The sequence below is a fragment of the Adiantum capillus-veneris genome, chromosome 28 (assembly GCF_014529385.1).
Source record: "Adiantum capillus-veneris isolate H3 chromosome 28, ASM1452938v2, whole genome shotgun sequence".
NCBI lineage: Eukaryota > Viridiplantae > Streptophyta > Polypodiopsida > Polypodiales > Pteridaceae > Adiantum > Adiantum capillus-veneris.
The window spans coordinates 100,432,708-100,504,796 of record NC_140958.1 but is presented as its reverse complement, the minus strand read 5'-3'; the positions used below and the strand labels follow the sequence as shown (position 1 = coordinate 100,504,796).

Below are 72,089 nucleotides of genomic sequence, written 5' to 3'. Positions count from 1 at the left end.
TGGTGAATTTGGAATAGGCAATGACTGGAGTAATCCAGGTTGCTTCCCTCTATCATACTTGGTCTTTTGGCATACTACACATTTTGAAACATACTCTTGTATGTCCACTTTCATGGTAGGCCAATAGAAGTACGTCTCTACTCCTCGGAGAGTAGGTTGAATACCTCTATGCCCCTCATATGGAGGAGCATGGGATTCATACATGACTTTCTCACGAAGGGAATGGGTAACACATAGCCTATTGCCGTGGAGAAGATAACCCGTGGAGAAGATAACCATCCTGCAGGGTGAATGGTTCCTCTTTCTTCCCCAAAGCAAGGGCTGACATTATGTCTCTAAAGTCAGGGTCAGTAGCATAATCATCTATCACATATAGAGGATAGATCATTGTGAGTAGCTATAGACACCGCATTAACTTTGGGTCGTCGTGAAAGTGCATCGGCCACTTGATTGTGCTTACTAGCTATGTGAGCAATATGGAAATTAAATTGCGAAAGAAAATTTTCCCACCTCATTTGTTTATCGGAAATCTTGGTTTGCGTCGTGAAATATTTGAGACTTTGGTGGTCGGTTCGTAGGATAAATGGAGTCCTCAATAGGTAGTGCTTCCATGTGTCTAGGGCATGTAGAAGATCCAAAAGCTCTTTCTCATAAATGCCCAAGACTCGTTCATCAATATTGAGCCTTCCGCTCTCATATGCTATGGCATGCCCTTCTTGAAGAAAAACTGCTCCAAGGCAATCACCACAAGCATCACATTGGACCTCAAATGGCTTTGAGAAATCCGGAAGCCCTAGGATTGGTTGGGAAGTAAGCTTCTCTTTGAGCTTTTCAAAAGCATTTTTCTCCTTAGTAGTCCATACAAACTTAACGTTCTTCTTAGTTAAGTCGTGTAGTGGTCTTGCTACTTGAGAGAATTTTGCTATGAAGCGTCTATAGTATGCGCACATACCAACAAAGCTTCTTAGCTCATGTAGGTTTCTTGGGTTAGGCCATGCTTTTAGTACCTCTAACTTTGATGGATCCATTTGGATGCCGTCTTTAGAGATAATATGACCTAGGTATTGAATCTCTTGAAGGAAGAATTCGCTTTTCTTTTGGTTGAGAAAAAGCTTGTTCTCCCTCAATGCTTGAAAAATCACTTGGAGATGTTGCTTATGTTCCTCCAAAGACTTGGAGTAGATGATGATATCATCAAAGAACGCTCCAGTGAATTTGAGGTATGGTCTAAAAATTTTCTCCATCAAATGATTGAACGTAGCTGGTGCATTAGTCAAGCCAAAAGGCATGACTAGATATTCATAAAGACCAAACGTTGTGCCAAAAGGCGGTCTTTAAGATATCTTCATCCACTATCCTTATTTGATGATAGCCACTCTTAAGGTCAGTCCTACTGAAGTAGGTCGAGTCTTGTAGCTTATCAAACAAATCTTCTACCCCAGGTACGGGAAATCTGTTTTTGATAGTGATATGGTTTAGTGCTTGATAGTCCACACACCTACGGTATGTACCATCTTTCTTTTGCACTAAAAGGACCGGAGAACAAAAGGGAGAGGAACTAGGCCTCACCATCCCTTTGTCTACTAGCTCTTGTACTTGCCTCATGATCTCCTCTTGTTGAGCTTGTGAGACTCGATAAGGAGGCTTGTTAGGTGGTGAGCTTCCAGGAAGGAGCTCAATGCGATGGTCATCATCCCCTCATTTTGGAGGTAAGTCCATAGGGATATCATCGATGAACACATCTTGGAATCCTTTTAGAAAATTAGACAAGTCTAACTCTTCTTGATTCCTACCATTTACATTTGATGAAACATTAGTATCTTTTAGAGAATCTTTGACAAAAATCATGTACGCAGAAACTGAGCTCTTCATTGACTTATCAAAAGCAAGAGGATTTACAAGTGGAATAGTGTGACCACGCTCACTAGCATCTATATACATGTTCTTTCCCCTGTAGGTGAAGTAGATTTTCCTTTCAGGGAACTTCATGTTGGCAGCCATGCGATCAAACCATGGTGCCCCTAGGATAACATCCTCATGTTGGAGAGGAGAGATGAAGAAGTCTTCTTTGTCGACATAGCTTTGGACATGAAGCCTCAACTTCCCAATCAAGGGAGTAACGGAGGCTTGTTGTCCCTTGAAAGCTGCATCAGCCACTATATCTCCCATCTCAAAAGCTTGAATGCCCAACTTGGTGGCCAACTCCGTTGATATGAAGTTGAGAGTAGAGCCAGGGTCAAACAAGATGAAGGCATCATGCTCTCTTACCTTTCCCAAAGCATAGGAAAGTGATGATCCTTTGCAATGAGCATCCTCTTTTGGAGCTTCGATGGTGGAAGCCCTAGGAGTCTCATTGTGATTATTCTTCTTGGGGCAAGAACGATAGCCATGTCCTTGCTCCCCACACTTGAAACACTTATGGTCCTTGCGAAAAGCTTCAAGCTCTTCAGGAGAGAGTTTGTTTTTACCTTTGTAAACTCCCTTCTCCTTGGACTAATTGTTGTTGTTGTTGGAATTGACTTGGAAAGTATTTTGAACATTGGTTTTCCCCTTTGCATCATTTTTGTCTTTGTTTTCCATGGGCTTGACATTACGTCTAGCCCCTTGATGGAAATTGATGCATGAAGCAACCATGGTGTGATGGATTACTTTGCTAATAGTACTAGGCCGTTGAGAGTTGATGTATTCGGCCATCTCTTCAGGTAATCCTGCACAGAATTGCTGCCTTTGCTCGGCAAAGTCTATCTTTTGAAAGACAGTAGCCTTGTGCCTTTGCTCGGCAAAGTCTATCTTTTGAAAGACAGTAGCCTTGAGATGTAAATCCCAAAACTTGTCTACATATTTGTGGATAGACTCATGGGAGAGGAGCTTCAAGCTGCGCCATTCGGTAAGCACTTTGTCCTTTGCATCGCTTGCAAGGATTTTCTTCATGATGGAAACTCGTAGAGTTTTCTATGTCTTTGGGGCTTCACCATTTCCATGAATTCTAACCCACCATTGACGAGCTGATTATTGGAAGTGCATAGCTACATGGAGTATCTTGGAGGACTCTGTGAATCCCTCATCTCCAAAGGCCGCATCAAATTGCTAGATGAAGGCCAACACTTTGTCAGTAGCACTGAAGGTGCCATCATAGGCGAGAAAAGATATACTCTTTCCTCCCTCCTTGAACTTCTTTAGCTTTTGTGACCTTCACCATGCAGGAAATGATTTGCGATATCCTCCCCTCTTGTATTCTCTAGGAAAATAGCCATAAATTTCGTCGGAAGAGGAGGAAGGTGAAGAAGAAGGAGAAGAGGGTGACCTCTTCCTTTGTTTCCTCTCTTGCCTTTCAGAGTGATGAGGAGAAGGACTATGTGTTGATCTTTTCCTCTTGGGAGGAGTGGGCGATCGTCTAGACCGCCGTCTTCGTGGAGCCACATCTTTAGAGGAACTTAAACTTTCATTTCTTTCTTGCTCTTTGGATTCCTCCTCTCGAATGGGAGAGATTCTTCTTTTGGGGGTCTCTTCAAGAGGCCTCCTAAGCTCTCTCTCCTCTTGGAGAGGAAGGGAAATTCTATAAGCACGAAGTTGTTGAGTAACTTCGGCTTGCAAAACAGGGTTGCCCATAGCTTGTTGCAACCTAGTGAGACGAGATAATTCACAGACATGGGAGCATCATCATTAGCACCTTCATGTGCACAATCAAAGCTATCAATGTTCATTCTACTCTCTTGATTATTGTCAGCCATGTTAACAAAATTTGTGTATGCTTTGGAAATTCAAAAGCTTAGTTGCCACTCCTCTTAGCCTTTAAAAATCGGCTCTTAAGTATCTACACCCACGGCTCGAAGTGGTTAATTATAGAGAGTATAGGAGTAGGTCTAACATAGCAGAGTTACCAAGGGCTAGCTCCTTTCGGACTTCTTATGGCTCAATAATGGTAAAGCCATAGGAAAGTCTAAAAAGACTCCATTATTAAGTCCAAAGCTCCCAAGGTGTGCACCTTCCCCCACATAGTGGGCTCAATAAAACCGATAATAGATCCCAGTTCCACTTACCCTAATATAATTAACAACATCAACCATTTATAGGCTACTTAAGGACCTCTCTTCTTAAGCAAGAAAAGAGAAACCAAATGCTATGATACCAATGTAATGGAATTGGCCTACTTAATTTGGGAGTAGTGGAAATTAATGAGAATACTTTTGAGAAATGACTTTGTGAGCATAGTGGGTGAACATAATGGAAGATAGCAACATAATCATAGCAATTAGTTAATTTGGCATGAAAAATACTTTTGCAAGAGAGAGAATTTAGAGAACATGACAACAATTGAGGACCGGATTTATGTGGAGCCGGTCCCCCCTCCAATAGGCATTCGTATTATGATTTCTCCCATTAAGAGAGACTTGTTACAATACAATCTTTGTGTTCCTTGTGACCTAGTTGATGCAATGAAGATGGAAAGCTTCATGCATCACAAACATAACATAAACTTGAAGAAAGCTTTAACTATCCCAAGCCTCAGTCCCAAGACCTCAAAAACCTTTGAAGGTGGAGAGAGCTAGCAGGGAATGAGGGTAGGGAAGAGGAAGAAGAAACATTTCGTGGGAGAAAGAATTAGTTCCTCACTTATCATAACTCTTGTTGCTAGCATATATAATAGCATAGTAATGAAGAAGAAGGATATGGCAAGCTTAAGCATTGAAGCATGGCTCTTGGTTGGATTTGCACTCCATATCCAAGAGTGTTGGTGTAGGCTCTCAACCTCCACTTGGTTGGAGAAGGAGAGGGAGTTCTTGCACTTTGCATAGCACACAATGAGAGTGTTTGTGAGTTTGTGTGGGTGAGTATACCCCCTAGCTTGATTGGGTCGACCCCCCCTTGTAGATCATGCTTCAAGCTCATTGGACCCCTCCAGGCCTAGCCAATCACAAGCAGGAGGCATTACAAGCAGCAAGGTCAGCCTTGAGACAAGTGTCCCCCTTTCCCCTTTGTGAGAGAGGGCTAGATAAATGCTAAATCATTTAAATAAATCTCCTAAATTATTATTGGACCCCTTGGGTGGCCAACCAATAGGCTCCAGGCACACCATGAGGGCAACATGAGGAGGAACTTGACAAGTGTCCCGTTTTCTTTATTTGTACCATGCATGCCTTCTGTGGGTGTGAGGGTGTTCTCTCTCATCCCCCCTCATGTAGGGCTCGTCCCCTCCTTGTAGGGATTGAATATTTGACTTTTTGACACCTCAGGCCCCTCATACATAGGCCCAGTTCCCACCACAAGCTTGGCCGTTAAGCAGTTTAAGCTTGGTCTAGGTTCTCACCTTAAGTGCAACCCTAGCATCTCAAGCATGTCAAGCACCTTAAGCATTGCAATCACCTCAATCATCAATCACTTCAAGCACCTTAGTCATCAAGCATGAGAAGCAGGACAAGCACTAGCTTACCTAAGGTCAAAGGACTTTTACACACATTATTGGAGGTCTTCAATGAAGCTAACCCTAAGGTCTTATGCTCCATTGTTAGCCTTGCTCTTTGATAGACCATCTCTCATTTGGGCCCCTTTACCATTTGCCCCATGTTGAGATAGATCTATAAGCACATGTCTATATCTTAACCCTTGTTTCCGTTTATTCTCCCACATTAAGTGATCAGTTTAATATGAGAGAATCATTTGGGTTGGTTAGATATTAGATATTAGATTTTATGACATATATAGGCCCTTAGCCCTCTTCCATATATAGACCGCTTTACTGCATGTGTGTCTGGCACATTGCCAGGGCCGTGCGCGCCTAGTCCTACCCTTGGCATGACATTACTCTCCCTTTGGAGAAGAAGTTTCGTCCTTGAAAACACAAGTGGTGGTATCTTCATAAGAACACTGATGTTTTGCACCGTGGAATCCCTCATGGATCCAACGGTTCGTTGGATCGGAACCCGGTTCATTGGGAGGTTCAATGAAATCAGGAATAACATCTTGATTTTTCCACATTGTTGTCCATGTGCAACTGTCATGATTAACCGACCCATAACCAACATAACATGGAACTCCATTTAGAACTCACTTGATTATGCTGAACGAGTTACCACAACTAAAAGGTGTCTAAATGCATACCCAGGTTTCAAACTTTCTCAAGGTACTGGAATGTGCAATAAGACCTTTGCTCAACTTTCCATGAAAGTAAAATTCTCATATACTTATCAACGTCAATGAAGTCCTTGTAACTAACATATACGCTTAGCAGTACATAATAGAATGCTTGTAAGTTGCCCATCCAATGTGGGATGAATAGCAGAGAATAAGAGTGAGGTGCTTTTCCCAATCAATTACAGACAATCTTCCATGACTGATGATAACCTATGACTCAGCAAGTGAGGTTCCAGTCGTATACTTGATGTGAATCTGACCGAAGTAAACTCATAGATCTTAGATCATCCAATCACAAACACCCATACTAAACCATTAACGTGTATGGCCGGGTGTGAACTCATAGTAAATCTGGAAGAGAGATTGCACTTGCAGTGCAAAAGGGTGTAGAAAGAATAAAGTCCCAAAATTTTCATGCCTCTCCAAATAAATCTGTGTTAAACACTAGGACCCATAACACCTAGTGTACATGCATTTAACACAAACATATCTGAACCGAAATTCCATGAAGAGACTTTCCACGGTACGTACGTGAAAGCCTTGCAACAAAAGTTGGACCATAAGAGAATGTGAAAACTCAGTCACACCTATGTACCAACCATGAGACAATCTCATTAATATAGCACACTTGACTATTTGTAGAAACAACCATCCATTACGTGGTGGTTTCAGAGCAGTTGTAATCGCAACAAGTCTGTACTTAGTACCCGATAATTTTTGGCCACTGAAATTATTCCTGATATTGTGTGCTCCAAATGGTGTAACAAACGGATGTAACCAGCACCTAGGGACTTCGTCATGACACATCATTAGGAATTAGGCACCAATGTCAGTCCCAGAGACTCATATTCTCCACATGTGGAATATGTCTCAAATAAGGATGTCGGAAAAAAGGACATCCTTCAAGTACGAGATGTACTTGTGTGTGGAGGTAACTGCAAACACTCTGCGACATGAGTGAGAGGTACCCTCATTATCATTGCTCCACACTTACTAAGCCGAACTCCTCGAGTTCCTAGACCATGTTATGTCCCATGCGCCAACATGTACCAGACAGAAGTGTACCATGTAGGTGTGTAACTATTTCAACAAGAGTCAAATCCATCATAGTATCTTGATGAACAGGAAATGACACTATTTTCTCAAAATGCTATGCTCTTACATGACCTTGTCATGTGGCAGACAGAAGTGTACTGTTGGAGCTATATATGGCTCACTCTACTCAACTTGGTCTCACCTATATATTTGTATCTTGTCCTCAATATGAATCAGTCTTTGGGAGCGTATATGGTGTGTCTCTTGTCTCGTCTCTGTCTCTTTCTCTCTACATCTCAACATGGTATCAGAGCAGTAACGATCATGCGCCGATTCAATTCATGGTGACAAAACAGTATGTGTATGCGATTTGCATGTAAGATTCAAAAATTGCTACAAATTTTATTTTTGAGCATTGATTCTTGTTAATTGTGGTTTTTTTGTGTTAAGAAGAATATGCTTAGTGTTTTGTGTGACGTTTATTGCTAATCAATCTAATCGTTGATTACGTTTTCTTGTTGATGACACCCTGAACTTCATCTCAATTTTTCTTGCTGTTCTGCTCAAAATTTGGAGAAACGAGAAAAGCACAATGGAGCATAGCGCAATGCTAGTTTTTATCCAAAACTTGTTCGTCTCCTCGAGCTCTTCGATTTGAGTTCTAGGTTTGCGTCAATCGGAGTTCGCAGCAGAAAGTTATGTTGTTTTTACTACAATTGAGCTTAACGCAACTTTCTTTGTCCTACTTCTTCGTGAAGCGTCCACGATCGTTTTTCTTATTTTGGCGTTAACTTTTTCGAGAAGATTTAGCTTTTTGCTATTCGTATTGTGGCGGTCAATCTTGCGTCTCACGCCACTCTATTTTGAGGACTCTTTTATTATTAACGTCTCTTTTACCCTGCCTTTTTGGGTGACGTCTCTCACATCTTTGGACGTTCCTTGAGCATCCTTCTTACGTTTATCGTTGACAGAACGCAGTCCTCATATCTCTCTCATTCTCAATTGCGTCTTTCACCATATATGGTGTGCAAATTCTACGATCTCATCTTATACGTCTTCTCGCAACAAGATATGGCTATGAATATTCTCGTCAACGGCTTTCCTTCTAGCGAGCGTTTTGTTCCTCCTTTCCAAGGTCAAGATTTTCCAGGCTGGAAAGCAAATATGTTGTTAATTCTTGAAGGCGATGAACTCTCCCATGTTGTTCTTGGAAATCGTGTTTGTCCGTCTTAGCCTGTTGATACGGATAATGATAACGTGCTTATCACTGAGGGACCTATATTGGAAGATTGGAATGTTGCCTATACGGATTGGCAACGACGTGATAAAGCAGCTCGTCGGTATATTCTTTCTGCTCTTACTGATTCCCTTTTGTTTGATATGTATGAACTGCCTACTTCCCACGGCGTATGGAAGTACCTTATTGAAAACTTTGAGAAGAAATCTGTCACAAAAATACTTTATTTCAGAGGGTTGCTTAACAAGTTATAATATGAAGTTGGTACTGCCATGACAGGACATATTGAATCTTTCAAATCTATTATTAATCAACTTGCTGCTGCCGGTGATCCTATTTCACAAAAGCAACTGATTACACTTGTCCTTGATACGGTGAAGGACTGTTCTTATGATAACATTGTTACTATTCTCTCTAATAAAGATGGTCTTGATTTCGACCAAGCCTGCATGTTTTTAATTGAATACTCTCAACGTCAAGAACGTCGTAATGCAGGTCATGATACAGCTATGATTTCACAAGAGGAGACTGAGTCACAACAGATGGAACGGGCTTTTTATGCTCGAAGGCGTCCATTTCAACGAGGAAACCGCAGAGGTGGCCGTCGCGGTAATATTTTCTCTCGTCTCAAATTTCCTAATAAGCAATGTTCTTACTGCAACAGAAATGGCCATACTGAAGATGATTGTTGGGCACGTCAATATGATGAAGAACACAATATTACCACAAAACAACCACGTTTATCTAGAGACTCTTCTTCTTCTTCTTGTGAATATTGTGAACGATCTGATCATCCCACTCATATGTGCTATAAGCGTCGATTCGACACAGATCGAAATAGAGCATATGCTATTGAACATCGAAACAACATTGTAACAGAAACAAGCTGCGTCCTATGTTCAGTTGCTCCAGACAGAATACTTCATGTACGCGATGGATCACTTTTTATTGTCGATTCTGGTGCTACAGGAAATATGAAATATCAGTCTAAGTGGCTCCATAACTATCATCCATTGCCAGTTCAACGTGTTGTTTATCTTGCTGATGATACTACTTGTCAAGTAAAGGGTATTGGAGACTTATATCTTGGTACCTTATCTTCTTCCACTCGAATTTTGCGAGGAGTATTACATGTACCAGATCTTCAACGTAATCTTCTTTCAGTTGCTAGACTTGTTGATCTTGGTCTGTTTGTTGGATTTGATCATACCAAATGCCGAATTGAGAAAGATGGATAGACTATAGCCACTGATCCTCGAAATGGTAATTTGTTTGAACTCTCTCTCAACGATGCTGTAGCAAATGTTGTCACTGCTCCAGGTGATCATGATTGCAAAGTATGGCATCACCGTTTTGTTCATGCTGATTTCTCAAAACTCCTTGATCTTCAATGTCGTGATCTTGTTCATGGCATGGATCTTAAAGCCCATCCCCATATGGGAATTTGTGAATTTTGTGCTCTTGGGAAACACAATCGCAAACCCTTTCCTCTTTCAAATACAACTCATTCTCATGACATATTGGATCTTGTTCATACTGATATATGTGGACCTCTACCTTCTTCGAGATCACAATATCGCTACTTCATTACTTTCATTGATGATTTCTCAAGGTATACGACTGTATTTCTACTTAGACAAAAATCTGAAGCCTTATCTGTTTTCAAACAATTCCACAAGGCTGCGGAACTTCAAATTGGTCGTCGCCTTAAGAAGCTTCGTAGTGACAATGGAGGCAAATATGTTTCTCGAGAGTTTGTGAGTTACTGTGCTGACAGTGGAATTCATCATGAACACACTATTCCATATTCGCCTCAACAGAACGGTGTTGCTGAACGAAAGAATCGCACTATTCTCAATGCTGTAAGATGTATGTTGATTCATTCTGGCTTATCTCGTGTTTTTTGGGCTGAAGCTACTTTGACAGCAGTATTTATTCAGAATCATCTTCCTACTACTGCACCCTCTGGTAAGATACCCATCACAGCATGGACAGGTGACATTCCTTCTGTATCTCATTTTCGAACCTTTGGATGTATTGCTTATATTCATGTTTCCAAAGTAACACGAAGAAAGCTTGATGCTCCTGGTCTTAAAGTAATTTTTATTGGATATTCTGACACTTCCAAAGGCTACAAATTCTATGACCCTTCCTCCAAGAAAGTAATTGTGAAGCGTGATGCTACTTTTAACGAACAGCTTATGGGAGGCTCATGGTCCATGGATGATTCTGATGATACTAAATCATTGCTTCAGGCTTTTCCATTTCTTTCAAAAGATGAAACTCTTCCTATAGAGCAACTTTCCTCTTCACAACCATCCATTCCGAATGTTGCCAATGATGATATTGATATTTTTGTTGATCTGCCTATTGATTTTGAACATGGCTCATGTCATGTTTATGATGACGATATTGCTGATAATGTTTTTTCTACTTCCGAAGATCCCATTACTTATGATGAAGCTATCTCTTCACCACAAAAGGATCAATGGCAAGAGGCTATGGAAGCAGAGTACGATTCTCTTATCTCTAAAGGTACATAGATACTAACTGAATTACCTCCTGGTCGTACAGCTATTAAATGTAAGTGGGTGTATAAGACAAAAGTAAAAGCAGATGGATCTTTTGACAAGTTCAAGGCGCGTTTAGTTGCAAAAGGTTACTCCCAAGTAGTTGGTGTTGATTATCAAGAGACTTTTTCACCAGTTGTTCGCATTACAAGTGTTCGAGTTTTATTGGCATTTACTGTTCAATTTGATTTAGAAGCTCATCAAATGGATGTGCGAACTGCTTTTCTTAATGGTGACTTGGAAGAGGAAATTTATATGGAGCAACCAGAAGGGTTTGTTATTCCAGGTAAAGAAGACCTTGTTGCTCAACTCCATAAGGCACTATATGGTCTCAAACAAGCTTCGCGAGCCTGATATACAAAATTTGATCTTTTTCTCACCTCTAAAGGATTCATCTCTTGCTCGTCAGACCCCAGCTTATACATAAAACGCCAAGGTAGCAGTTTGTGATTCTTGCTCTTTATGTGGATGATACCATCCTTGTTTCCAATGATTTGGGATTTCTTCAGCAAGTGAAAAAGTTATTGTCTTGTGCATTTGATATCGCGTCTTGGCATTCAAATCCAATGGAACCGTACAAAAGGTATCTTATTCCTTCGACAGTCAAAGTTTATTGCAGATACTATTCAAAAATTTGGTATGGAATCTGCACATTCAGCCAACACACCTTCTCTTGCAAGCTCTACGAAGAACACGTCCGACAATGACGGTCAACTTGTCACAAATCAACCTTATGCTAACTTGATCGGATGTCTTCAGTTTGTTGGCATGAACACTCGTCCTAATATTCTATTTGCTGCTAATTATCTTGGACAACATCTTGTATGTCCTTCTCTTAAGCATTGGTCTGCTGCAAAGCGTGTGTTGAAATACTTGAAAGGCACTACATATTTTGGTTTAGTCTATCGACGACAACTCACATCGGATTCTATGCAATCTCTTTCTCTTTTGGGTTGCACAGATGCAGACTGGGCAAGCTCACATTTATCTATGCGATCTACTAGTGGAAATTGCTTCTTTATAAATGGTTGTCTTGTTTCTTGGACTAGCAAGAAACAACGTTGTGTTGCAGTTTCAACAACTGAGTCAGAATATGTTGCGGCATCACTTGCAGCTCGTGAGTTGATTTGGATTCGACAAATGCTGGTTGATATTGGTCACTCTCCTCTTTCTAGCACACCCTTGCGGTGTGATAACCAAAGTGCTATTAGTCTTGCAAAAGACTATGTTCAACATAATAAGTCAAAGCACATTGCTGTCCATTATCATTATGTCAGGTATGAAGTACGCAAAGGAACCATTATGGTTGAGCACTGTCCAAGTGACCAGATGATTGCAGACATTTTGACCAAAGGCCTCAACGAGTCACGTTTCATCCTCTTGCGCTCGGAGCTTGGAGTTGCTTCGACCTCACTCTTTCTAGATTAGCTTCTTTGCTATTGTAATAGCTTTGTACATATGACATTGTAATCTTTTAGGTACCATGCACTATGCACACTCCACATTTGCACATTGTGATCTCTAAGTCACTTGAATATTTGTACATAGATGCACAATTCACTTTCACATCATCATCGCTGGTTCATATTTTCACATTGTATAGGGGCTTGGGTTTTTCCCTTGAACTCCCCAAGGGTTTTTTCATCCAAAGCTAGAGACCTTTGTTTGAGTGGGGGTGTTGGAGCTATATATGGCTCACTCTACTCAACTTGGTCTCACCTATATATTTGTATCTTGTCCTCAATATGAATCAGTCTTTGGGAGTGTATATGGTGTGTCTCTTGTCTCGTCTCTGTCTCTTTCTCTCTACATCTCAACATGTACCATGTAGGTCTGTAACTATTTCAACAAGATTCAAATCCATCATAGTATCTTGATGAACAGGAAAAAGAGAAAATGACACTATTTTCTCAAAATGCTATGCTCTTACATGACCTTGTCATGTGGCTGACAGAAGTGTACCATGTAGGTCTGTAACTATTTCAACAAGAGTCAAATCCATCACAGTATCTTGATGAACAGGGAAAAGAGAAAATAACACTATTTTCTCAAAATGCTATGCTCTTACATGACCTTGTCATGTGGCTAAAGAGAAATCTGGATGAAAGCCTTCTTGCTCAACCATCCCTTTGATAGAACTTAACCAAACTTAATTGGAAAAGAAAATAAACCCAAAAAGCATATACTTACAATGAGGTGGAAAATACTTACAATGAGGTGGAAAATACATGATACTTACCCAAAAGTATCAGGTATATACTTACAATGAGGTGGAAAATACCTGATACTTACCCATAAGTCAAGTACATCCCTCAACCTGTAAGCGTACTATATCAAAATTTGTTTGACATGCTAATCACTAAAATTAGAGATTACTGAAGAAAAAGAAATTGAAGTTGTAACCCTGGGTCTTGCCTTGGTAATCCAAACCCCTTGGTTAGAGTCTACGTAGTCAAACCCCTTGGCAAGACCCTTGATAGAAACTACTCAATTAGCAGTTAACGATAACTAACATAGTCGACCGTGTACAAAATTGATTGGAATCAAATGGAAAAGTTGAATGTGTCTACTACCCCGTGAAAGTACAAGTATGATAGATGAAATTGTGATCCTCAATTGTTGAGCATAGGACTACACCTACACATTTTTTCTCACACTCATATTTTTGTAAACACTTCCTGTAATAAATGTCTTTCTGACATTTCATTTTTTGATGGAGCCGATTCATTGTAATTAGCGGGACTCAATTGAGTTTTCAGCTTGTATTCCCCAAGTAATTTCACATGCTTATGTAGTTAGATTAGAGATGTGTTCACACCTCCAAGGATGAGGTATAAGAGCCAATTACTGTAAACCTAGGGACGAGTTTTTTGAATCATTAATCAAGATAAGTTTTGAAGCGCCGTGACTGTGTCTGATGGAGAGAGAGAGAGAGAGAGAGAGAGAGAGAGAGAGAGAGAGAGAGAGAGAGAGAGAGAGAGAGTCTATCCTCTTGCTACGCGAGCTATGGAGCCGCCATTGGAGAAGCAACACCGCCATTGTGTTAGAAACGGAAAGAGCTACGCATCGATACCAAGTGTGCACGCATTCGGCTTCTACGCGAGGTGAGCTTCCTCGAGCTTCTATGTGAGTTTTCTCCGTACCTATGTGTCGGAATTGAGCATGCCATATATCCATAGAACCGCAGCGAGTAGAGTTACACATTAGTACCATCGGAGTCAAAATTCGATCACTTGAATTTTTCGGCCTGTCTTCATACGCGTTTACCGCACGGAGTGGTTCAGGTTGACATTATATTGTAGATTCATTGGGTATTGTTCTTACCTAGTGTAGAGACCCCCCTTTGAGTTTGAGGCTAATTTGATGACTTTAGATCATGTTTCGGATAGCATTTGTTTGTAGTACGGATTTCAGTCATTTGCGCATTTGAGAACTTAGGTTTGATTTCCTTGGTAGTGATTGTCATTAGAAGGTTGAGTAGGTGATTTGACACCCACCTATTTGTTTCCATGCGCCTGCGGGTCAAGCTCCGTCCTCGTCTGACATTCTTGTTTGTCAGTTGAGTTCTCGCTATCATAGCCACCGCTAGCGGCGTAGCTGCCCAACATTTGGCGCCGTTGCCGGGGACAAGAGCCCTAAGTAGGTGACCTTAGACTAATCCTACGAGGTGAATTGTTTCATTTACTTTGTATATTTTAGTTAGAGAGGCCTAGGAGTGGTGGACTCCGAGGATCTTTGAGAGGTACTAGGAAACTCGTGGTATTCCTGGGTCTTTCTTGTTTGACAGTTTTTTAGTTTAGATTAGATTGAGTTTTGTTGGTGTTGAGTGGTTGTTGAGATTGAGGTATTTGCTAGTCCGTGTGTGGCAGTGAATCTCTTTATGCTCAACATTGCAAAAACCCATTTTATGATTAGAAGTAGCTTAGGTAGGACTTGATTTGATCCTAATCTAGAGCTATTAATCAATGATTATAAATGTTATTTAAGAGTTTGGTTGTAAATAGCGTTGCCATATTTCTTGGAATAGCACGAGTTGCTTTTTTGGTTTTGATTACATTACCAGTATGTTGTATTTATGTATAGCTTTTCTCATAAGTATTAAATGGACATTCAGAGATCCTTGCCACTGCTTCTAGCGTGAGACTCATGAGGCTGGAAACATTACTTTAGTTCAAGGAAACTATGTTGAGCATTGTCGTCATTACAATCCAAAGATAGCATCATAACAGTCAAAGATAGCGTCATAACAGTCCACAGATAACGTCCCATATTTAGCACTCGTGAGCCAACTTGTGTAGAGATAGAGCTATCTGTTTCATGTCTTGATTATATGGTTGTTGCCTCATCACTGGTGGAGTTTGTCACTTATATTTGGTCAATCAATAATTTTATATCATGATTTTACTAATAGTTTCCTCGATGATGTGATAGATGATGGATGTGACAGAGACCTTGTATATGTACTTGAGATCTTGGTGCCTCGTACTCACCATTGATGTTATGTTTGTGTACTTGAGAGCTAGGTGCCTCGTACTTACCATTGGTATTATGTTTTATTTTTTCAGAGAGCTCGGTGCCTTGTACTTACCATTGGAATTGTGTTTATTTTGTCATATTTCAAGCGCAGATATTCTCGGTATCAAGGATGAGAAATGTGACAAAGAATATGCGTACTTGGGAGCTTGTTATCTTTCTCTTGATTGGTGCTATGGTTGTTATCATCTCATTGCACCCTAGTAGTCATTAGGGATTTGGTAGTTGTGATTATATCACACTAGTGTATCACATCATTTTTGTGCTCACTTGTGTGTATATGCGCACTTGTACTGTATTGTTGTTATATGTACTGTGGCATCATTATTTGTTTCATTGTCGTCTCTAGAGCGGCGTCGCGAACCGTCTCTAAGGACAATGTGATGTGATTATTTCTAACCTTCACACCTCGATATGTTTCTTGAGTTAATGTTGTTCACTGGATAAAAGCCACGTCAAGCAACATGTATATGGGCTCAAAGATATTGAAGAATTTGCATCAATTCAATTGTATATATAGAGTTGTTAAACTTCCAAAGACGCTTGAGAGCGCACATTGTATATTATGGAGTGATTTAGCTCCTCAAAAATGAATTTTGTAAACTTTAACAATTGTTAATATAACAATGCATGTATATGCTGCTGTGGTTACCCCCAAGGGTTTTTTCATCCACAGTTAGGGACTCCTATTTGAGTGGGGGTGTTGGAGCTATATAGAGAGCCCACACTTATGCTATATATAGCTAGAAGTCTCCACTATATATGTGTACTCAGTGTGTGTTCTACATACACTTTGGGGCTTGCATATGATGGTACTTCTTCTTCGAATACTGTTTGATTAGAATCGTTCTTTTACATTGTGGTCGTCGCGACTCTTTAGAGAGAGATGACGTAAGGTTTTTGATTTAATTTATTAGAGATTATTTTGTATAGTTTTCTTTTAGTTTTCAAGAGCTGTAGGCAAAAGTAGAGCTCTTGATGAACACACCATTACTCGTCTAGGTGACCCATTGTGCAAAAAAGACGACTCTGTTCGAAGTTGAAATCACTACAAAAGGCCTACAAGGTGTTGTAAGGGTCTACGAAATGAGGAACTCGTTTCTATAAACGTCGAAGCATTGCACTTCAACTCTTTTAATGTTGCATGTTTTCAGTGTGTTATGATAGCTTATGACTTGCTGATGTTCTAGGTATAGCCTAGGTTATCCAGTCATAAAATTACTGAACTTTTAAGAGAGAGAGAGAGAGAGAGAGAGAGAGAGAGAGAGAGATCATGGTGCAGAGAGTCGAGACTGTGTACTGACGTGTACCTTACCTTCCTTCTACTGGCCGTGTAACTTACCTTCCTCCTGCAAACCTTCGAGTTCCTCAAAGAGAGAGAGAGAGAGAGAGAGAGAGAGAGAGAGAGAGAGAGAGAGAGAGAGAGAGAGAGAGATCATGGTGCGCACCTACATGAGAGAAAGAGAGAGAGACTATTACTTTTTCGCATTGGTTGTGTACCTCACCTTCCTCCTGCAAACTCTTGATTACCTCAAACACACACACACACACACACACACACACACAGAGACTATTACTGTTCGGGAAAAATTATTTTTCCAAACGAGCAAAATTCCTTTCCTTGAGTTTTCCAAGAAGAAATTTTAGAAAATTTCATTGGCAAGCCCTAGTGATCCCTTACCTTGTTTGGTTACAAAATAGTGTCATGGTAAAAACGGTTGAATCCATTCTCACCAATTGCATATTTAAACAATCAAGGTAGACTTGGGTCCCATTTTTGAATGAGGAAAAATAGGATGGATAGCAGGGCTCTAGAAAATATAGGTTCGCTTTATCCGAAGCTTGTTCAAAATGAAAAATGGACGGCTCAAATTTGAGCAAAAATGTTCTCAAGTAAATTCAAATTATAAGTTTTTTAGTTATAATATAACATTTGTAACGTGATGATCCCTCTCAAATTTAGAGTTAGCTTGCTCATATGCATGCGGGTCCACAAAAAATGTTTCCAGCCCTGGGGGATGTCGTCATTTTTGTTTGTTTGGTGAAGGAAACTAAGAACGGTAGGAGAAAGGGGACAAGAGACCGCCTTGTTATTGTAAGGAATCGTTTTGCTGGACTCTGGATATGGTTGCATCATAGCATATATATAGATATATATATATATATATATAAAAATAAAAGGAAGGAGAGCCAGCTCGGGGGCAGGTCCACGCAGCTGTAGTTTGCTTATGCGAATATCCCGATCATGGCAGGTCCACGCAGCTGTAGTTTGCTTATGCTGATCCCTTTGTTAATATTGCAAGCTCAAGCGCTCAGCAGCCGGGAGGGGCGGCCGGGAGAGTTCGACGCTGACGTAATAATATAAAGCCTGCATATTTTGGTGTGAATTGATTTACGGGGCCTCATAATTCTCATCATGTGTTTTTTCACATCTTTCATGATGCTGTCTCTCGCAACATTTTCAGGCCCGATCTCTAATTCCTTGCCGCTGTACTTGAGGTGCAGGTTGGAGGTTGGTGTTGACGACCGCCAATAGGAGGTTGTGATCGCTGCCAGCAAAGGATCGCCTGCAGATGGTCGTGCTCACGGCTGCTACGTACCGCATGTGAAGCGCAGAAAGTTGGTCCTGCTTAGCTCTAGCGCGAAACCTTGTCTGTTATCAGTAGAATAATTGATAACCATGCCTCGCGTCACCACTACCTTAGACCCCCTGTTGGCTTGGAAGGTTGTCCTTTTATCTTTGTAGATTACTGGCGTATACACCAAATTGAAGCATTTCTTGAGGTTTTATGGCACCATCGCTCATCAGCTATGGGGTAATGTTAGCTATACTTAAACATAGCTAAGGACCTGGTCGTGTGGTCCCATTGCCCACCTTCTTGCCCGGTCACCAGTCACTGGCTCTTTTCTCCCTGCCTATCTAATCCTAGTAGTTAAGAGCCTCGAAATGGTCACAACCTTTTCGTTCTCAGTCCCTCACACAAGTTGACTTACGGGGCCTCTTGAATAGTAAGAAGATGCTCAACATCTGTCTCCTCACTCAGTCAAATCAAGAAGTCATCTCTATAGCCATCGGTTTTGAAATGGAGATGGACGATTATATAGCCCTCCCAAGGCGATCGAGCCCTAATATGAATAAATCCCGGGTATGTGCCCTTATCTCTATACACCTCTCTAGGAACTTATATTATTTAGAACTGAAATAGTTTACATAAAAAAGAAAGAAGTGCCTTCTACTAAACATCACACCCATCACTACTAGAAGTGTTCGATGGCCGACATGCCCTTCATCAGCCATGTTCAAGTAGCTTAGCCTTGAGCCGATTGGAAATTGAAAATGGCCGATTGAGATGATAGGGAAAGGCAAAAGAATTCCCTTTAGTATGCCATAAAATAGTGTAAAGATTACAAACAAGACACACGATTTTCACGAAAAAGTGGAGCATGGTTAGCTCATCGCGTTGTCAAGGCCCAGGTAATGGATTCAAATTGCAGAGGGGCGTTGACCTCACTTGTTGTTGGGCGTCAATCCTCCTCAAGGTGCACACATGCCTTGCCTGACGTCGATGAGGGGGTCTTCATTGAAGACCTCGTTCTCTTTAGTCACGTGGGACGGAGAAGGGACCTTGTTCAAAGGGTGTCGAATTACCAAGCATTGACTCTCTGTTAGGGTGAAGACAACCTATCCAAAAGAAGTGACACATCCAATGTTCAAGAAAAGTGTGTCTTGACTTAGGCTTGAGCCCCAAAGTAGCCAGTTGAGGGGATGGGAAGAAGGAGCTTGAAATACATGGAAAATAGTGCAATTTTGCAAAAATATTGGCTACTATTGTAAAAAATTGTATGTTTACTTCTTTCACCATATTTGGCAAGCAGTAAACCGCCGCGTGTTTGAGGGGGATCGGGCTGTGGCAAGCTTTTGTGAAATCATACAAGAGAGTAGAGTGACAATCCACAGGATCGGAGGCAAACAAGCCTCAGAGGAATGATCTAGAACAATACATGTCATGATGACATCTTGTAATAAGTAAAGCCTAGGAGTAGTTGTGGCTTCTCTATCAAGCAGAAAACTTGTCACCTTTGACCCTCAAGACTCGATTTGAGCTGGAGGTTGGTGTATATTTCTGATGTTCTTAATACTATCCACTCCCAATTGTGAGTTTTGCACAAAAAAAAAGAGAAGATGGACTCAATTACTGTTTTTAAAAAAACAACAAAAGGCGCTATTATCGAAGGCGACTCAAATTCTAATGTGCTTACTGTGCTCCTGATTTCCATTGGGGAGAACCGTTCGAGAATCTTTACTGGTTCACCCCTTGAAATTGAGAAAACAATCGGACTCAAACACACAAACTCCTGGGTGAATGCCAAAGGTTCATGTGCCAACCAATCCACCCTCTCACGCCACAAAAATTGTACAAGAAAAGCCATCATGTGTGCTTGACTTCGCTCACATGTCCACCGCAATACCCAATTGCCGGGCCTTGCATGAGCACTCACATAGCATGTGTAACTTATGGGACAGGTGCCACCATGGCATTCCTCACCATTGGTTACCTGCCCGTCACTTGCCTCCATCGCCTATCAACCACCATCGACCTAGCTTGCACATGCGTGCTCGCACCATTGGCCACCTTAATTGCAAAGGTGGCTTGCGCTATGTGAGCTGGAATTTGTTATAGTCACCCCCATCCCCCCCTCCCCCCCCCCCCCAAAAAAAAAAAAAACTTGCAAAATCTTACCCCAATAATTTAATTATTTGTGTGGCCATTTGTTGTATTGTCTTAAGTTTTTGTAGTTAGTTGGTAAGAGTTAGCTTCATTGGTTGAGTACTTGTCCTCCTTCACCTGAGTGCGGCCATGTGATACTGAGAAAAGCCCCTCAACACACTTTGTATCACCTCCCACTAGATGTGTGGGCATTGCTACAAAAAAAAAAGGCTGCCTATAGTTAGGTTGGCTGGACCTTGTTGTAATTTTGACTATCATGGCACGAATGTATATTGCTTGCGGTGAACAATGTAAATTTTTTTGGCTTGCTACATGTCTTAGTATTCATATGGGTGAAAATCGTTCAACTTTTGTGTTTGACATGTGTCCCTCTAAAAGTCTTTTTCTCATGTACTTTCAAATGTTATTTTTCATAATTGCAATTTTTTTGTTTGGAAATAAGCATGCTAGAAAAAGAAAAAGACTTAGAAAACAAAAGATTTAAAAAACGTATTCATGGAAGTATTGATTGAATGGTTTTTAAAAATATTTTGATTTGTAAAGAATCTTTTCATTTAATGACTTAACAAAATTTCATTTCATTAAAACTATGCTTATTAAATTTATCTTTTTTTATGAACGCACGATTTTGTTTTAGTTTTTCAATGTTTTTTTTAAAATGATAATTTGTATTGTACACATTTCATCTTAATATTTAAGTACAGTCTTTTTTTATAGAAATATTTTATGATTATTTATTTTTATTTTATTTTGCTTTCAAATGATAATGTGCAATGTACACCTTTCACCTTATTATTTAACGCTAGTTTGGTTCCACAACTGGACGATACAGTGTCCTTTTTGGATCATTTTTATAGAGAATACCAATGAAAAATCACAATGGATTTCTACCAACTTACATAGTGTTCCAGGGGTAGACTTCATAAGAAAAACAATACAAAGATGTTTTGAGAATTATTATTTAACAAAAAAAAAGTTTTTTTACTACCATGTCTACAAAAAAAAAGTTTTTTTACTACCATGTCTACAAAAGTGTGTGGATTTTAGTATGTGGTGCATAAATTATATTAAAAAAGATTGGTTGGCTCTGAATTACATGAATATGTGGCTCTGAATGGAGCGGGGGTAGATAACTATGTTTGCCAACTATATCAATCTTGACAAAGTTGAGACTAGCAATCAGCATTAGCTTACGTAATCAAGCGAGAGTTCAAGTTTGCTTCTGCAAATGTGCCCTCGCCATTATTAAAGTCATGAACCTTTATTGTGCAGGCACAAGAAGGTGCGATTGATGACATTGAGGACTATATGACTGCACCTATTGACAGTGATGAATATTATTCAGAAGGGTTTGTATCTTCCATAGATGCTGACATCACAAATTCATTACGCCTTCATACTACATTAACACTTTACAATACTGGTCGTTGCTTTGGAGAAGGTGTTGGCGCAATCATTGGCTACGACCTTGTCGAGGCATTGTCACTTTTTCTCTCCCCAGCTATCATACGCACACCCACACATATACATTGGACACAAACATCATCATCATCATGGTCAATATTACTCTAGCATATAGAAGCTCAAAATTTCATTATAAATATGAATATATTAGCTTAAAGGTAATCTTTGCAATATATCGTATGATCACTCTTCAACGAAGTTAGTAAAATTGATTCATCGTTTTAAGTAGTTTTGACCCACTTTAAGTTTTGCCACAGTAGACTAATCCCCATTTTATCCTTTTTTTCATAGGTATTTTTCAATAACATGCTTGACACCATACAAAGGCAAATCAGAAATGGATTCGGATTTGGAGTTGTGGTGGAGGGTGCAGATGATCGAAACTTGCTTGAAGAAGGTCTCTCTGCACTATTCTACTATTGGGTGGAGAGGATAGGTGGCAATGATAGTGGAGCATCCACACCTAAGACAAGCGAGGCAACGGGTCAATCGGATAACAGTCCCAATCGACACGATGAACTTTTTGTTGTTGCAGGTACTATTGTGTATGGTCTTTAATATATATTAATCCCTTGAGCAAAAAACGAGATAATGTAGCTTCGCATGAATAGAAATTCATGCATGCGTGTGCACACACACACATGGGGGGGGAGAGAGAGAGAGAGAGAGAGAGAGAGAGCACATTTGCATGTGGTGCATGTGTGCATTTCCACGTCTATAGGAGAGAAGGGTTGTGTGTGTGTGTGAAGGAGAGAGGGAGGGAGGGAGGGAGATTCTAGCCTTATCAAAATAATGGCATGCCCACAACACAAAATTTTTGGCAATTTTTCAAGAGAAACTAAACTTCATTTATGATAATCTATGGTGTATAGACAAGGAAAGCATTCATATTGACGTGAACATAATAAGACTTTGAGAGTGATAGTTGCTTTGCATAGTGGCCATTTGTAGGCTAAAAAAAGGGGAAGGTGGCATGATGCTAAAAAGTGATTTGAATCATATCTGCGAAAAGGATCAAAGCCCATGTGGCTATAGTGAATACCATGTGAATATAAAGAGGCAAGTCTTTAGGGAAATATATATAGTGGGATGTGTTAGTGTTGTGAGGATTTTTTTGAGCAAGGGATTGCGCATATGTACATACACATGCATGGTGCATCAAATAAATAATTGCCCATTTTTCAGAGCCAGGTGGTTACGTGGGGCCCACAGGTGTACAGATAGGACAACATGTACATAGTGCATCGATTTTTACTATTACTAGTATCAGTGTGTTTTTTCTATAATAATGAGGAGTTGGTAGTGCGTAAAACTTCTCGAGGAAGCTATTTGCGGGCCGACGACATGAGGTAAGGAGGTGCGTCATATGGCATCTAGTGGTGTCAGGACGACGAATGGGGTCAATACTTGCACGCGGAGAAGTACGCACACATCGTGGGTGTTTTCTTGTGAGAATTATGCAGAAAGGTCATCATGAGGACCATCTTTTGGGGCCACTTCACGTGGTTGCGAGACGCATTATTGAAAAATGTTGAGTGCAGGGTGTGCAGATGATGAAAAAAGGTGACAACTATGCATTGCAAGGTCAGTTTTTGGCCTGCTCGGGGTCCGTTTGAGGTCATCTAAAAAGCCAAGGGTGCCCAACTAATAAAGCTAAGTGTGGGAACTGAAAAAACAGAGAAAAGACCAGAAAAAACGTGGAGAAGAGAGGAGGAACAGCCGCAAGTGTGTTTTTGCTGTTTTTGGAGCATTTTTTGGCCCTAAACTGCTCATCCGAGGTCGGATTTGAGCACTTTGACATTGTAGACTGGGGTTTTTGGGCGTTCCGGACGCAATGGTGCTGTCCATTTTGCCAAATTTCTCACAGATTTTCTGCTTTTTTTTCTGTGTAATCTTCTCCGGTGAGTGAAGCCTCTGCTTAACTTTGTGGTTGTATCTGGTGTATTTCCTCAATACTGTGTAAACTATTTGCCCCATTGGTGTTGGGCTGAGATTCATTGAGTCTAAACAACAGAAATTTGCCTCCTTTGAGATGAACTGAGAGTGTGTGTGTGAATGTGTATGTATGAGTGTTGAGTGGGCAAGTGGGAAATCTCTCTCTTCTCACTCCATCTGTGTGTTTCCTGTTTCGGCTAGGCTGGTTGTGTAAGCCGAGTGGTGCCCCATAATGCGTGTGTGTATCATCCCAAGAGTGTGTGTCGGGTCATTATAGAGGCGTTGCGTGTGTTTCCATCCCACTCAGAGCGTGGTTGTCGCGACAAACGTCTCTAGCATAGCTATCTAGCATTAACATATGTCAATACTCAGGGAAGCAACTCTAGATGGGGTACAAAGACTCTTTAAGGTTGTTAATCTCAAGAAGTGAACCTACAGAACTATGCAATTGACTACTATAGAAAATCTATCACTGTCTAGTTTGAAAATCTACCTATGTCCAGTTTCACCTCTCTAGCTCATCATGCCTTTTCGGCATCCAAACAAAGTCGGAATGAAACAAAACTTAAGGAAGTGGTGTAAGCTCCCTGCCTCTACTCGCACTCCGGATGCCTCTTTTTGTTTCTTCCACTTGTCGGGACTCTCGCGCGCTACTTTCTTTGGATTCTTCCAATCTTCTTTGGCCAACTAGTCTATTCTGTTCCACCCATGCTTAATTGCTTTTTGCACTTTGGAATCCTTGTGCTTGCAGTATTCATGCATTCGAACCTTCATCACGTCTTCATTGAAGCGGTGATCCCCTGTTGAAACGGGAAACTCGTCATGAAGCATGCTAATGACTCTGCCTTTTAAATCACTGGTACTTCACTCCAAGTGTTTAGTATGTAGTCTCTAAATGCATGAGAGCAAAGACCGCGCATGCGCGAGATCACCTTCTTGCTTTCATCATCCAAGATGATGCCGCCGCTGAAGTCGACGGAGTAAGACAAACTCTCTCGCCGATGACGTGTGAACGTGGGCGTCCTGGGAGGGGTCTCTAGTGGTGTGTTGACAGGAGTATGGATGTTAGGTGTCTCCACTAGAGTGTGGGCTTCGAAGTGGGGAGTGTCGAATGGAGTGACTCCCGGAGGAGTAGCTAGTGGTGTGTAGCCACTAGGAACGGCTATCAGCTGCATAAAACTTGGTGTAGATGGTGATGTCATGGATGGTGTTGCGTCGTAAAAAGAAGGGGAGGGTAAAAAGCCTCATTGAACACAAGGCGGTGTCGAGGCATCGGCGGTGTCATCCCCACAACAACCACCGCTGCCACCACTAGAGCACCAACGACGAGACAAGTGTGAAGATCATCTAGTCAACGCCAAAGCTTCAGAGCATGCTGAATGCTTCAAAACAGACGGGGACGCAACCGAAGTAGGAACGCTTGATGGTGCGTCAGAGCGATGACGCTCCACGTACCACTCTCTCTGTTGGGGTGACAAAGAAGAAAGAAACTCCTCATCATTCATACCTGCATTAAACACATGAACATTTAAACTTAATATTGAATGAATGGAGAAGAAAACATGGACAAGTAGAGAGAGAGATAGAGAGAGAGAGAGAGAGAGAGGACTCATAAAGGGGGAGGGATTCCTGTGTAGACAATGACGCAATGACGCATATGTTAGGAAATAAGACGTAGCTAAATAGATAATTGAGTAGATTACTTAATGGAGAGAGAAAGATTTATATACACGAGATTATAGAGTAGAGAGAGAGAGAGAGAGAGAGAGAGTACACACGATATACGTGGTTCACCCAATGTGGGCTACGTCCACGGGAAAGCAGCCACTCAATGGCTTTAGTACTTCAAAACAAGAAGTAGTTTACAAAGGGATTATACCCTTAATGGAGCTCCCGCCTTGCTTCACTCTCACCACCTCACACTCACCTTGTTGCATCAACTTCACACTATGAAAATGTGTGTAGAAATGGCCTTCTTTTATAGGCCAAAAGGGCTGCCCTCTCTTATGAGAGACAGCCATGTGTAGCCGCCCTTGTGCAAATAAGTCCAAATCGGACCCTCCAATCCGCCCATGTGTGGCCGCCCTTGAGAAGACAAGTCCGCTTTTGAATTCGACCACCGGCCACCGGCCATTGACTTCCGACCACCGGCCACCGGCCATTGACTTCCGACCACCGGCCATCGGCCATTGACTACCGGCCACCGGCCAACCGACCGGTTGTTTTCCGACCACTTTTCGGCCGCCGTCCGGGCATAATATTCCGGCAAAAAAGAATATTCCGGCAAAAAAAAAAGTCTCGGGGGCCTCCGCCTCCGAGGCCTTTAAAGTTGCCCCTGATTCTTGTTCGTGAAAATTTTGGTTTCCGGTGAGTGATTTTCCTTCACGCACGATGGCTTCTCCTCATAATGGGGGCCTTACAAATGTGCGCTTTTACCACATAAAATTACAAGGGTAATCAGGCTCCATACTTAACAACATATAGAGAGAATGGGAAAAAATCCACGTGAATACAATATACATTATATATAAAACGGAGCTAGATTGCTCAAATACAATATTTATGGCTTTAAGAGGTATCTCTCTCATCCTCCCAAAGCTTAGTATAACTTTCTATATCTATATAGAGATCTCCATTTACATAGATGTCCTTCGTTTCATTTTGTAGATCCTCTACGTGCACCCCATAGAGAGTAGCAGCTTGATGCTCGTCTGGCACCAGCTCAGCGGCTTCTGACTGAACATCTTCTCCAATCTCCTCCATTGGTGTTGCTGTGATTGGCACATGGTAGCCTTCATACGTCCATGCACTATGAGAGGCTCCTCTGTGACGTACCACTAGTTTGATGCAGACTTTGTGGGATGAAATATCACCTACCAAAGCCACATAACTTACATGAGAGCTTCCAAGCACATAACTTCTAAAATTGGATGTTAACTATTTACATACTTACTTGTTCACAATGCTCGGGCAGTACGAAAGTGTCTCTTAGGTCATTCCATTTCTTAGTTGAATCCACCTCAAGAAAACAAGACTCTCCTCTGTGCGTAGTAGCATTGCGACCCTCCATGATTATCTTGAACCATTGCACGTCGAACAAGTCGACAAAAAATCCTCTATAATCGATCCTCAAAATCTCTTGTAGTGTGCCAAAGTAAGTGAGTTCCGCCACCACAGGATCTGCATCAAAGGACTGTCGTTGACTAGACTGTTCAAATTTTTCCATGATTCCACAATCTTGAGTAAAATGTTTTTTATCGATCCGTTCCACCCTTAAATGTCGTCCTTTACACCATTCTACTGTGTATGACTTATACTACAACCAACAAAGATTATGAGTGGCCGTTCAAACATCTAGAAATTCACTAGTCATACATTGCAAACTTACCTTGGTCGTGCAACCCTGAGAGTACTCCCATTCCTCCTCAATCACTTCTTCACCCCACTGTTGTGCGCTTTTCAATTGGTTGTGCAACCATCTTAAGCTCATGAATGTTTGTAGGCTCTCCAGACCCGTCGGATAGTGAATCAATGGTCGTCTTCCCCGTCTCCACTCAGTTCGTGCCCTTTGTCGCTCTTGCTTTGCATCCTCATATTGTGAAATCCACTTTTCCATTACTGGATTGTGAAGCATGCAAAATTGGTTGATTTTAGCCTCTAGATCTTCCATTATCTTCTTCTCAACACCGAGATTGCACATGAGAATCCCAGATATGCGCTCATCATCTATGGTTCGCCATAGCGTGTATGGGGCTTTATCAAATCCATCTAGCCACTCTCCAATGTACACTAGAGACTCTGATACCAACCAACCTTTTTCCATGATACCCTCCATACGTGCCTTCTGATGCACATATCCCTTGAGAGTTTTCATGAAACGTTCTATAAACAACATCCATCTAGAATGTACTATGCCAACTATTTCCACCTCATCAACTATGACAACAAGAATATGCACCTGAATGATTAGCATGGTAGTAGGAAAGTGTTTCTCAAACATGCACACAACCTCCGGAGCGTTTAGTTTGGCGAATGGTACGGAGTCTATGTTGATCTCCTTTTGTGAGATCCATTGCACCAACTTCGCAAGTTTGTATATTGTGCTATAGACGTCAAGAGACAAACATCCCTCAATGACCACCAGCAAAATAAGCTGCAAAACACAAGTGAAACAATGATATTAAAGTCCACACAAAAATTTGTTACACAATTCCCACTATGGTATATTCCACTATGAACTTACCTGACACATTTTATGCCACTCGTGTGACTTCAAACCGGTAAGCTTTCCTTCTTTGGTAAAACACGTTTGGAGCGAGTGCATTACGCCTGTGGGGGTCCACAAAGATTGAATGGTCTCTTCTACTTTGTGTTCTTGGTCTCCTGTGAAAATCCATGGCGCTTTAGGGAGTTTTATCGATCCATTGGATGCTGTCTGCAGCCAATATTTCTCCATACAATCCACATTTGTAAGGTCAACCCTAGCTCCCAAAGTATCTTTCTTGCCGATGAGATGGTCCCATAGTAGATTACCCACATTCTTGAATATGTGCATTGGATCGAACAAGTGATTGATCATGAGTCGGAGCCAATATGGTAACTCATACCATAGAGATAGTCTCTTCATCCCTCGAGACAAACCATCATCACATATCTCCTTCCGCTCTAACCGTGCTTGTGCAGACATCCTCGGTGGATCTCTTGCCAAAAATTCATCGCGTAACACATGATTCTCTAGAAGATACGCTTGATGACCTTCGTAGATTTGCTTCTTCAATGAGGGCGCCCGACGTGCATTCAGTCTAGGTCCACATGTGACACATGCTCTGTATCCGCTTGTTTGAAGCCCTGCATGTATACACATGATAATAGATAATCTTGAGAAAAACCAAGATTTACAGTGTTTGAGTTTAAGTGTAAATCACCCGAGCATTTTGTTAGTCTGTGATAGTCATGCATGGTCCACATTAGAATGCCTTTGATCAAATCATTCCGTCAACCTGTGTGTTGGCTCATATCCACCACTTCTATGCCAATCCACAATTGTTGTAGCTCTTCCAATAGTGGACGAAGATACACGTCCATATTCTTCACTTTATACCGCCCCGGCACAATCAAGCTTAGCCATAGGTGCCCCTTCTTCGTAGTCAACCACGGGGGAATGTTGTAGTTGACGATGACAATGGTCCATACACTATTAGATGTTGATCTTTGACCAAATGGATTTACACCATCCATAGCCAAGCCTAGGCGCAAATTTCGAGCTTCCCTAGAAAAATCCGACCATGTTTCATCTATATGTTTCTAGGCTGCACAATCTGCAGGGATCCATAGCACACCATCTGAAGATTTATTCTCATCATGCCATGATGCTAGGGCGGCCATGGAATTAAATTCAAAGAAATGCTTGATGCAAGAAAGCAGAGGAAAATGTCGCAAAACCTTTTGTGGAATTTTTGTTCTGTGGAGATCTACTCGATATCTCTTGGAATAACATTTCGGACACTTATCCATGTCTATGTATTCTCCTTTGAAAAGAATGCAGTCGTTAGGACAAGAGTGGATTGTATTATAATCCATCCCCAAGTTTTGCAAAATCTTTCTTGCTTCCTCTCTGGAATATGGCATCACATTATCAGCTGGCAGTATGTGCTCTTTGAGCAATCTACACAACAAAAAACATACGGTAAAATTGTGTTAAAATCTATCAAATTATTATACATCTAGAGTTTTTTATTAAAGTAAACAAATTGTAATAGATCACCTGGAAAGCGTTGTGATACTAGTGTCACTCCATCTAAACTTTGTCTGCATATTGAGAAGAACCAGGAGCGCCTTCAATCTAGACACACTTGCTCCATCATACAATGGCATATCGGCTTCACTTTTCATATCATCATAGATAAGCCTTTTTGAATCCATGATTGTCTCGATCATTTCATCGATCTTGGGCTCGATCTTGGGCTCGATCTTGGGCTCAAACATTGCCTCGTTGGGAATGTGGTCTGCATGATCCTCCCCCGAGTTGTCACAGGCTACATCTTGTGGCCTTACATATGCTGCTTGACCAAAGCGCCTGCGAACACTTTGTCAGGAGTTTTTTGGAGCAAGGGATTGCGCATACGTTCATACCCATGCATGGTGCATCGAATAAAGGATTGCCCATTTGCCAGAGCCAGGTGGTTACGTGGGGCCCACATGTGTACAGGTAGGACAAGGTGTACATAGTGCATCGATTTTCATCGTTACCAGTACTAGTGTGTTTTTCTACAATAAGGAGGAGTTGGTAGCGCGTAAAAATTCTCGAGGAAGCTATCCGCGGGTCGACGACATGAGGTAAGCAGGTGCATCACATGGCATCTAGTGGCGTCAGGAGGTCGAACGGGGTCAATACTTGCACGTGGATAAGTACAGACACGACGTGGGTGTTTTCTTGTGCTAATTATGTAGAGAGCTCATCATGAGGACCAATTTTTTGGGCCACTTCACGTGGTTGCGAGACGCATTATTGGAAAAAGCTGAGTGCCAGGTGTGCGGATGATGCAAAAAGGTGACAACTATGCATTGCGAGGTCAGCTTTTGGCTTGTTCGGGGTCCGTTTGAGGTCATCTAAAAGGCCAAGGGTGCCCAAGTAATAAAGCTAAGTGTGGGAACTAAAAACACAGAGAGAGGGCCAGAAAAAACGTGGAGAGAAGAGGAGGAACAGCCGCAACTATGTTTTTGCTCATTTTGGAGCCTGTTTTAACCGTAAATTGCTCATCCGAGGTTGGATTTGAGCACTTTGACATTGTAGACTAGGGTTTTGGGCCGTTATGGACGCGATAGCGCTGTCCGTTTTGCCAAATTCCTCATTATTTTTCTGTTGTTTTGGCTGTGTAAGTTTCTCCTATGAGCGAATCTTCTGCTCCAGTTTGTGATTGTATCTGGCATATTTTACCTATATTGTGTGAGCTGTTTGGCCCTCTTGGTGTTGGCCCAAGCTCATTTTTTCTAAATATCAGAAGTTCTCCTCTTTTGAACTGAGTTTTTTGGGTGTGTGTGTGTGGGTGTGTGTCTTTGTGTAGTGTGGGTAAATGGGTAGACTCTCTCCTCTCACTCCATCGGTGTGTTCCTTGTCTCGGCCAGGTGGGTTGTGTAAGCCGAGTGGTGCCCCATAGTGTGTGTGTGTGTATCTTCCCAAGAGTGTGTGTTGGGTTGTTATAGAGGAATTCTCTGTGTTTCCATCCTGCTCACATTCTTTTGGTGCCCCCACTGAGGATTTTCTTCGAGTACCTTCTGCTTCGAGCTTCAAGCTTCGAGATTCGGGATTATAGGTTGTAGGTTATAGATTACAGGTTACAGGTTATAGGTTATAGGTTACAGGTTCAGATACAGGTACAGGTAGCTGGAGTACAGGGATATACTAGCAGTGGTGTCACTTGCAGTTGTTGTGGGTATGCATCACTTGGCGCCTGATTGAGCGCATTGTCTGCTGGATTGTACGTTACTTGTGGAAACTACCATTGTATGCCTTTGTGGAACCATATTTGCTTTTATTTGGCAGTCCCAGCCATTTCTGAGACTTGGTCTGGAAGATAGTCATTTCTGAGACTTGACTATACGCTATTTGCATTAGCCTTCGTGTGAGGGTCGATAGCGTGAGGTTTTATTGAGTTGGGGGATTCTCAATGTGGAGATCCTTTCGGTGATACAGGCAGCTGGAGCACCCTTTTCGTGACTTCGCAATAGGCTATGTATTAGTGAGTCCTATTTGATGCTCGGTTTCTATTGTTGACAGTTTATGCATACATATACAATCTATATTTTGGGTTCCTACTGCTCTACTTCTTGGGAAACTCTGTCAAAATTTTTCCAAGTTATGATGGCTGATTTTTTGGTCTTTTGAGCCATTTATGCTGTTATGCTGCTGAAATTTTGGCAAAATCAAAGGATACGTCAGGTGTGCTTTCTTGGGAGCTTCATGGTTGGCTTTAATGGATGATCAAAATGGACCTCAATTCACTCCTTTTCATTTAACTCAAAGAATCCAGATAAATGTTCATGTGTCCAGGAAGATTTTTTTCTAGCAACGCATAGTCTTTATGTTCGGGCCAAGAAGATTACGAGAGATCCTGGAATGTCCTTTGCCTGTTGTAATTCCGATGATCAACTATGAAAACTCATTTGATGTGCATGTGTTTGTCCTTATCTAAAGCTGAGCTCCATTGAAATTTCTGGGGATTGGGTAGTCAAAAGTTTTGGGTTCTTGCACGTGTATTCAAAGGGGTTCTCAAAGCATTAAACTTGGGTAGCCATGGCTTTCTCTTATCCGGAATTTCATTGAAGAAGTGGTGAAGATGCGGAAGACTTTCTGGAGCAAGTCGAGGTGGCATGCATAAGCAACAATATGTGTGATGAGGAGAAGATTTTGAGGCTATTTTGATTGCTTTTGAAAGATGAGGCCCGTGTTTGGCTCATGGATTTGGAAGCTAAAGAAGCAGTGGCTTCTTCTTATGGTTTGAGTCTTGACAAGTTTATAGAAGCTTTTTTAGAGCGTTTCCAGGTTTTTGAAGATGCAAATGCAGTATGGAATGAGCTCAATGCTCTTAAGCAAGGTTCTTGTCAAGGTGTTGATGCCTATGTACAAGGTTTTACAGATTTATGGACTCGTTGGTGTGTTGCTCTTAAGGATGAGACCCCCCCTTGTTCATTGAGGAAAAGTTTTTTTGTTGATGGTTTGTCACCTTGGTTGCGGTTCGAGGTTGAGTTGAAGAGGCCCGAGTCATTAGAAGATGCGGTATGCATTGCAAAGCACAAGGAATGGAAGTTTAAGCGTCTTGAGGAACATGGTATCAGTACAGGTATGCATGTGGAAGATGGATTTGAGATGGAAGATGAAGTTAAGCCTAAGCAAGTGAAAAGTAGCCTATCCTATGATGTTTATTGTTTCTTCCCAAGGTCTATTGTGAAGCGTAAAGAGGTCTTGCAGGTTGACAAGGTTATGGAAGAGCCTAAAGAGGTGAGTAATGCTTTGATTACAGGATTGAAAATTCTTGAAGAGGATGCATTGGCTACTTGTGTACCTTGTGATTCTGGGTGTGAGTGTGAGGTTGAGGTTATTGATGATGAGCACGTATCTTTGGATACTAGTTCCTTGGAAATTACGGAAGAGGGCAAGGTTGAGAACCATTTTGTGGATTTGTTGGATGTGGAGCCTGTTTTGAAGCCACATTTTGATGCATGTGTAGTGATTGAACCGATTTGTGAGCATGATTGTGGTTTAGAGCAGGGATCTGTATTCTTGGAGACTGATGAACCCATGCTAGAAGCTATGGATAGTGGTGCTAGCCATGATTATGATGTGGATAAAGTTATGTGTAATGATGAGTATGCTTATGATGATGAGAAGGGGTTTGGCATATATGAGTCCAATCTCAGCTATGTGGATGCCTATGATAGGGATATGTGTGCTGCGGGGATACTTTTGTGCTTTGGATATCAACAACTTTACCTTCACACAATGCTTTTAGCTACTTGGGTGCATGATTTGTAGGTTGTTGCTATGGCTGGTGAATCCAAGATGCCAGGTGACGAGTCACTTGAGTTGTCTCTATCGGTTGGGTTGAATGTGGCATGCAATATTTATGCTTTTGGAACTCCAGACAGGGCAGATGTGTTAGTTGGATATGCATATGGTGCATTTTGGTTGATTGTTGACAAATGTAGGTGCGGTGTTATGATGCTTCTTGTGAATCAAGCGATATGCCTTTGGCCTTTTGATCCAGGTGGAATGAGCATCTACTAGTGCTGCTGCTGAGCATGAATGATCTAGCAGGCTAGGGGGTGGGTAAATTATGTCAGGAGTTTTTTGGAGCAAGGGACTGCGCATATGTTCATACCCATGCATGGTGCATCGAATAAATGATTGCCCATTTGCTAGAGCCAGGTGGTTACGTGGGGCCCACATGTGTACAGGTAGGACAAGGTGTACATAGTGCATCCATTTTCATCGTTACCAGTACTAGTGTGTTTTTCTACAATAAGGAGGAGTTGGTAGCGCGTAAAAATTCTCAAGGAAGCTATCCCCGGGTCGACGACCTGAGGTAAGCAGGTGCGCTAGATGGCATCTGGTGGCGTCAGGAGGTCGAACAGGGTCAATACTTGCACGTGGATAAGTACAGACACGACGTGGGTGTTTTCTTGTGCTAATTATGTAGAGAGGTCATCATGAGAACCAATTTTTGGGGCCACTTCACGTGGTTGTGAGACGCATTATTGGAAAAAGCTGAGTGCCAGGTGTGCGGATGATGCAAAAAGGTGACAACTATGCACTGCGAGGTCAGTTTTTGGTCTGTTCGGGGTCCGTTTGAGGTCATCTAAAAGGCCAAGGGTGCCCAAGTAATAAAGCTAAGTGTGGGAACTAAAAAAACAGAGAGAAGACTAGAAAAAACGTGGAGAGAAGAGGAGGAACAGCCGCAACTGTGTTTTTGCTCATTTTGGAGCCTATTTTGACCGTAAACTTCTCATCCGAGGTCGGATTTGAGCACTTTGACATTGTAGATTGGGATTTGTGGCGTTACGAACGCGATGGCGCTGTCCATTTTTCCAAATTCCTTATTTCTTTTCTACTGTTTTGGCTGTGTAAGTTTCTCCTACGAGCGAATCTTCTGCTCCAGTTTGTGATTGTATCTGGCATATTTTACCCATATTGTGTGAGCTGTTTGGCCCCCTTGGTATTCTCCCAAGCTCATTTGTTCTAAATATTAGAAGTTCTCCTCTTTTGAGCTGAGGTTTTTTGGGTGTGTGTGTGTGTGTGTCTTTGTGTATAGTGGGTAAACAAGTAGACTCTCTCCTCTCACTCCATCGGTGTGTTCCCTGTCTTGGCCAGGTGGGTTGTGTAAGCCGAGTGGTGCCCCATAGTGTGTGTGTGTGTGTGTGTATCTTCCCAAGAGTGTGTGTCGGGTTGTTATAGAGGCGTTCTGTGTGTTTCCATCCCGCTCACAACGTCTATTGGGTTGCAAGATTGCTGTCTGTTGGCCAGCATCAGAGTCCGATGAGTTATAATTGGCAAAAGTTCAATGTATAATAGATGGATCAAACTTGCCAAATTTGCAAACGTGCTACAAAGAAACGCGTCTTGTCCATTGTACAGCATGCTTGCATTGATTACAAGGAAATAAGATCCTCGTTGAGAGGTAGGTGTGGAGTTTAACTCTTCCCCAAGGGTTCATTCGACATCTATATAACTATGATCTTTGACACTTATCTTAGTAGTGACCTTCTTGTGTCTTAAGTAGATATAGTCATATGCCTAATCTTGTACCATTTTGAGCTGATGCAAAAATGGTATGCCCAATACGATATCAAAGTTGCTTCTCTTGCCAAAATTCATGATAGAAAAGGTGTGTTCATATTGCAATGTCACTAGAGGACATTGATTTGCTATAATGTTCCTATCGGTCTCTCCATGTATCCATCTGCTAATTTTAGGTTCGTTCGAGTTTTCCTTGGAGAAATATTTCTCCATTTTTCCCACATCTCCTTGGTTTCTATGGAAATTCCAGCCCCACTATCTAATATCTCAACTGTCTTTACTCCTTTGTATTCCACAGGGTAGGTGGTGTTTCCTTATTCTCCCTCACAGTAGTCTCCCACTTTATTTACTGCTATAGGTTTTGCTTTATTCTGTTCAGAAATTTGGTTGTTTGATATTTTTGAAGTAATGATTCATTGTGGATTCATTAGCCCTATTTTTTTCACTTCTTCCCAAAGATGAGGTCCAATTTGCAGTAAACTAGATAGAGTTAACGTACAATGGATAGAAGATGACATTAAATCATGAAGAGTCTTAGGGTCCATCATCTTAGGATGATATTTCCATTGAGATGGTACTTTTATAGATTTTGATATTGTTTCATGGTCGCCAGCTTATGGTCCAGATTGATCTTCGTGGTGATAGGGGTTGATTCAAGGTTTGCACTTCCATCTTTTCTGTTTTTGATATCCTCCCACAGATCGTGTGGCCATGGGTCTTCTACGTTTGGAATTGGAATTAGTGCTTGTAAGCCCAACCCATCTGTGGTATTGGCTACTTTCCTTGTATCTAATGGTGCCTCAACTTTTGGCTCTTCTTGGTATCTATTTTCAAGACCTTGATTCTCTATTTTCTTAACTATTTTGCGGATTAACGCCTCAATTTTTGGAGCATACGGGACATGTGGTTCCATGAGATCTTGGGCTACTTGAATGAGATCCTTGCACATTTGCAAGCTCTCTTTTTCATACCCTGGATGAGGATACGTCAACCATCTATGCTCTTGGGTTTTAGCCTAGATTTATAAGCCTTAAAATTTTCATCTAAAGGATCAAAGACATTGTCCACCAATTACTAAACCTCTCGATGATAATTTGATGGTTTTGCTACAATAGTTTTTTCCTTATGGTCCCGTTCCAATCTCGATTGCTATCTGGTTTACTGCAATTTGGTTTCTAAGGCCGATTTTTCATTTATCCCTTTGGCCTTCATCTTGTCTCTGTTTGCTTTCCAAGATTTTTGGGGGTCCTAATAATCAACAAACTCTCTATTTCAGCTTGATTGGGTGGGGTGTTTTTGTCTCTCATGGGCATATTTCTTGCGGCTTTTTGGGCTTGTGCCATTAGGAAGAGAATGCGGTCTAGGAGGGCCTCTTTATTTGACAGTTTAAAGGATTAAAAGCTCTAGTATTAAGAAACAAATCAAAGGGAAGCTTTTGAATTCAAACAGGCAAAATGGATAGTTTATTTGAATTCATATTTTCCCCCCATTATGTAATTGAAAATCTAGCAGGCAAAACCATATCATGTAACATATCTATGTAAAGAGGTCAGTGTGTAAATTACAGATCTATAGTCTCCAATCAAATAGGAGATCTATTGTCTCCAATCAAATAGGAGATTGTATGTAGGAGTTATGGAGGGCCAAAAATCATAAGTTGTTCACCCCCCTTTTTGGGAGGGAAAAGTGCATCCTTTGACCACTCTTACACCTCTCTTACACACCCACCATTCTTGAACACATGGCATACACCTATTTGTTAGAATGTTAATTACCTCCATAATCTCATGGTAGATAAACGGGCCCTCCTAGACTTCACCCTTTCCTAATGTCTTGTTATAGCATTCATTGGAATCCTTGGTTCCGCTTTTCTAATCCACTTGATCTTGATACAACTCCGATTTTGTTTATGGTAGCTTTCCCCTTGTTATTGATATTTTTTGGAAAGTATTGGTACATCCCTCATAGTACCCGAAGATTTTGATACTCTCTCCTTTGTGTGAAAAACTTCTTGCCCAATGATCACCTCCACATTTAGAGCATGGTCCTGCTGGTGGTTGGGAATCTTGTGGATCTCCCATAGGTTGTCCTATTCTAGGAGGGTATCCTCTAGGTCTATAGTTTTGATTTTCCATGAACATGAGCGTATTTTCATCAATCAGGTAATGGTTTTTTGTTGATTGTGTTATGTACGATGGTTCTATCATCCCCTCAAAACCTATTCATGGAATTTGACCTTCAGGATCATAAGCACTTTTGTTTAACCCTCTCTCATAAGTGTTGTTTGAATCGCCAAATGTTTGAATCTTCAAAGTATGAAACTACCTGTATCATTTTTTGATTCTTAGGTGCTTCAACACGCTGTCAAATTCTCACCATTGCTTTGTTTTACTCGGTAAATGATGTTGTTGTCCCAATAATGTTTAAGGTCCCCCGTACCCCCCTTGGACTGCGTTGTTTTGTCCTATTTGGTATCTTGGAGGTGGTGGAACATTTTGCACTCCACGAGGTCCATATGGTCTTTTCCTGATATGTTTTCTATTGTAGAAACATTCATGCGTACCATGGTTTCTCTAATTTTTCTGGATAGGACACCACTTTATTACACGCTGTGAGCAGGATGGAAACACACAGAATGACTCTATAATGACCCGACACACACTCTTGGGATGATACACACACACACACTATGGGGCACCACTCGGCTAACACAACCTACCTGGCCGAGACAGGGAACACACCTATGGAGTGAGAGGAGAGAGACTACCCATTTACCCACTCCACACTGAGAGAGAGACACACACACACACACCCAAAAAACTCAGCCCAAAAGAGGAGATTTTCTGATGTTTAGATACAACTGAGCTTTGGCCAACACCAATGGGGTAAACAGCTCACACAATATGGGTAAAATATGCCAGATACAATCACAAATTGGAGGAGAAGCTTCGCTCATAGGAGAAACTTACACAGCCAAAACAACAAAAAAATAGTGAGGAATCTGGCAAAATGGACAGCGCCATCGCATCCAGAACGGCCCAAAACCCCAGTCTACAATGTCAAACAGGCTCCAAAAATCCCAAAAACACAATTTCGGCTGTTTCTCCTCTTCTCTCCACTCTTTTTCTGGTTTTTCAGTTCCCACACTTAGCTTTATTACTTGGGCACCCTTGGCCTTTTAGTTGACCTCAAACGGACCCCGAACAGGCCAAAAAACTGACCTCGCAGTGCATAGTTGTCTCCTTTTTGCATCATCCGCACACCTGGCACTCAACTTTTTCCAATAATGCATCCCGCCACCACATGAAGTGGACACAAAATATGGTCCTCATGATGACCTTTCTACATAATTATTACAAGAAAACATCCACGTTGTGCCCGTACTTATCCACGTGCAAGTATTGATCCCATTCGACCTTCTGACGCCACTAGATGCCACTTGACGCACCTGCTTACCTCATGTCGTCGGCCCGCGGATAGCTTCGTCGAGAAGTTTTATGTGCTACCAACTCCTCATTATTATAGAAAAAACACACTGGTACTGGTAATAATGAAAATCGATGCACTATGTATATGTTGTCCTACCTGTACACATGTGGGCCCACGTAACCACTTGGCTTTGGAAAATGGGCAATCCTTTATTCGATGCACCATGCATGGGTATGTACATATGAGCAATCCCTTACTCCAAAAAACTCCTCACATAATTTTCCCATCCCCTAGCCTGCTAGATCATTCATGATCAGCAGCAGCAAAAAGAGATATGAGACTCGCTGCATCATAAGTCTCCTCATCCTTCACCAACATTGCTTGATCCAAAGACAGCTTATCTTGCTCCACCATCATTAATCTGGAATGATATAATTTAAGACGCAATCCATTTACCCTTGACTTATGTAGATCACCATCCAGGTTAGCCAGCTGATATGTACCATTCGAAAAACACTCCACTACCTTGAAAGGACCTTCCCACTTAATTTGGAACTTCTTTTGGAATGTGTTGTCCAGCTTACTGTTGTAGCGCAAAACCAAGTCATGCTTCTTGATACCCTTAATTTTGACCTTTTCATTTATCTTTGCTAAAGCCCTATCCTGCATCTGCCCATAATGTTCAAATGCCTCTCTTTGAATGCATCACCAGGTTGCCCAAGCAACTTCTCTAACATGCATCTTGACACAATAGGCAATTGTACCTCCACAAGCAATAGTGCTTCCTTTCCATACACCAAATGAAATGGAGTAAACCCTGTACCTGTCTTCACCGAAGTACGGTAAGCCCACAATGCACTAGGAAATTCCAAATCCCAAGTCTTTCCTTGGTACTCTGTCACTTTTGAAAGAATCTGTACCAACTTTTCATTGAATCTTTCATTTAAGCCATTACACTGTGGATAATAAGGAGTGGTATGCTGATTCCTAATATTCATCTTCGCGCATAAAAAAACAAGTAGTTTAGCTCTAAATCCTGGTCCCTTGTCTGAAAGTAGCTCTAGTGACACCCCAAACTTGCAACATATTTCATCGTACACAAATTTTGCCACATCCTTTGAAGTGATCTTTTTTACTGCTATAGCCTCTACCCATCTAGAGAGATAGTCCACTGCAATCAAAATATAGCTTTTGCCCCTGCTTGTGATAGGTAATGGGCCTATTGCATCAATCCCCCACTTTTCAAACACATCAAATTCCATAATGGTTTTTCGTAGCTCTGGCTTCAACACTCTCTTCCCAAATGCTTGACACCTATTGCAAGACCTACACCAATGGTGAACATCCTTGTGCAAACTAGACCATACATACCCTTCTTGCAAGATCTTATGCAAGGTGATCTTTAGAGAAAAATGGCCGCCACATACGCCTTCATGATTCTCTTCCAACACTCTATAAATATCCTCCCGCCAAGGTACACGTCTCAACAGGAGATCAGCCCCTTTCATGTACAAGACATCACCAATCAATTTGTACCTGTATGCTCTACGCACAAAACCATACTTCTTAGACTTCTGAATCTCCTTTGGAATGATTCCTGTTAGCAAAAACTCCTCTTCTTGAGCCAAACTTTTCCAGCCATGATAAAGAGGTAAGTTCGTCCTCAACACAAATAGCTCCCCAATCATTCTTTGAGCTGCTTCATGTGCCTCTCCATTTAGAGCACGTTCAATGTGTCTAATGCTCCATGCTTCAAACTTTTTTAACAGGCCTTTAATTCTGAAGCACATTTCCTTCAATGAGGTGTTCTTACTCTTCCACACACCAAGCACTTGCTTCACCACTAAGAAGGCATCACCTTTTATGCTCAACCTTCTAACCCCATGTTTCAAACGAATGTATAATCCGGCTTCCAAAGTAGCATATTCAGCCTCATTGTTACTATGAGCATCCAATTTGAACCCTCTCTTGCATACTAACTTCCCCTTTGGATCATAAAGTGCTATACCCCCTGAAGCTGCATCATGGCTCTTTCTGTATGATCCATCAAAGAACAAAACATGTGCATTGCTTATCTGTGGAACTTCTTCAACTACCTTTCTCACCACCTCTTCCTTAACAAGGAGGGGATTCTCCTTGTAGGTCAACAAATCAGCTAGGGTAGCCCTTGTACTGTCTTCCACTAGAAAAGAGAACTCAAACTCTTGCAGCTCAATTACCCATTTCTTGACCACATTTGACATGTTAGTGCCATTAATTAAATGTGGCAAAAAGGTGTAACTCGTCAAGAAAACAAAAGGTCATGGTAGCAAGTAATGACAAAATTGTCGACAAGCAAATATTACACTGGCCATCACTAGCTCTACTTCCGATAATTTTCTCTCTGCTACCAGGTTCACTCGGCTTGCACAATACACTGGCCTCATATAATGTCTGCCGTTCCCCTTTTGCAATATCATGGCTCCAATGGCATTATCCCCTACTGATGGATTTACATAAAAAACTTTCTCTCAATCAGGAGCCTGCATGGCTGACAAACCCCCTAACACCTCTTTGACCTCTTGAAACACCTCTTCGCACTTGTCATCCCATTGCAATGAATCATGCTTTGCCACTTGTTGTAATGGATAAAGAAGATGGGAAGACAATGGAATAAACCACGCCATGTACTTCACTTTGTGTATAAAGGTTGCCAATTGCTTTGTACTCGTAGGTGATCGAAGAAGAATAATAGACTTAAACTTATCTTGATCAGCCTCAGTACCATTTTCTAACACCATATGGCCCAATAACTTCACCCTTGGCTGTGCTAGATGACATTTCTTTGGATTTAGTTGTCCTCCACATTCATCATATCGATCCAATACCATCTGCAACTTCTCATGGTGTTCAACCCTACTGCTGTAGACACAGAAGTCGTCCATAAAATATTTAACACAACTACCAATGAATGGTTCCAATACCCAATTTGCTCTCTCTTGATAGAAAGATGGTCCATTTGACAACCCAAATGGCAATACCGTGTAGCAATAGCAGCCCGATGGCATAATGAAATTTGTCTTTGTGCGGTCTTTAAGAGCAATCTTCAATTGAAAATAGCCTGAAAAACCATCACACACACTGTACCTCTCATAACCTGCCACTGAATCCAAGATCTGATCGATGAATGGAAGAGTATATGGGTTTTTCTTAGTGGCTGCATTTAAGGGCTTAAAATCTACACAAATCCTCCACTTTCCATCCTTCTTTGGACTGACTACTACTGGACTCACCCATTCTGTGGTCTCCATAGGGACTATGAACCCTGCCTTCAATAACTTGTCCTCCTCTTCCCACAAGGTTGAGATCTGTGCTCTTGACCCATCCTTCTTAGCCTTTGCCGCACTGGCTTAGCACCTTCTTTCACGTCTATATGCATCTCTTCTCCCTTGAACCCTCTGTTCTCTTCATATGAAGTAATTAAAAAATCAAGAGAAATAGCCAGCATTTGCAAATATATCTCCTTCTCCATAGCTAAGAGGTCTCCACCGATCATTTGTGTCATCAATTCCTACTTCTTTGACATTTCAACCTTGGTTTGCATAAGCCCTTCAATCACTTCATAAGGCCCTTCGCTTTCATCTTCAACCTCATTTGCAAATGCAACTAAACCAGACTCCTGGATTTCTTTATCCATCAAAAGAAATGCAACATTAGCATCCTCATCACTGTTGGTAGTGCTATCACTGTCCTCATCAATCACTGTGGAATAGTCTTCATCACTAGACTCATCCTCATCTTCATAAAGCTCCTCCAATCGTTTCCTTGTGTCCATATTATATAGCTTAGTGGCACCTGTCTTTCCATAGAGGTTAATCGTACCACGCCTCCAATCTTGAATGGCTCCCACTGCACGTAACCATAGTCTACCCAGTATAATAGGATATGCTCCCAACCGCGTTGGTATCACATGAAAATCAACCACTGCCTTTTCATCATATGCCTCCACTTCTAGACTCTTTACAACACTCAAACATTTTACTTTCTGATGGTTTGCCAATCTGATCCGGAAGCCTGACACCCCAGTCCCTGTGAGACCCATCTTCTCAACGCATAAGTGTGTTATGACACATATTTGGGCTCCACCATCAACATAACCTTGTCCTAGATTTTTTATTTTGTGCCACACATCTACTATTGGACAAATGTCTGGTAGCTCATCTATCGCCAACACCTTCACTGAACCTCTCTCTGGCTCTTTCTCCATTGGGTTAACCATCCTCTTCCATTGTCGCTTTAGCTTAGGCACCATATCTATGAGCTGCCCAAAAGTCACATATGCCTTCCTGCTTGTCAGATCCTCCTTCAAGTCATAGCTTAATTGCCCATCCCCTAGTGGAAAATCTGAAACATGAAATTTGCATGGCGAGCCTTCTTTTCATCTTAGCCTTGACATCCGCACCTTCATGGCTCTTTCCCTTCTTCATACTAAGACCTGGGGCACTTCTTCCTTCCTTGTCCTCTGTGGTCCTCTTCCCAATAGGCATCACTAATGTATCCTCTAACTTTGATGCCTTCTCCAAGGTGACTACACTTATCACTTTTGTCTTTCCCTTTTCCTCCTGGGTTAATCCACTGGTTCCTTGTTCTCCCTTAATTTCGATGCCATAATCATTTGACCTAGTTAGCACCTATCTTGGCAATGGATACATGTCTCCCCCCATCGTTGGTGGCTTATCACATTGCGGGATGATGTGACTCAACTCTCCAAAATTATAACACGTGGGCGTCTGCCTCCAGAACCTACCTTTGCTTTGTCCCACACCATTCCTAGGTCTTTCTTCACCTCCTCGCTGATTTGCAAACCTCCCTCGACCTCGAATATTTCCCACTTGACCTAGCATGTTTAGGTTGAGATTATTCATTAAATCTACCATTTGCCTCATGTCTTTCCTTAGCCCATCATATTGCATTGCTGTGGTGACCACTGCTAGCATAACCTGAGGAGTAACAGGCACCACTGGTTCATGATGAACCCCTGGCATGCGACCTTGTAAAGAGTCCATAGGCTCAAACTCAGACCGCATGGGCAAAGACTCCACCCCTAACTGGCTCATTTTCCTTAGCTTCCACTCTTTGTTCCTTGCTACCTCTAGTGCATCTTCATATGTCCTAGGCTTCTTTAACTCCACTCTCCAACGTATATTCTCCCAAAGACCAGCCAAGAACCTGTCCTTCTTCATCATGTCAGGTGGGGGTACCTTTGGTGCTAAAGCCTTGCACATCCAATCCCATGCCAATGAAAACTTGCGTATGTATGCATCTACTGGCTCACCTTCCCTTTGCGCCAAACTCTATACTTCCTGTCACACTTCTGCAGGATCTTCTATCTTCACAAACTCCACTTCCAACCCATGCCGTAGATTGTCTCAACTCAACCTTACGGGTGGATGAGCCCCACGCAACTCCTCTTCAAATGGTTTGGACAAAACTCGTGTATCACTCTTCCAACAAATCTAGAGAAGACGTAATATATGCACAGGGTCATGAATCTGGTTGCTAATGCAGGCAATTCCATCTTTTCCAAAAAGTCTTCCACATCTTCATCACTTCTTCCATGAAACTCCGGATAAGAGAAAGCCATGGTTACCCAAGTTACGATGCTTTGAGAACCCCTTCGAACACACGTACAAGAACCCAAAACTTTTGACTGATTCAATCCCTAGAAACTTCAAAGGAGCTTGTCTTTAGATAAGGACAAACACATGCACATCAAATGAGTTTTCATAGTTGATCATCGGATTTACAACAGGCAAAGGACATTCCAGGATCTCTCATAATCTTCTTGGCCCGAACATAAAGACTATGCGCTGCTGGAAAAAATTCTTCCTAGATACATGAACATTTATCTGGATTCTCTGAGTTAAATGAAAAGGAGTGAATTGAGGGCCATTTTGATCATCCATTAAAGCCAACCATGAAGCTCCCAAGAAGGCACACCTGACTTATCCTCTGATTTTGCAAGAATTTCAACAGCATAACAACATAAATGGCTTAAAAGACAAAAAAACCAGCCATCATAACCTGGAAAAATTTTGAGAGAGTTTCCCTAGAAGTAGAGCAGTAAGAACCCAAAATATAGACTGTATGTGTATGCATAAACTTCCAACAATAGAAGACGAGCATCAAGTAGGAATCACTAGTACATAGCCTATGGCAATAAAACCCCCAGCTCAATAAAACCTCACGCTATCGACCCTCTCACAAAGGCTAATGCAAATTGCGTATAGTCAAGTCTCAGAAATGGCTGGGACTGCCAAATAAAACCAAATATGGCTCCACAAAGGCGTACAATGGCAGTTTCCACAAGAAACGTAAAATACAGCAGACAATGCGCTCAAACAGGCGCCAAATGATGCATACCCACGGCAACTGCAAGTGACTCCCACTTGCCAGTGTATCACTCTACTCCAGCTACCTGTACCTGTGTGAATCACCTGTACTTGTACCTATCCCTGTAACCTGTAACCTGCAACCTATAATTCCGAATCTCGAAGCCGAAGCTTGAAGCTCGAAGCTTGAAGCTCGAAGCAGAAGGTACTCGAAGAAGATCCTCAGTGGTGGCGCCAAAATAATGTGAGTGGGATGGAAACACATGTTGAGCTATATATAGTGTGTCTCTATATATAGCGCCCTGCAATTGCTTCTTTGCGCTCTCTGTGTTGAAGGGATGATCATCTCAAGACCATATCCGATTCATAACCAGCACCAACAAAGGAAACGTGTATTGCAGTGCCTACTTTAAGAGTTGATGCACATAGGCAAGCATCTGGTTTCAAACCTTGAATCCTGAATGTTGAAGAATGGGTGAATGTTGTCATCATTGCTTGGCAACACATCAAACACTTTCTTTGCGACAAATAGACTGCCACACCTACCATACAAAGTAATGAATGCATTTCCAAGAGCCTCGTCTTCATCAAGATGAAAACTGTGAAGCAAATGATGAATGTATTTCCATGCTTCTAGCAGCAAAGATGTTGAGGAAGCATCCAAGATAGATGCGAAAGTGATCCATCTCCATGTTCTGTACAAGTCGCTATCAACCTAGACACAAAGCTCCAAAAACCTGCACAAGAAAGGGTTTAAAACCTGCACACGAAGGTTCAAAAAATTGAACACAAAGTATTAAAAGAGGTGCGCATCTGATAAAACCTTATCAGCCAGCCATAAAAAAGACCTTTGGCAACATGCGCTTGTTAAGAGACCTGCGCACCCAGCCATAAAAGGACCTGGAGAAAAGCATAATGAACTGGAGATGACCCAGTGCATGAGGAGACGTGCACACGTAGATCTTGGTTTTGGAAACACGTTTTTTGCGCAGAAATTAGTTTAAAATTTGTCGAGAGGAAGTTTGACCCCGCTCAGTCCATGAAATTCACTCCATGAAACTTAGTTCCGAGTCTTGTGCATCTTTGCTATGGCCTGCGTTTTTCATAGAACTGGGTTGAAGATATCGCTCTTCCAAACCCTAATTCGGATTTTGTTTTTTTTCTTCATGACCCCAATACACTAATTCCATCACCCATGAAATCACCCATGCAAGCTTGATGAAGAGAGAACGAGAGAGCACCATAAGCGAACACCTCCATAGCCAGCTATGATACCATGTTGACAGTGGAGCAAAGACGAGAGAAGAGACACCAGATATTGTTGACAGTGGAGCAAAGACGAGAGAAGAGACACCAGATATGACAACCCCACCTGTATCTACTGATCACACGAGACAGGTTTATATAGAGGGGACGAGATTCCAAGGCGCTATATATAGAGACACACTATATATAGCTCAACAACACATAGAATGCCTCTATAATGACCCGACACACAATCTTGGGATGATATATACACACACTATGGGGCACCACTCGGCTTACACAACCCACCTGGCCGAGACAGGGAACACACCTATGGAGTGACAGGAGAGAGACTACCCATTTACCCACTCCACACAGAGAGAGAGAGACACACACACACACACCCAAAAAACTCAGCTCAAAAAAAGAGAATTTCTGATGTTTAGATACAACTGAGATTAGGCCAACAGCAATGGGGCAAACAACTCACACAATATGGGTAAAATATGCCAGATACAATCACAAATTGGAGTAGAAGCTTCGCTCATAAGAGAAACTTACACAACCAAAAAAACAGAAAAATAGTGAGGAATTTGGAAAAATGGATAGTGCCACCGCGTCTGGAACGGCCCAAAACCCCAGTCTACAATGTCAAAGTGCTCAAATCCGACCTCGGATGAGCAGTTTAGGGCCAAAATAGGCTCCAAAAATCCCAAAAACACAGTTTCGGCTATTCCTCCTCTTCTCTCCACTCTTTTTTTGGTCTTCTCTCAGGTTTTTCAGTTCCCACACTTAGCTTTATTACTTGGGCACCCTTGGCCTTTTAGTTGACCTCAAACGGACCCCGAACAGGCCAAAAAACTGACCTCGCAGTGCATAGTTGTCACCTTTTTGCATCATCCGCACACCTAGCACTAAACTTTTTTCAATAATTCACCTCACAACCACATGAAGTGGACCCAAAATATGGTCCTCATGATGACCTTTCTGCATAATTATCACAAGAAAACATCCACGTTGTGCCCGTACTTATCTACGTGCAAGTATTGACCCCATTCGACCTCCCGACGCCACTAGATGCCACTTGACGCACCTGCTTACCTCATGTTGTCGGCCCGTGGATAGATTCCTTGAGAAGTTTTACGCGCTACAAACTTCTCATTATTATAGAAAAAACACACTGGTACTGGTAATAATGAAAATCAATGCACTACGTACATGCTGTCCTACCTGTACACATGTGGGCCTCACGTAACCACTTGGATTTGGAAAATGGGCAATCCTTTATTCGATGCACCATGCATGGGTATGTACATATGGGAAATCCCTTACTCCAAAAAACTCCTGACAACGCTGTATGTTTATTGCCGGCCTTGGCTGCATGTTGCACCATTGAGTCAGATGATCTTGGGATAGCTTTCAATGTATTTATTCAATCGAAGTGAGGCTTCCTTCACCTTTTCTTTATTATTTTGTCTAAATGCATAAATTTGGGAGATTGTTTTATGGCTAATCCCTCTCTTTGAGAACTCCTCTACAAATTCTCGTGGAAGTTGTTCTATGTTGGAAAACTCTCGGCTAGTTAGTGGTTGGAACGAGGTCAAGGCTGTTCCTTCTAGGGTCAATCCAAATCCTTCATATTGAGTATGGAAATTTGCTACATGCGTAGTCAAAGATTGAAACATGTGAATACATATCCCCCAACTCACTATACTTTTTAGGTACACACTTGGCCACTTGAGATGGTTGCATGCGTTTAGTTTTGGCAACCATTCTAACCACTCCTGGTTCTCTTGATAGGGTCTCTCTAGCTTTGTATTCTCCCCTTGGAACTACAGTTGGCTTCCTCTCCACTACTCTTTCATCCGGTCATTTTCTTTGATCTTGTGTAAACATTGGAGGGGTTCCAATTGCCTAAGTCAAATCAAGTGCTTCACTTACCCTGTGTGTGCTCAAAGAAAATATAGACCCCAATGATCCCATGGGTCCTACATTCGAGAATTGTTGGTGACCAAGTGAATATTCTACTCTCGTTCTTACTGGAATTACATATCCAATTGTTGGTCTGGTTTGAGTCTTCTTTGGTCTAGCTTTTTTGGGTGTTACATAATGTTGATGGAGTGGGACTCCACAAAAGTATGTATACCGTTCTAACTCCTTATGAGCTATAGGAGATTATTTATGGTTATGCTTATCCATCATGATCGCTAAGATATTTGTCCCCTTTGTGTATGTAAGAACATATAGTCTCTTGGGTTGGTCAAATCCTCAATGCGAGGGTTCATCACATGTATAATAGAGTGTTTGCTCTCCATCATTGAATTTATACAGCCCCACATAATTTTTGTATGTATTTATCCATTTTGTCTTGTTAACGTGCCTGAGTAAAATGTTTTTCTTGTCCAAATCGGGTGGTTCATCCACTAATTCCTCATCTACTTCGTCCTTGGTACCAGTCAACCCCCATTTGTCCAAAATGAAGGGATTATGTACGACTAGATACATCATTCCTTCTCGATAAAAGTATCTATCTCGGTCATAGTCCACATCTACAAGGTCCTTGAACTCACTTAACTTGTTCTCCAATTTAACACAACAGCAATCTATACTATCCTTATAGATTTTAGCTTTCAGACCGTTCTTGAATTGAAATTTTAGATACAATAGCTTGACATTCGATGCGAGCAGAGAAGAACATTATATTAGTGAATTTGGGAATTCACCAGTGGAAATGAGCTTAAGATTTGACCACATGGACCAATCTTAGCTAAAGTTTTGAAAGCATGGCTTGAAAGAGCTTTTCAAGCTTTACCTTGTGGAAGGATTTTTCCTTCAAAAATAGTTTGAGATTTGTCCATATGGTCAAATCTTTAGGACATTGGTGATTCCCAAATTGGCTCTAAAGTCTCAAACTCTTTAATATTGTGCTAAAAGAATTTTTCCCATGGAAGTTCAATCCTTAAATCTCACCTTGTTGAATCTCTTGGCCATTATGGTGTATGATCTTTCTCATGATGTATCAAATAGAACTTCCCCTATAATGGTCTCTAGCGGATGCATCCATTTTTTATTCACACTCTCTTCAGTTTGAAATGTTTCTCACTTGGTCTCTTAGGCTAGGGTTTCTATTGTGGTACAACCTTCCTCATTGCAAATTCATGAAGACATGACTTTACAAAACCCCAACCTTGTTACCTCATTGGCTGCCTTGTGTTCTCTTCTGTTTGACTTACCATTTGAGCCGCACCCTCTAGCTCCTACACCTTGTAAAAAATTCTTGATGGTTGTGTGTTTATAGCTGCTCTATCAGTCCAAGCTTAAAGTAGACAAAATTTTATCTCTCACTTTCACCATATTCACAATTTTACTTATAACACCTGCAATCCAATTTTACTTTTGAGAGGACCACCAGGGTCCTGGATACTATATCTAGTTGTGGTGCAGTTCTGGTTTCAATGTATCTCAAAAGAACATGGATCGTGATCCATGTACCTCAATCAAAAAATGGGATGGTTTTGATCCCACACTTAGCCCTTGGTCTAAAGATCTATAGTATATACTTTTTGTAAAATTCAGGTCTGTCTAGGGTGGGAAAAAGTCAAACCCTAGCCCTGTATTGGTCTTTTTATATGAACCGATTTTGCCCTTTTTGACCCCCTTCTTGACTTCTTTTCATTTCCTTGCTTTGGGAACTTTTGTTCAAAATGGTTTAAGCTCATCTCACTAGGCCAATTCTTGTTCAAGATTTCAAGAAATGTACATGGATTGCGATCCATGTTGGGAATCCAAATTTCCTTTTCTTGGTACCATTAGGATCATCATGTTTACTGGATGCTAGGGTATCAAAGGTTTTGGATTTGAATTAGTTTTTGTCAGCCAAAAGTGAATGTATGTTCTGGTAGTTTTTGTTTATATACTATTTTTGGCCTTTTTCACCTCTTGTGTAAGCTTTTTTGCCAATGGTTCTTTTGGGAAATGTATTTCAAATTGTATCAGCTACCCACTTGTCAAAATTCAGCCCAAAATCGTGATGAGGTACGTGGATAATGATCCATATTTGACCTCATTTCGACATGAGATCTGGTCAACTTATAGTCTTGGTTATGGTGACACTCTTCCCCAAATCTTTTTGAATTTGAATCACTTTTGCCCAACTGAAAGCAAAATTTTGTCTCTACTTTGCGGGTTTTGGCTATCTAGCAAAATTTTGGTGTTTTGGTCAACTTTTTTCACTTTTTTGTTGTGGTTTCTTTTAGAAAAGTTGTTCCACTAGTTATCAGGGATGTACTAGTCAAATAATAGTCCCAAATGTCAACTAGGAACATAGATCATGATCCATGTTGGAAAGCACTTTATCATGATATTTTGTCCTACTAGTTTCCTATTCCCTATAGAAGACGAATCTCACCCCTTTTTGAATTTGGAACACTAAAAGTTCAATTCCCCCAAATTTTATTCGACTTCCAAGGTTTTTTGCAGATTTCTCCAATTTCCTGATTTTGGATGTACTTTAGTAATTCTATTTATGGTCACACACAACATTCTTGTATCTCAAAGCAAGCTTAAACAATGGGTCACAATTTTTAGTCAATTGATCACAAAGGTACATGGATTGCAAACCATGTTCCTCCACAAAGGAAATAAATTGTTCAGATTATTTCTCACAAGCTTGTTTATCCCTTTATACAAGGTATTTTTTAGTTTGAATTAGGTTTGATGCTCTGACCAGGTTTCTCTATGAACAGGAATGAATAAAATAGTTCAAAATAACAATGTAATGGATGGAGAAGTAGTCCTTTCTAAGCATAGAGAAAACCAAAAGATGAAATGCCTTTTGTATCTCACTCACAACTCTCCTTGCTCCTAAACTAGAACTGGTCAGTCCTTGACTCCAGTCTCTACCAAGCACTCAACCCATGTTTAGCTGCTTTGCTGCCTATAAATGGAATGGGTGTCAAAATATCTAGAAAGAAGGATTTTCTATATGACTAGGTTGCTCACTACCTAAGGATCGAATCTCGAGTAAGGTGCCAATGTTAGTCGGTCACTACGATGGACACCTCTAGCATAGCTATCTGGCAATAACGTATGTTAATACTCAAGGAAGCGCTCAAAATAAGCCATAGAGACTCTTTTAGGTTGTTGATCTCAGGAAGAAAACCTAAAAATCTGCACAATCGACTATTATAGAAAATCTATCACTCTCTAGTCCGAGAATCTACCTATGTCGAGTGTCACTACTCTAGGTCATCCCGTCTTTTTGACATCCCAAAAAACTCCAAATGCAGTGAAACTTAGGGATGACTATTACAAGACCAAAGGGCACAATCCGACCAAGTTTTGTGGTCATCACAAGAGGTGCCAAAATCACAATCCATTCCCAAAAAAGTTTAGAAAATTGCATCATATCTATTCAAAAAGGTTGCCCTCTAGTTTGGAAACACTCTTCCAAGGTCAAAACATCAAGAAATTATCATTTTAGCACTCAAATCCATGCATTTAGCTCGCATTTAGGTTGTTGCAAATGACAAAAAAACTAAAGAAGATTACACTTAGATTCAAGAGCAAGAGACAAGGAACACAATGCACTAATCAGAATTGCTTTTTGACTATGAGACAAAGAGAAAGATTTATTACAAGTTGCAACTCACAATCGACATCCAAAAAACTCCTCTGAGATAATGATCATGTTACTTTTGAAAATAAGGCTTTTGACATAAAGACTTGGGACCCTTTCCCATGGCCATTGGTCATTTTACAAGCTTGTAGATTTTGAGCAAACAATAGAGAATAATAGGATAGATGAGTACACTTCAAGAATCATTACTTTCTAGTTACAAGGACTCTTCAAAACATAGATAGTAGAATGAAGTGTGACGTGTAGGCCGCTCTTTAGTTTCCCATCCACTGCATCTTCCAAACAGGATGCATGCATGCACATAAGGGTGCATGCTTTGTATGCTTGGCTTGAGGGGTTGGTCATGTATCGAGTGTAATCTAGAGGCTTACCCCAATGAATGCTCAAGCTTACATGAAGCGCATGGATTATAATCCAAGAGGCTAATACGGTTTACTTTTAGGGTAACTTGGCTCATAAGGAGAATCTAATGCAAAAGAGAGTAGGCCTCACCTCCAAACCCAAAACCTCCAAACTGTGGGGTTTGGGAAAGTGTCTAAAACCCATTACAATGCATCCTCATAATAAATAGTGTTGATATCCCCTTCTTTCTCTTCTTCTTTCACAATATTTCCTTTTTCTTTGGAATCTCTAGGATTTTGATGATGGTGCAGATATTAGATGCACATTCTGTGTGTAGTGCATTTTTACACATGTGTTGCATACACATCCTTTGAATACTTGATGCCATGCTTTTGCCTTTTGTTGTTGAATGCGTTGAAGGATTGTGAATCATGCTTGAATTCCCTAGCCCCTAAAATTTCTTTGAATCTTGGATTACATGATAGCAATGGAGAAAAGGCCTTAGTGCCAATGGTGTGTGAATCCAAAGGGGTCTCGTGCCATGGGATAATGGGTTTGGTCACCACGGCAAATAGTGTGGAGCCAAAGTATAAGAACTTGGGTGCAATCAGTATTGTGGGAATGACACCTTAAATTACAAATTCCAGCTTAACAAATAAATTCCAATAACCCATATGGTTGCAAGGCCGACCGATCAGCATGGGAGATAGTGTCAATTGAGAACAAGGCTTTTCCAAAAGTAAAGTTTGTGTTGAATTGTCAATAAAGCAAAGATTTACAGGTGATGGTAGGTGAAGATGGATGGAATGGGCCTGCTGATGGCATTGAAGAGTTGTGGTTGCAAGATGCATGCTAGAATCAATCAGCAATGGCATAAAGTAGTAGGTGGTGAGATAGTAGGTGAGTAGAGATTTGTAATGCACAAGGAGTCAGTTAAGGCTTGTGGCAGGTGTATGACAAGCTCAATTAGGAGAGTGGTAATAGCACTATGTGGAGAATTGGGTTAATTGAAACAACCAGACAAAATATACCATGTTATGTGGTGAATATATGGTGCTTGAATAGAGATGACTGGTGTGCTTGTTACGTAGAGATAGAGGCTCAAGCAAGATGCAAATATGTAGGAATTTTGCAATGCATTTTAAAAAAGCGAGATATGTGATGATGAGGCTGGTACCAATGTGAGTGTCAATGGGCAAGGATGAGTCGAGGGGGCACAATGCTGCAAATGGCTTATGGTAATCTTTTGCACACAGAGAGAAAACTGATGGTGGGATGACGCAAGGGTAGCACTCCAGTTCCAAATGAACAATGAATATATTGTAGAGCTTTGTTTCCACACATGTGAGGATATGGTAGTGGGGAACATGCAGTAATTGTTGACCAAAGCAAGAAATTGCCCATGGATTGTTGATTTGATGCGCTTATTTTCTTGGTGTTATGCCTCACTAGTGATATTTTTAAGCACGTTGCACACAAACACAAAGTTACAAATTGTAACTCTCAGAAAAGGAAAATCTCTAAGCAATGCTACAAGACAATGTATGAAACTGGATGCTATGAGTAGTGATCACACCCACACAAAAAAGGAAAATCTCTAATTAATGCTACAAAACTATCTAGGAAATTTGATGCTATTGATTAGTGATCACACCCACACATGCATTCACTAATCATGAGATAATGCAAGTTTCAACTAGAGAGATTTTTAGGAAATTCTATATAAAAGATATTTATGAGAAATAGTTGTGATTTGGAAATACTAACCACTCTTTGAATTTGATAGCACATGATAAGCTATGGTGGATAGACAAGTGAAGCAATCATAGAGAAATCAACATAATAATTTATTGGACTTTGAGAGGGATACATGGTTTTCAGAGGGGACGTTTATAGGTTCAAATAGGGGAAGGTGGCATTTATGTTAGAAAGTGTTCTGGATCACATGTGGGAAAAAGATCAAATATCATGTGGCTATTGTGAATAGCATATGAATATAAGAGGCATGTCTTTAGGGAAATCTATGAAGTGGATGTATGCATGCACATAAGGGTGCATGCTTTGTATGCTTGGATTTAGGGGTTGGTCACATATCAAGTGTAAGCTAAAGGCTTACTCCAACAATTCAAAAGATGAATTGTTGGTGCCAAGAGTAAAAACCCATATTTTTAATGCATGTTTGTGAGTGTGAGTGTGTGTTTTTGTGGTTTTGAGGGTGGGATGGGGGGGGGGGGGGGGGGGGGGGGATTTTGAGAAGATGGAAATTGCATCTAGATCATTTGATATGCATTTATTTTTATTGAAGTTAATTTCTGAAAGGAGGCATTATTTAGCCAAATATCATTTTTGCTACCTAATCTCCCCCACTCAACAAGAAGAAGCTATGAGCATAGATGAAATTAAATTTAATTAAGCTTAACATCCCCCCCGTCCCCCCCGTGTGGCTGCCTCCCTCTCACCCTCACCATAAATCCCTACTTCATTACCCCTACCTCGACTGTTGTGTCCTCATAATCCATTTCTTAGTCTAAAATTTTGAGATGTACACACACACACACACATAGAGAGAGAGAGAGAGAGAGAGACAGAGAGAGAGAGAGAGTGAGAGAGAGAGAGAGAGAGAGAGAGAGAGAGAGAGAGAGAGAGAGAGAGAGAGAGAGAGAGAAGAGACACACCACGTACACTCCCAAAGATTGATTTATATTGAGGACAAGATACAAATATATAGGTGGGACCAAGTTGAGTAGAGTGAGAAATATAGGCATAGGCATCCATTTGCACCCAATTCTCCTTCTCCAAAGTGAGCCTCTCCTTGCTGCTTTGTACACGCCAATGTCTCCTCCTCCCACAAACAAACAATCATGCTCCTGCACTTGCCTCTACTCTATTTGTTGTTTTTGCAGCCTACCCTACAGACTTAGCAGTAACGGCATCACGCTTCTTACTGTGGATGTTATATCAAGAGCGCCCTCTCTCCCTCTCTCTCTCTCTCTCTCTCTCTCTCTCTCTCTCTATATATATATATATATATATATATATATATATATATATATATATATCCTCGTTTATTAGATTCTACACACAGGCTGCGTACTCTTTCTACGATGATAAATTGAAACTCCACTTGAGTTGCATTTTTCCTAGTGCCACAACCTAACAATACAAGGAGGCACTTGTGGGCTCAGGGGATGCACTATGTAATCATGTTAATGTATAGCGTGAGTTCAAAAGGAGGGGTTTTAAAATGCACAAATTTTACACAATTTAAGAGAGATACATTAAAATAAGGGGTTTTTATATTCAATTTTGGAAAAAAAATCCTAAAATAAGGGGTTATTTTATTCATCCAAACATGTTAAAAGAGAGGTTTTTCTAATACCCTGCGAATGCACGTTATATGGGGGATACTGAACAATGAACCCCGTGACCTTGCGGGTGGCATGTATAGACAGAGAGGGCAAAGAAGAGGTGCCTAACCAGACGATGGCTACACACACACACACACACAGACACATCCTGAGAGAGAGAGAGAGAGAGAGAGAGAGAGAGAGAGAGAGAGAGAGAGAGAGAGAGAGAGAGAGAGAGAGAGAGAGAGAGAGAGAGAGAGAGAGAGAGAGAGAGAGAGAGAGAGAGATTTGAAAAGGAAAGGATATAGAGATTATAGGGTTTCTCTTCTTATTGTAACCAATCATTGATTTTTTGAAATTGGGCACACATACTCATACACTTTGATTTACATTCAGGTGTTCCTAGAGGAAAAAAAAACTCTTCAATGACCTCAAATAGTGATTCAATGTCAACCAACACCAAGTATCAAAGCCAACCTCCTCCACATATGAATATTCTTCATAGCAATGCAGCCAAGAACATTTCACAAGCACACTTCAATACTAATAATACAATTGGTATTATTTCACGAGAAGATGCTTCGCAAAATTGTCGACCATGGAATTATGGTCTATTTACATCTAATTATGATATCAATGTGTTGACAAGTTCACACTATGGCAATTATTACCCACACATGATATCCTCACCTAGTGAGGAATACATCTTGAAAATGCAAGATGATTGTAATTTGGTGCTATATCATTACCTAGCAGATTCAAATCAAAACAAACCAATATGGGCATGCCCTAATTATGCATGCTTTAAAAAGGGAACAAATTGTTATGCTCGCATCAACCTAGATGGGACTTTTGCTGTATATAATGGTCTTGGTGAGGCAATTTGGTGGACTCCTACTCAATGCTCCAGTGGAAGTGGTTGTTGGTCTAAAACCTACCTTGCTGTACAAGATGATGGGAACCTTGTCCTCTACCTACAAGAAACAGGGAAACCCATTTGGGCTTCAAACACAGTTGGCCAATGAGCCATTCAATATGTCAACGTCGATATTTTTATACTTCAAAATTACCAACGTGTATCTATATGCATATGACATAATATGCTTTAATATTTAAAGTTCTTTTCTCACAATTTTATGTTCAAGTACTAATTTAATTGATAAATGACACTGTTTTACAAGGATTTTTTTGGCAAAACTCGCAGTTGTGAGCAAATTATACTAACCTCACCTTATTAAAATAAAATAAATTTTTCAATGTGTATCTATATGCATATGACATAACATGCTTTAATAATTAATGTTTTTTTCTCACGAATTTATATTCAAGTACTAGTATAATTTATGTGTGACACTGTTTTACAAGTTTTTTAATTTGCAAAACTCACAATTGTGAGAAAATTAAATTTAAATCACCTAATTTAACTTAAACAAGGTTTTAAATTATGTAAATTTTAACAAGAAATCAAACAAGGTGATGAACATAAGGGAAATTTCATAGCATTAGGGCCAAAAACGACTCAAAAAGGGTTGTGTAAGGAATTGGTTAAATTACTAATTAGCAGATCCATTTATGGTCAAAATGGCTCCAAATTTGTCCGTTTTGGTCATTTAAAGCATATGTAAGAACTCTAAAGTGTATCTAGGTACATATCTCTAAATATTCAAAAAGATATCGTTTTCTTCACGTTCCTTTGTGGCTCACATCAAAATTTGTTTTCATTTACTTCACTTGGCGGCAAATAGTTGTTTCAACTTTTGAATCACTCAATCTCTCTTTTTTCTCTCACCTTTCGCGAGCTTTATCTCTTCTTCTTTGATGCACCTTGTTTTGCTTCTACATTATTTCCATTATACTTTCTGCTCCTTCATTACTTACAATGACTAATACATCTTCCATTAGTGATAACCGCAAGTTTCACTTGAACATTAAGCTAAGTGAGGAATATGCTACTACGCGGACTATCTATCAAAGACCAGTTTACAGCTGCAAATGAACCAGAACAACTTTGCAAACGAGGGAAAGAAACACATTGATATATGGACAGATGGAAGCTTGTATCCACCGGATCCTAACACTGGAAGGTATCCATCTTTTCACACACCTCATGATTTAATGAGATTAGTTGGTAATGGGGTTGATGGCTTACTGGGATATAGCTTTAGGTTATCTCATTTACACATTGATCATACACATTACATTCAATATCTCAAAACTGTTGTCTTCAAATGCAACAAGAATTTTAGAACTTGAAAACCAAATAGCATCTCTAAAATAAGAAAGTCACTAGCTTCGAACTTTAAAAGAAACTCCAATAGGATTAACAACACGAGTAAAATGAATGAGAGATGTAGTAAACTTAACAAAAGGTTCTGGACAAAGAAAAAAAAGATTAAAGATTACTAGAGAACATGTGACTAGTCTTTTAGGATTTGATATGTCCAATGTTCAAGAAAGGGTGAGATTTTTGAATGAGGTAATGAAAAAAAGTGACATTCTTAAACTTTTGAAACTTCGTGCAAAATAAAACTCAGAAGAAATTGGTATTTCAAAATTTACTAAAAGATATGGGTTTATTGGTCCAACCTTCTCAAATGCAAGAAGTTTGCGACACAGTGGGGGGAGTAGAAGTTTACAGGGCCATCTCTAAAACCTGGTTTCAGGTTCTAAAGTATTACAAGATTAAAGATTTTGGGTTGCCTAGGCCTCACAATGTTGGGAAAGTTAGGACTCTGTTAAACGAAGAAATACCCGAACATTTTGGAGAGTACTATCATATAGAAGGAACGATGCCATATGAAAAACAGAAAAAAAAAATTCTTTTGAGTATAATGTTTTGTTAACATTTGGATGAGTATAAAAAATGTTCAATCCGCTATGGTGAGATACTATAATATGCAAGAAGTAGATTGTGAAGGAAAACTTATATTTGTTATGAAATTGGATGAAGCTCAAATTCAGAAATGTCAAAAAATGGAAAGAGTATCCATATCCCTTATGAATAGAGTATCAACAACAATTTCCTCCTCTTCTAGAATTTCACTTTTCTCAAGCTGCAAAACTGTGGAAACATTTTTATTTGTTACCTCTTCATCTGTATCTTTCACTTCATCAGCTTTTCCTTGCATGTCAACTTTAAGGAACAAAAAGAAAAGAAAGGCAACTTCTTTTGGAACAAGGTTGCAAGGCTTTGAATGTAATTGACAAGAAATGGTAGGTGGACAAACAAAGGACAAAGGGATCTTGAGAAATTAAAGTGACATGTAGCACTAGTGGAGAGAAGTAAAACAAAGGCAACTTCTCACTTCGTGTGGGACAAGTAAAAGTACAACACCAATAAAAGTCGAGATCAAGCTTTATATAAGGTGACATAAATAACCGTTATGGACATGTGTCATCCATGCACACGTGCCACGTGGCATGCTTCCAACGTCGTCGTACGGACGATCGGATGTATAAAAAGCACTCTCACGTGCTCATTTTTTACCTTCCAACAAACTAAACATTCGTGTCATGTCGTACCTTCTAAAAGAACCGCACATCCCCTTTGTGTCAATCTTATCTCTTTCCTCAAGCATCTTTCCATCCGCCCATGCTACCCCTCCTTGCCCAATTCTTTGCACTTCCGGAGTGCTTCTTATTCCTAACCCATATGATGTGATACAGACAAGTTCTAGACTCTGGGTGACCAAGCTATCGCATCGTGCGGGTTCCTTGCCACTTGGTCAACAGGTTCACATACAACGCAATACGAACATGTTCTAGAATGTGGGTGACCCGGCTATTTTGTCGTGTAGGTGTCCTTCCTTAATTCATTGCCAAGATCAATAGCTTCAGATACAACGCGATACTGACATGTTCTAGAATGTGGGTGACCCGGCTATCGCGACGTGCAGGTGTCCTTTCTTTATTCATTGCCAAGGTCAACATCTTCACATACGACGTGATACAGACATGTTCTAGAATGTGGGTGACTCCGCTATCGCGTCGTGAAGTTGTCCTTCCATGATTCCTAGACAAGATCATTAGCTTCACATACGACGCGATATGGATAGCTTCTAGACTGTGGGTGATCCAGCTATCGTGTCTTGTACTTTTTGACCCAAATGGCGAGGACGAAACAGACTGCAAGAAAAGTCTACCAAGCCCCAAAAGATCTAGAGAAAGATGATTTAGAGAAAGAATATCGAGAGAAACCACCTCCACAACCTCGTCAGAGGCCCACTGCTAGAAAAAGGTTGAATTATCAAGTCAAATCTTTAAGAGAAATAAGAAAAGCACAAAAGTCTACTTGTCTACTTATTCCAAAGCTACCTTTCATGAGAGTTTTCAAAGAGATATCAGATAGACTTGTGAGCATGATGGATATCAAAACTTTTGTCTTAGTAAGGTGGCAATCTCAAGCTTTGATGTGCCTTCATGAAGCTGCCAAGGATTTACTCATAGACTTTATGAATGATAGCTACATTGCAACTGCATTTTCTCACAGGGTCACACTTATGAGCAAAGATTTTGTGCTTGTGTCAAGGCTGAGGTACAAGTTGGATAAGGCTCTTGAGCTTATTCCTAGTGAGGATCTTAAAGCCTTCCAAATTTTAAATATCCCTCGTTCCAGGTAGAAGAAAGATTCAGGGGTTGTCATTGAGGATGTTACACATGAGTATGAGACAAGAAAGGCCCAAGATATCAAAGCAGGAAAGGAGGTTGAGAGGGAGCAAGACATGATATCAGAGGATGCTATCCTTAAAGAGAAAGCAAAAATTTTAAGAGCGTCCAAATCTCTCCTTCATGAAAAAGTTATAGGCCAAATGGTGGTGGATGTTTTCTTGTTTGGAGATGATGAGGTGTACTTGGACATATTCCCTCAAGACACAAGTATGCTTGTAAACCCCAACATTGAGCTTGGTGACACTGTGCTCTTTATCTGTCTTAGGTATGTGTTTCCCCTTTGCTAATTATTAGTGCATGTGCAGCCACAATGGCCTCATTGGGGGGTGTTTTTCTTTTTTAGGTGTCTTATGAGGGATCTTCTAGAGGCTTTAGCTATGAAAATTTCCATACTTGACCCTCTAGCGACACAGTGCCTTTTTAACAAGCAAGGAAGCCTTTCAATTTTTTTTGAAGATTTTAACACATTGACCTGCAATTACATAATATACCCCTATGTTGAAGGGTAAATCTTAACTCCTAACATGTTATTTTTAACATTATGTGGTATTCCTAGCTAATTGTTATTTTTTGTAGAGGAAATTGGAGTCTTATTATCTTCAATCTTTTGGAGAAAGATATTATATTTATGAATTCATTTGTCAAGTATCCATGGGAGAAGTAAACTGTAAGTATGATCTACGCTTGATGGCCCATTGTTTTCTATTGCTAGCTTTTTGATTGATCTTCTTACAATGTTGCCAAACTTATTGTTGGTCACCTGGGTACCACAAATAAGGATTATAATATAGAAGGTTGCAAGTACTACAATCAAAAAGTGCCTTTACAAACAGACTCAACATCTTGTGGATGGAGGGTGCTTGCCAATGCATGGAGATATCTTGAGTCAAGGTGCAGGATGACTACACTCACTGTAAGTGTGTGGCTCATGTGCCATTGATTTATTTTGATTTCTTCACTATGTATGTACTCATGTCCTTTAATTCCTTTTTCTATTTGTTTCAGTTGCATGACTATCCAGAGTCTTGGGTCACGTGGGTGAGAGAGAAGGCTGTTTCTATGGTTTTGGAAAGATCAATAAACCCAAATGATCCAGAATCTCCTTTTCCACCAAAGAAAGGTAGAGCCACCAAGGGTTTGGATGCAAAGAAAATGGATTTGAAGAAGAAAAGTCCAGCAAAGAAGATCCATACAAAGAAAAAGGATCACAAGAAGAAGAGTCCTACAAAGACGAGCCATGCCAAGAAGAGTCCTGCCAACGAGAAGAGTCCCACCAAGAAAAAGATCCCTATCAAGGGGAAGAGTCCGACCAAGAAGAAGAGCCCTGCAAAAAAAAGAGCAGATACAAAGGGCCATCCATTCCAGTCACCATTGAAATTCAAGGTTCAAAAGCATCGTATAATTAAGAACAGTAAGGGGTGGGGCACCTAGCTCACCTTTCAAGCTACCATTCATGTTGCCAAAGAAGGTTGCCAAGTCACCCAAGCCAGCCACTCCTCAGGAGCCCAAAGCAACAACCTTTGCCAAGTCCCCCGTGCCAACCCGTGAGGAGCCCAAGTCACCACCACCACCCACTCCTGAACTTTCACCCCCTTTTGAACACAAAAGAAAAAGGGTCTGTGAGGATACATAATCCTCTCAGGCAAAAAGAAAAGGGGAGTTTTGTGATTGATTACTCCACAAAAGCTATGTACACTTTTGTTCATTTTTTCCATATGAACATATATATACCCTTTGGCGATTCATAATTTTGTACTTCAAATACTTAATATCAACTATCGATTCTTAAATGTGTATCATGGTGTCATGTAAGTTTAAAACAACGTAAATAATGATCACAATAAGGTAGAGAAAAGATATATATATTTGTAAAATGCAATGATTACAATATTGAGCTTGTTTTTTCAAGTCCTTGCAAGTGGCTCAAATACAACTCTTTTTGGGGGAAGGCATGTGATGCAAGAGTTTGAATTCTCCATCCTCGTGCTCACCACAATTTCATCCACTTTGAATCTATACTCAGGAGATGTTTCATCAAGAAACTCAAGAGATTCTCTAACATCATGTAGTCTCCAATTTGTTGTTACTATAAGGCTTCTATACGCAGTGTGTGGATGGACAATGACCTTTAGTTCAAACTCTGGACAGTTTTTCTCAGAGTTGAGAGGAACCCGGCTACCTAATTTTCTTCTCCATTTCCTATAGTCATAGCCCATAACTAATGATTGACGACATAGTTGAAATGAGATAGACATAGAATTTGGGCTTACTCTACAACTAATATTATTACCAATATGGAAAGTTTCTTTGGTGCTCCATCCGTCTCCAAGTAAATTATCCAGTTCAGGTATAGAAAGTCTTCTATTAAGCCACATCGTCTTCGTCCTCTACAAGTCCATTGTTTTGAAACATGCCACAAAGGCATGTATAGGCAAGAACCATTGAACTTTAATCCTTCTTGATATCCTGCCCAGAGACATAGCTTTAAGGATGTCTTCTTTGATCTTGGATTTGAAGCTTGATATAGTACATGCATCAGGAGCTTTCCAACCAAGTGAACTTATGGTGGGAACGGGTAACTAATGTACTTCTCCATATGCACCTTCTTGTGATGGAACTTTGTATTCTCCATAATAGACAAACAAATCCATTGTTTTGTAAAAGGAAGGTGGCTTGTCAGCATACATAGCATCTGCAATCCCTTTATGCATTGCTTGGAACGTCCCACTTAGACTCTCCACAGGCTGCCATTCCACAGTTGTTGAAGGAAATATATCTAGAATGGAATCAAAAAATGAGAAAAACAATGGGAGAAAAATCATTATATCAAATAGAAGTTTTATTTTCAATTATAGTAGGAATGCAGTGTGGGATGTTCTTCCCAGTCTATGACCATATCCTTGGCCATGTACATGTTGAACCTTAGCTAGCCAGCCATTGTCGGTCACTTTGAAAGCAAGAACATGACCTTTCCAATGGTTTTTCACTTTATCACGTTTAGTTCTCTTCACTCTGTGTACACCTTTGCATGAAGGAAGCATTGTCACCCAATTATTCACACAAAAAGATATGGGCTTCCAAAGACCATCCTCTCTAACATTATTAAAGTCACAAGAAATTATGGTATGTGAAGGGCGACGTGCAAAAGACGCCATGGAAACTCAGAGATTAGAGAAGAAGAAAGAAAATATAGAGACAGAAAAACTTAAACCTCTCACAAAATAGAGGGAGAGTGAAAAAGGTATATGTTTGAGAAAAGTAGGTGATTTGTCATTAATGCCCTTGTTTTGAGAGCCTTCTGACATAGATTTCGTATCTTTTGACAACGCTTTTGTGAAATATAAAATAGAATAAAAGATGAAACTTCATTACTTTGGGCCACAAATTTAATGAGCTCTCTCGCCGAAAGCACCCAAATGTAGCAGTTTCAGCCTTATGATCAAGACATTTAGTGGTTCTCCGTCAAAATAGGACCACCAAAACCCAAAATAGAGGAGACAAGAGTGTCATACTTTTGTATATGTGTCAAATAACTATTGGACTATTCCTGAATCCTTAGATTAACAAACAACCCATTTTGAGTCGTTTTTGTCCCTAATGATAGAGTTAGCGAGGGATGGTAGGATCTGCAACAAGACCTCATAGCAAGGTGCCCACTTTAAGGAGAAAGGATCCATATCTCATTGCTACAAGACTTTTTCTCCCTTACAAGAGGCCATATGGGCTCCATGATTAAGGAAACAAGTTAATTTATTTTAATTTTTTCTTAGTTGATTATATCATACTAATGTAGGTAGACAAGGTTTTTCTAGTTGTAAAGTCAAGTCAAGCATGCCCTACGACTTGTTAGGAAAAGGTCCTTCACAAGGCCGATCATTAATTCAATTCTTAAGAAGCCCATCAAACACAGATAATATGGGAGCTCGTCTCTTCAGATAGCTTATTCCAGTGTTAGAGTTCAGAGCTACTCATTATCTTGTCAGTTTAATTAGTGAGAATTGAAATAGAGTTCTGGAATGAAATAGAGAACTAAACTGGATTAATGTTATACTAAAATGAAAGACACAACTGAGAGACTAGAATGGTATTTGTAGATTCAAATTATTAGCTCAAGGATAACCAGTATATTGTAAAACAGGCTTAATCTTAGATGATTACATGCGTAAATGGTTACAGGGGTGAATCTAGAAGCTAAGAGCTCATAAGCCAAAAGTGTTTAGAAATCCAAAAGCCAAAAATCCAAGAAGCCCGATTACAGTGTAGCGTGTCCTATTTATAGCTTTCAGGAGTTACTAGAGTAACTGTAGGTGATAACTACTACCAGTGTATCTGTTCTCACTTCCCGTTGGTCGACCTTCTAAGGGGCAGTTCTCACCTGCTGGGACTGTCCTCGCCTTCTACATCCTTCTCTCCTTTCTTGAATTTTGGTATAATCCAAAATTTCCTCTGATTGGAAAAATTCCACTCTAACCCTGAACCCTAAACACTTATGGTTTTTGAGTTGTTGGCCGATGTTTCTCATGATAGTACTCTTTTGGTATTGCTAGATTTATACCATACTTCATGCTTGTTTAGTGCTTGACACCCGTATAGTTGTAATTCCAAGGGTGTCCAGCCCAGAAGACTCCAGTGCCTACTGGATGGTTGGAAAAATCCACCATATGATTTTGATATGGGACTACCTAGTATCCTTCCACTAAACCCGCTTGCTCTTGCCCTTCTTGTGTGTTGGTGACTCAAAAGTCCTACTGTCAGCATTTTCCTTCTCGTAAGTCTCTAAATAGCCTCGTGCTCAAGCTGATCTCGCCTTTTAGTGGACATATCAAATTCATATGGCGTGATGGCATTGTAGTTTTTGGTGTCGGGATCATACAAGCTGCCTTTGCCCTTTGTCAGACAAGTTTTGGACAATTTATGACAATGTGAGGCTGTGTGGATCCATCCTTTGGGAGAGGTTGATTAGTCTTAGTTCTAGCTTCAAAGAAAATCTCAGCCATCCTCTGTATTGTGGTCCCAATCTTGGTTTGGTAGTGATATACTTTTCAAGAATCTTGGAAGACTTTACAATCAATTTTAGTAACTAATTTTCGATTCTCGTTAATCCACGGAGTTGGGATCTTCCACTTTTCCATACAAAGTTTGACCTTTTGCTTTTATCCCTGTAGATCCATGATAGTATCCATTTTGAGGGTGTCATTGATCAGTGATTTATAGGCTTTCCATTCCATAGTGGCTCCCTTATACCAATCCTGGAGCTCATTAGTGATGTTGAAGTAAGTAAACAAATCCATTGGTTCTGGATGATGAGGATACAAGGCTCGAAAAAATCTAGGCATTTCAGTCTCATGTGCAAGTAATGTATACAAGAATACATATTGGAGAATTAGGCACAAACTCTAGAAAATTGAGAACAACTTGGTTCTCCTTCTACATCACCTTTCTAGTAGTTTGAACCAACTGAAAGAGTTTTTGGAGAGCATTTTCCTGTTCTCCTACTATCATTTGGGTTCAGGGTCCTATATTGCTCGAAGACTAAAATTCAATGATGGCTTGCACCCTCTGATCCAAAATGCCCCTAGAAATCTACATCTGAAGCAAGACGTCTTTTAGTTGAGTCTTGATCTCCTTCATACATCTGTGTGTAGGTCTGTTTCCTAGCAGTAGATCTAGTTCAAGAGCTAGAGAGTGACAATCTGTAGTGGACTATCACTACCAATGTGGATTGACTGTCATATCATTAGAAGTCAGTGTCCACTCAGGTACCCTTTCAAGTAGCTAGATTCTGCTGGGATGCACACGTAATTGACACAGCTCTTGATCATGAAAGGCAGCTGACTTCCAATGTTGAATCGTTTCCCTAACTGCTACATACAACCTTTGGAAGCATTCCAAATCAGAGATAAGAAATTCATCCTCAAAATACTTTCTAGTAATAGGAGCTTGCTAATGTCTTAATCTCTAGTTTAGTGTGATGAGCTGTAAGGAGTGTTGCTCATCAGCCTTAAAGGATGAAGTCACAACTTTGGCTTTTTCTCTGCTATCTAGAATATGCTGTGACTGGTGTAATGAAGAATCTCCAGTGTTGCCCTTATTGTGCTGTCCACTACCTTGCTGCTTATCATCCAATTGCCGGTCATCCGACTGCTGGTCTAGCTAGTCTTTGTTGCATTCACTACCCCCTATGGCAACTGATCCACTAGCTTTAGAGCCTAAGGGTGGGGAAGGAGGAAAATTATCATCATCAATAGGTTTGTCTGTGGGGTTGTCCTCCCCTTCCTCATCCCATTCTTCGTCCCTCTCAGACTCCTCGTCAGGATCATTTTGCTTAGTGATATAATCTATGATAGCCTGATTTCCTAAGGCTGTGTTGTATTTAGGGATATTTTCTTGCAGATCACTCTGCATAGTCTCCATGAGTGTCTTCAAATTGTCCATATTTAGAGCTACATTGCCTTGTGGATTCAGAATATCACCAAGGTTATTATAAATGTATCTTTCTATAAGGGAAGCTTTTAATGTAGTGTGGGTTGTCAGCAGTTCATTGAAGTCTACACGCTTCATTCGTAGTAGAGTCTGAAATCAGTCCAGCATCTCTTAAGGCTGCTACCTTGTCTTCATTTAATTGCCTATTTTTTGTTTCTAGCTTGAACAACTTTGTTTGTAGCACCTTAATTGTTCTTGTTTTGTTGACTGATTTTCAGCAAAACCATGCCTGAGAGATTGTGCAACCCCATCCTACTAAAGTTTTTGAATTTGCTAATGGCTGCTTTTTAGTTCTTCTTTCAGCTTAGCCACTTCTTCATTGGAAGATGACGTATCCATCATCCATCCTAAGGAATTGACAATGATGTTTCATGATGCTTGAATAAGACTCGGTGCTTATCCAAGCATCATGAAACATCATTGTCAATTGGTGGTTTTTGAAGAATCAATCGGTCTTTGAGAAAGTTATGTTGTAATTGGTGCAATTGATCCTTCTTGGATATGGATAAATCCATTTTTCTGAAAAGGATTTTGGTGGCCAGACTGGTAGGTGTTGTGCCCTTTCCTTTGTCAGTATTGACTGTCACCTATTTAGTGCTTGGCGTTCCTTACTGGACTTTTCTAGTGCTGATTTCTATTGGAGTCTGCTCTTCACGTATTGTCGAATTTTGGCGTGCTGAGGAATTTTCAGTGGGCAAGAGCTTGACCTAACTCTCCAGTTGCTTTAGTATGCAGTAATCTTTGTCAACATAATCGTTGGTTTCTTTGAACCTTCGGCCTCCACTTGTGTGGACTTTCTCTTATGTCCAATTAAGCCAATTGATTGCCTAGAGCCTCTTCGTCTGAATATAGCTCTACATTGTTAATGGTTAGAATGGGTACGGACCCAAAGCCATCTTTACCTGAAAAGAGGCTTCCGGAGCAGTTTCTTAATACAAAATTTTTGAGACATACCAAGATTTGAATACACTCTGAGATTTCAGCTTGGTAGTCTGCTGTAAAACATTGTGAGACTAGATCTAGCACAAATTGATTTTAGCTTTAACATTTAGCCTCTTTGTGAGCAGCATGGAAAACACCTTCTCTGACACATATGTGGGATTATTCTTCAAATTGATAACCTCAGCAACAAACCTATAGAGTGAGGGAACATCTAGTCCTGCTACTACTAGAACCCTTAGTGCACCAGCCTCCCTTTTCTTTTTGACTGCTTTATCCTTTTTCAGAGCCAAAATTATATCCTCTATAAACGATGTGGTTTTCTTTTTCTCGTTGGGCATTTTGACAAAGTAGGAAATGTCATCAAGTGTCGTTGTGATTTTCACTCCATTAGCAATGGCACTCCCTTCCGTAGCATTAAAAGAATCAAGAACCTGTTTGATAATGGTTGTGTCAAAATCCAACCTTGTAGCCTGTACGAACACATGCAAATCCCATAGCTGCAGCAGTGATTTTGTTTGCTCAATAAACACATATCTGTGTATTTTCCTATGTGGGATAAGTGGTAGAGAGGCTTGAAAAGAAGTGATAATTGTTGCGTTTTCAGCCATTGTATCCTGCATCTTCTCTAACATTTTCCTTCTACCCATACGCTGCGAGTACATTAAATGTGTACAGAAAGAAGACTTACTTGTATATTCAAAACAATAGCAAGGTGTGTCGGGTAGGGACTGATAGGGACCAACAGAGTCTTTGGACAAGGAAGTTTTCGATTGTAGTGAAGAGTCTTTAGATCTTGGTGATGGCGAGTGTGTAACAATAGGTAGTTGTCGTGCACGAGACTTGTGAGGAAGAATGCCCACCCGCCTTATTCTTATACACGTATGTGCCATAAAAGCTACGTTACTTACTGTTCCTAGAGTTTTGTGCATCGTCGATGATGTGGCACATATGCATTGGCCAATTTGTCCCATAATACCTTAATGATTATCACATTCATTCCCATTGTCCCTTTTCCCCATAGGAACTGGTATTGACTCAAAAACTTGCCTGGCTCGGTCACTGGCACTGTTTTGTCACTCTAAGACTTTTTTGGCACTATCACTCGTTTTGATATTGGTTGTACATGGAAGAGATTTAGAATGGATGGGTCTGAAATTCCCTGGTCATTAGTACTTAGAATACCAGTCTCTTCTCCTTTGGAGGTCTCTTATTCATTAGAATAATATAGCTTGATCTTGGCCCCATTGTAAACTCATGGCAGTGATAGCCATTTTTCGGCTCTCTGAAATTGCCATAGTGAGTTAACCCACCATACCAAAATTATCCAAACAATGTGGCTATCCCTACCATTTCATTGTATATAGGTGTATGTGAGTTAGGGGACTTCTTAAAAACCCTTAATTAGCTAGTCACTGGGCTAGTTGAGCCAAAAAAATAAAAAATATAAGTATATTATAGCCCATTTGCGTGTAAATATTTCATTGTATATAGGGCCTAAATAAAAGAATTTTTCATAATTATTTTGGTATTTATTTAAATATTTCTACATATGGTGTGTTATTTATGCTATGTACATTGACTCAACATAACCATATTTTTCCTTACCATTTTGCGTACTCTTAATTCCATATAAAAATAATTTCATGCAAGCTTCTCTTATTTTTGGTGTAACTCCATTCCAACAAAATTCCAAAAAAACTAGTTTATTTATGTGTATATTTTTTCACTATGTAATTTTTTCCTTCCTACATCTATTCTCTATTACTCTCATAAATTAGACCACCAAAAATATTCATCTTTTTATGGTAAACTTATAATGAGAGAGATTTATTTTGACCCCTTTATATTTTTTTCCACCTATATTATTTATATTTGACATGTACAGATTTTTTTAGACCCCTGAATATTTGATTTTCTTAGTTGTACTATTCACTTATATCATGATCTCAATAATATCTTCAATTATAGACCTACCAAATAAGGTCAAGGGTATGTGGCATACATGGATGCACTATGGGGGGCTCACTCTTGGAGGTATTCAAAAGAATCATCCAAAGGACCTCACAAGGACTTTGTGCAGTGGAAAAAACAGTTGGTTTTGTTGAATATTAAAAGATCACATGCTCCCGGAATTTGAAAAGGTGATACAAAAAAAAGTTGTAGCTCGAGAGTTGGACGTTTCCCTCAAATTTTTTCATATTTTTTTGAGCTACGAGCTGTGAGCTATGGTTTTATTGGTGGACCCCAGTTTGCCCATGCTAAGCAGCCACACTCCCTCTTCCACTTTATCATTTTCCTCTTTCACACACACTTCTCCACCCATCATCCCTACCTCTCTCACCACTCCTCTCTGCACCCTACTCACCTTCTTCTCTGTTGAGCTTATATGTGAAGCTACTCAATATATGGCTTCTCTATATATGGCACCCAGGTCCCCTCTATATATACATCATCTCATGTGTGTATTCTACACACTTTGGGGTTCTACTTCTGTGTTCTCTCCTTCTCTCTCAACATGGTATCAGAGCAGTACGTTTTTGTTTTCAATTTTTCTCCTTAACAAAATTGATTTTGCAGAAACCACCCGCCAAAGGGATCGGAATCGATGTGGTCTACAACTTTGCAGAAGAAAGTTTCTTCAAATTTTGCACCGATTTTGAGTTATCGTTCACGGACTGCGTACATACCTGAAAAACAGCTTCCGCGTTTTGTTTTTGATTTTTCTGCTAATTGGAAACGATTTGGCAGAAACTACTCTCTAGAGAGACCGGAATCGATGTGGTCTACAACTTTGCAGAAAGAAGTTTTTTCAAATTCTGCACCGATTTTGAGTTATCGTTCACGGACTGCGTACATACCTGAAAAACATCTTTTGCGTTTTGTTTTGGATTTTTGTGCTAATTGAAAACGATTTTGCAGAAACTACTCGTGAGAGAGACCGGAATCAATGTGGTCTACAACTTTACAGAAGGAAGTTTTTTCAAATTCTGCACCGATTTTGAGTTACCGTTTGCGGACTGCGTACATACCTGAAAAGCAACTTGCACTTTTTGTTTTTGATTTTTCTGCTAATTAGAAACGATTTTGCTGAAACTACCTACACAAGAGACCGGAATCAATGTGGTCTACAACTTTGCAGAAGGAAGTGTTTTCAAATTTTGCACTGATTTTGAGTTATCATTCGCGGACTGTGTACATACCTGAAAAGCAACTTTCGCTTTTTGTTTTTGATTTTTTTGCTAATTGAAAACGATTTTGCAGAAACTACTTGCCATGGAAAGCGGAAACGATGTGGTCTACAACTTTGCAGAAGGAAGTGTTTTCAAATTCTGCACTGATTTTGAGTTATCGTTCGCGGACTGCGTACATACCTGAAAAACAGCTTTTGCGTTTTGTTTTTTATTTTTGTGCTTATTGAAAACGATTTTGCAGAAACTACCTGCGTGAAAGACCGGAATCGATGTGTTCTACAACTTTGCAGAAGAAACTACCCGCGATGGGGATTGGAATCGATGTGGTCTATAACTTTGCAGAAGAAAGTTTCTCTAAATTCTGCACCAATTTTGGGTTATCGTCTCGGACTGCGAATATGTTTAAAAATCAAAATTTTACTTAATTCTTTTGATTTTTCTCATAATTGAAAACTTCTCAATTATATTTTTCTTCATCAATCATATATTTGTTACTGACGTAACTTTGCTGCAGAAGCCAGTTACACATCGTTCCGATTCAGTCGAGCCGTTGATGATCGCCCAAATTCTATCGAGCTACTGTTGGTACATGATCTTTTGTTCTATGATATACTCGTTCATTGATTCTCGTATAATTATTCTTTTAGAGATATAGTTTACGTCGTTTTATTGATAATTTCTCATTGATACCATAGTGATTTTGATGGTACCATGATGATGTTTTGTTAATACTTTGGTCATGGTGATTTTCGTTGATACCATGATGATATGTCATTGATACCATGGTTATTCTCGGTGGTGCCATGATGATATTTCGTTGATACCATGGTTATTCTCGGTTATTCCATGATGATATTTCGTTGATTCCATGGTGATTTTTATTGATACCATGATGATGTTTTGTTGATACCATGGTTATTCTCGGTGATACCATAATGTTGTTTCGTTGATACCATGGTTATTCTCGGTGATGCCATGATGATATTTCGTTGATACCATGGTTATTCTCGGTGATGCCATGATGTTGTTTCGTTGATACAATGATTATTCTCGGTGATATCATGATGCTTTTCGTTGATACCATGATCATTTATTCATTTTTATTGACATAATGATGATATTTTGTTAATACTTTGATGGTATTCATTGATCACTACATTGATAAATGTTGTTTTATGTAGTATATACACATATCATTTATATCACGTAATCACACATTTTGTACTTTTACGTTTATACTTTATGTACCATATGTTGTCGTGCGTATATATGTCGTCAAAAGAGTGGCGTCGCGAACCATCTCTTATGGCATTGTGAACGTAATTATTTCATTAACGATGCTAATTTTTTTCATGACATGTTTTTTTTTGGAGTCTATGATCTATGTAGGATTGATCAAAGAATTGATTTTATGAAGACAAACTTGGTGACAATAAAAGATTTGAAGATATGTTTGGTGATGCCATATTGATGACAACATGAAGACATGTTTGGTGATGCGGTA

General features: G+C 40.4%; 1 protein-coding gene and 1 pseudogene across 1 annotated transcript; one reads left to right on the top strand and one right to left on the bottom strand.

The window, feature by feature from the left end:
• Positions 1-17,752: 17,752 nt before the first annotated feature.
• On the top strand, positions 17,753-56,326 carry LOC147420975 (uncharacterized). The gene is made up of 4 exons (XM_086505184.1): positions 17,753-17,860; positions 21,510-21,713; positions 21,993-22,236; positions 55,698-56,326. The coding sequence occupies exons 1-4, from the start codon at positions 17,753-17,755 to the stop codon at positions 56,324-56,326; spliced, it is 1,185 nt and encodes a 394-aa protein (XP_086361310.1).
• Positions 56,327-61,873: 5,547 nt separating this feature from the next.
• On the bottom strand, positions 61,874-63,124 carry LOC147420974 (uncharacterized; annotated as a pseudogene).
• Positions 63,125-72,089: the final 8,965 nt, after the last annotated feature.

Excerpts from the sequence above, each read along its gene's own strand:
- LOC147420975 (XM_086505184.1), top strand. The coding sequence starts at position 17,753 with ATGGCAGGTCCACGCAGCTGTAGTTTGCTTATGCTGATCCCTTTGTTA. Across the intron at positions 21,714-21,992 it reads TTGGCTACGACCTTGTCGAG|GTATTTTTCAATAACATGCT; the intron begins GCATTGTCACTT and ends TTTTTTTCATAG. Across the intron at positions 22,237-55,697 it reads TGAACTTTTTGTTGTTGCAG|GTGTTCCTAGAGGAAAAAAA; the intron begins GTACTATTGTGT and ends ATTTACATTCAG.